The sequence below is a fragment of the Canis lupus genome, chromosome 6, assembly GCF_048164855.1.
Source record: "Canis lupus baileyi chromosome 6, mCanLup2.hap1, whole genome shotgun sequence".
NCBI lineage: Eukaryota > Metazoa > Chordata > Mammalia > Carnivora > Canidae > Canis > Canis lupus.
The window spans coordinates 48,201,024-48,260,508 of record NC_132843.1 but is presented as its reverse complement, the minus strand read 5'-3'; the positions used below and the strand labels follow the sequence as shown (position 1 = coordinate 48,260,508).

General features: G+C 40.7%; 1 protein-coding gene and 1 long non-coding RNA gene across 6 annotated transcripts; both read left to right on the top strand.

Annotated features, from left to right (window-relative positions):
• Positions 1-11,906: 11,906 nt before the first annotated feature.
• EXO1 (exonuclease 1) lies at positions 11,907-43,621 on the top strand. 5 transcript variants are annotated; one of them, XR_012032902.1, is made up of 16 exons: positions 11,907-12,039; positions 12,392-12,835; positions 13,766-13,939; positions 15,632-15,751; positions 18,502-18,625; positions 19,585-19,722; positions 21,020-21,232; positions 22,702-22,889; positions 23,576-23,672; positions 27,029-27,254; positions 30,563-30,809; positions 34,381-34,939; positions 36,756-36,857; positions 39,359-39,552; positions 42,490-42,730; positions 43,037-43,621. XR_012032902.1 is itself a non-coding variant. In XM_072830399.1 (15 exons), exons 3-15 carry the CDS (start codon positions 13,779-13,781, stop codon positions 42,629-42,631), a joined length of 2,511 nt encoding a protein of 836 aa, XP_072686500.1. In that variant the 5' UTR covers positions 11,907-12,039; positions 12,392-12,683; positions 13,766-13,778; the 3' UTR covers positions 42,632-43,621. The 5 variants fall into 5 exon arrangements, 4 of the variants coding, with proteins under 4 accessions (XP_072686500.1, XP_072686501.1, XP_072686499.1 ...); XM_072830399.1 differs by having other exon boundaries at positions 12,392-12,683; positions 42,490-43,621; XM_072830400.1 differs by having other exon boundaries at positions 30,566-30,809; positions 42,490-43,621.
• A 10,433-nt stretch (positions 43,622-54,054) lies between these two features.
• LOC140634719 (uncharacterized) lies at positions 54,055-58,815 on the top strand. The gene is made up of 3 exons (XR_012032110.1): positions 54,055-54,196; positions 54,309-54,476; positions 58,657-58,815. It is a non-coding gene; the product is annotated as an uncharacterized lncRNA (long non-coding RNA).
• Positions 58,816-59,485: the final 670 nt, after the last annotated feature.

Below are 59,485 nucleotides of genomic sequence, written 5' to 3'. Positions count from 1 at the left end.
AAGAATCCCTGACTCTTCTCCCAACCTTGTTTTCCAGGCTTGGGCATAACCAAAGCTAGGTGGATTAGAGCCAATAACTACTTATCCTGGGCCTTTTGCTGTAACAGTTGAGAAAAGGATCCCTTGTTCCATGGAAGTTGCCAAGTGATTAGATATCTACATTTGAGTGGCCAAGATTGCCCCCAAGTACAGCCTGATGCAAATACTTCATGTCAAGTCTTTATGATATTGTTTGTTCTCTTAAATCCACCCTTGCCTAAATCCTTAAGCTACTCCTGAACTCTTCAGGTATAAGAGGGTGCACTACTGTGCCAGGGCTGCTGTAACAAAGTGCCACAAATTAAGTGGCTTAAATAATAGCAATTTAGTATCTTGAAATTCAGAGGATAGTCCAAAATCAAGGTGTTGGCAGGTTGGCAGGTGAGGGCTGTGAAGGAGGGATGTGTCCAGGTCTCTCCCCTTGGCTTGTAGATGGTCAGCTTCTCTGGTGTCTCTTACATTGTCTTCCTTCTATATACATCTCTATATCCACATTCCCCTTTTCATAAGGACATTAGTCACATTGGATCAGATCCTACCCTAATGACCTCATTTTAATTTAATTATCTCTATAATAATCCTATCTCCAAATAAGGTCACATTCTGAGGTACTGGGAGTTGGGACTTCAACATACCTTTTTTTTTTAAACATATCTTTTTTGAGGGATACAATTCAACCCATAATGGAATAAATTCCCTTTTTACAAAAGCTAGTTTAAGTCAGGTTTCTGTCATTTGCAACTAAAAGACTTATGCTCAGTGAATTTCAATTTCCCTCCCTTGCATAACTATTATTTTAAGTCCCAGCAAGTTTCCAGAAATGGTGACAGTATGCATAAATACAATTTTTATTTAACCAATTCAGTTCCTTTGAGTAGTACTTGAGGGAACCAGAGGTTCAGGATGAGGTAATGCGGGAGGACACCTGGGTTCTAATTTTGATTCTTCGGTTTTCATAATAGAAGTTGGCTAAATCAACTACAAAAAAAAAAACCCGACAGCAATTTCATTTTAAAGTGAAGTAGCATAAAGCTATAAAAAGCCATTAATCTAAGGACAAAAATGTCTTTTTAGATAAAATATTCAGACTCTACCATTTGTTATATATTACATGAGCCCCTGAACAGAGCTAAAAACCTTTTTAATGAAAAAGACAAACCTGAACTGTCTCACTAAGTGATGAAAACAAAATAAAAAACGTGTGAAAGCTCTCAGCACACTATAAATCACTACACACTATTAAATATTGTGTGCTTGGGCAGCCCGGGTGGGTGGCTCAGTGGTTTAGTGCTGCCTTCAGCCCAGGGCCTGATCCTGGAGACCCGGGATCAAGTCCCACATCAGGCTCCCTGCATGGAGCCTGCTTCTCCCTCTGCCTGTGTCTCTGCCTCTTTCTCTCTCTCTCTCTCTCTGTGTCTCTTGTAAATAAATAAATAAAATCTTTAAAAATATATATATATATAGTGGGCTTTTTTTTTTCACTTAACCAATATTGAGACAATGCATTTGCTTTACATACATCATCTTACTTAATCTTCACAATCCTATTAGATCCATTATCCATCTCAATTTCAGATATACTTAAAAATGAGGAGAGTAGGTAAATTTTCCCAAGTCAGCTAATTAATACCTAATGGGTGGTACAGTCCAGATTTGAATCCAGGTAAAGTATGTCCAGAGTTTAAGCTCTTAACCAAGTGAGGCAGTACATAAGGGATTACAGATGACAGCTATAGAGATAAAATATGCTTATAGATGTACAAAAGAACAATGGAAAAATTGGCCACAGATGTTTGGTAAAAATATTTATTAGATTTTAAATGGTGAGATTAAAGTACGTGTTTATCTTCTGCTTCTGAAAATAGAACTGCTGGCTGAGTAAGTGCCCTGGAGGCTGAAAGACTAATAAGTGGACACGAATTCATTATTCTTTCATTCTGAGAGCAGCTGCTCCATGCACAATCTGGCTCTCTCAACACAAGGACTACTCAGTTGCCTCATAATCATATGTCGAGTCATAATCAATGTGACTCCTTTGTTCAAGCTCAGCCTCTCCATCTTGTATTTCTCCTCACTAAGCAGGCTCTTACTGGTTGTTTTTCTCACTTTATTGATGTATTGACGTCCGCTTCTTGTTCCAGGTTGTATTTCACTGAGTTTTTCAATGGTAGTGTCCCTTCTAGCTATCTGGTGAAAGAGTGTCCTCCATCAGCTTACCACCTTCATCTATTGCAAGTCACACCTTCCCACTAAAGTAAAAGCCATATATATTTTATGCCATAGGCATGATTGATCCCAAACTCACCAGAAAAGGGGTTCACATTCTCTCACATTTGTTTTTCTAATTAAAAAACAAAAACAAAGAACTGAAGCTTTGAGATGAGTAAGTAACCTTGGGCCCTGAAGAAGTCATGGTAACACTGAGAATCACTGGAGGTGGGTGTGCTTGCTGCTCCAACAGCAGGAAGAGGAGCTTCCTCAGTCTGAACCACTGAGCCCAGACTTGTGACTAATTAAAGACCTTCTCTGAGAATAGAGAGTTTGCGCTGCTGTGATCACAGGGCCCCGCCAACCCATCACCTAACACTGACCCAACAGGGTAGACCAGAGGGCCAGAGTGAGAACAAGGCATCTTGGATCCAGAAATGGGAAAGACAGGAGTGTCTCTCCTGTCTTTCTGATTCCATAGCCCCATTACTGCCTGTTCACAATGGGAACTATAGTTCCCCCTCTCCTGGGTCTCCACTGTTCAGTGGGTAACACCTGTTCTGCTCCCCATGTGTCATGGTAAGGAGTATGGGGTTTTAGAGACCTGGTTTGATACACATTTGATTCACATAATAGCATTAGGACTAGGATGAGCATAACTTCTTCTCTGTGCTTAAGCTTTCTCTTCTGTAAATGGGGCAATAATTATTATCTTTCAGAGCTATTTTGAGAACTAAATGAAGTAACACACGCAAAACACAGTAGATTCTATTTTTATTTATTTATTTATTTATGATAGTCACAGAGAGAGAGAGAGAGAGAGAGAGAGGCAGAGACACAGGCAGAGGGAGAAGCAGGCTCCATGCACCGGGAGCCCGACGTGGGATTCGATCCTGGGTCTCCAGGATCGCGCCCTGGGCCAAACGCAGGCGCTAAACCGCTGCGCCACCCAGGGATCCCCCACAGTAGATTCTAAATAAAAGTTGTTCCTTTCCTTTATTCTTCCCAAATCAACTAAAGAAAAAGAAGAAATTAAAATAATTCTGAAGGGAAATCAGTAAATGGATACCTTTGAACATTAATGTGATGTCTGTGTCCATGTGGATAAACATCTATAGTGGCCATCTAAAGGTAGTGGTCAAAGCATAAGTTCCAGATTTAAGCCATGGTGATGAGGGGATTCAGATCCCTTGGTAGTTCAGCTGTCTTATCTGTAATATAGGATCATAAATTTACCAACCTCATAATATTGTGATGAGTATTTAAACAAGATAAGCAGGTGAAACATACAACAAACTCGAAATACAAGAGGTGCTTCCTAAATGTTGTAATTCGGACTCTCATAGTAAGACTATTCTTTATATGAATTGATAAGAGGTAGATCATGCTTATTCCAATTTCAAAAGAGAGCTTTGCCAAATATCTATGCTAGCTTCTCTAAAATGTTATGTTGGAGCCAGAGATATTAATTTTAGAATTGTCATTTTCTGTAAATGCACTACATAGTTTTTTGGAGATTTTTGCAAAGGAAAAAAGGGAGGCTGTTTAAAATATTTTTTCTCCATAGTAGGGAATGAAAACCAACATTATTCCTTCTGCATCCTATGTCCTAGATAGTTCAAATAATACTTGTGTTGATAACATTTTGATTGTTCAATTTGACTATAAAAGAGCTTTGTAAATAGATATATTATCCAAAGCTCAAAAAATGTCAGTGACCATTTTACGTTCAGGCTAGTAGCTAATTATATTTACTCACTCATTTATTCAATCATTATTAATTGGGAGTCTACTATGTGTCAAGCTGTGTTCTAGAAAATTAAAAAAAAAAAAAATCTCTGCTCCTGTAGAGATTTCATTGTAGTAGGGTGAGAAATAATCAAATAGATAACTAAAATGCTTCTGTATGTCAAATCATAACAAGTAATGTGGAGAAAATAAACCAAGGAGAAAAAATTGAGTATCCCTGGGTGGGGATAAAAATTTAATTTTAATGTCAGTAGAGTGGTTAGAGAATACCTTGCTGAGAAGTGCCCTAACAGCAAAGGCCTGAGAAAAGTGATGGAGTGAGCCATGTGAATATCTAGAGGAAGAGCATTCTAGGAAGAAAAAACAGCACATACAAAGGCCTGGAGGTCGGCATGTACCTGGAATGTTCAAGAAATAGCAAGGACACTACTGTAGCTGAAACAGAGTAAGCAACTGAATCACTACGTTGTGTGTCAACTATACTCAGATGAAAAATGGATAGATAAACAAGAGCAAAAAAAAAAGAGCAAAAAAAAAAAAAAAGATAAACAAGAGCAATGGTAGTAACTGTTCAAGGAGTGGTAAGGACACTAGTGTGGCTAAAATAGATATGCAAAAGTAAGAGTAATAGGAACTGAAGTCACATGCACATGAAGTCACAAGAATATTCACAGAAGCAGTAATAATAGCCCAAACCTGGAAACAACTCAGATATCTACCAATAACAGAATGAATGAATTGTATTTCCATAACTGAATCATACTTAAAAATGACAGAGAAAAAAAAATATAGGTTCCCTCAAAAATATAGATGTCTTACAATGTAAGGTAAAAGAGGCCAAATGCTAAAGAATAAAAACCGTGTGCCTCTAGTTACATAAACTTTACAAATAAGGCAAAACTAAGACAGGCAGTTAGAAGACAGATTGTAGTAACCTTTGAGGAAGACAGAGATGTTTGTAACTGGAAAGGGGGAATGAGGTCTTTTGGGGGGGTGGAGTGGGGGGTAACATGCTACCTTCATTTGGGGGATAATCAGCTTAGCATTTGTGCATCTTTCTGCATAAGTTATTCCTCACTTAAAAAATACACAATTGTGAACGGAAGAATTTGAGAAAAACAATCCTTTTCTATCCCCCCAGACAATTCTGTCAAGACATTTTACCATAAGGGAAGCTGAGAAATGGGACAAAAGCCAAAGGAGTATCTTAAAGATGGGAGAAATGACTGTTTGGGAAACTCCACTTATTCATATTTGTCCTATCATTTACTAAATAGGTTTTCTTTACATTGACTCATTTTTAACTTTCATTTTTAAAAAAGCAAATTTCATAAGTATCACTTGCTCTAACAGAAATAACTAAAAATACAATGAAAACAAGTCATTCAATTAAAATAATTTTAAAAAATTAAATGTAAGCAAAAATCAGCCGAATTAAGCTTCAAAAACGAACACCTAAAAATAAGTTACTCAGAAAACTAGAGCTTTTAATGACCCATGAGAAAAGAAGAGTGCTGTTTTGTCGCAGGATTGCAGGGTTCTTGTTCCATAGGGTCAAAGAATGCATCTCAAGGACACAAAAAGGTGAAGTTAAGTGAAAGTTTACTAAGTGAAGACGAGAACAGAAAGGAAAGAAAAAGCTCTCTAGAGTGAGAAGGGTCCCAATGGGCTGCTACTGAGGGCGTCTAGTGGCAGTCTTATTGAGAACTGACTTGGAAGCTTGTGGCCTTGAGATTCTTGTGCTGTGTTGGTTTGTCCCTTTATCTCTTGTTCTGCTTTGTCTAAGAGTCTCTACCTGCCAGAAAGACTTTTGGAGCCTAGTGAGGGGAGTCAGGGGCCTCTATCTCTTCTGCTTATCCCTTCATCCCTTCGCTGCTCACGGGACAGGAACCTGTGGGCAGAAAGAGCTTTACTGGGATTGTGAGAAGTGACTCATTGTATACTTTTTAATGGTGGGAGTTAGGGCTAGTGCAAGTCTCCAAGGAATCTGGAAGCAAGGCTTTCAGGACCTTGGGAGGGCCAGTTGCTGCCAAGATAAGGTTCTTTCTCAACATGAAGGCTGCCTTAGTGGCTTCCACACTCTGCACATTTCAGGGATCTATCAAGTGGGCTGCAATCTGTAAGGAGATTTTAATTTAAGCTACATTTGCTTTGCCTTTGTTTCCCGCATCAGTTCTAGGTCTATATCACAATCACACTATTGCTCATCATCTTTACCCTTACACTGTAAGCATCCTGCTTTTCACACATTGATGTTGCATTCAACAGAGAAGCGAAGTGACAACACAGTCCCCACAACTTGATGACAAAGGATTTTGTACTGACTTTTCCAGTACTTTAGGTCATTCTCAGTTCCGTGTCTCCATGCCTTGGAGGGAAATTTGATGCTGAGCAAAAGCCTCCCATGCTGCCAAGGAAAAGAACCCATTTTTACATCGTGTCTTGGAAAGTGCTGGTTTTTGTAGAAGTATGTGGAGTAGGGGGATGTGCTAGTCAGCTGTGGCTGGAGCACTCCCGCCTGAAACTAGACAAAGGTAGAGGGGCATCCCAGAGGGGCCACAAATGATCACTCCTGTTCCACATTTTAGAGAACACTGCTCCAGAGGTGTCTGGGTGGTTCAGTCAGTTAAGCATCTGCCTTCAGCTCAGGTCATGATCCCAGGGTTCTGGGATCAAGTTCCGCATAAGGCTCCCTGCTCAGTGGAAAGTCTGCTTCTCCCTCTCCCTCTGCCTGCCACTCCCCCTGCTTGTGCTCTCTTTCTCTCGGTCTGTCAAATGAGTAAATAAAATCTTTAAAAAAGAATAAATAAATAAATAAAAACACTGCTCCCTAATAACAGAGGTAGTATTTTCCAAATTAAAAATCAAAGTGCGGGGATCCCTGGGTGGCTCAGCGGTTTAGCACCTGCCTTCAGCCCAGGGTGTGATCCTGGAGTCCCGGGATCGAGTCCCACGTCGGGCTCCCTGCATGGAGCCTGCTTCTCTCTCTGCCCCCCTCTCTCTCCCTGTGTCTCTCACGAATGAATAAATAAAATTTAAAAAAATAAAAAATAAAAATAAATAAATAAATAAAAATCAAAGTGCATGACCTTTCAACAAATTAAAAATCAGAGCTGCCCAGAAAATCTAGAATGTATAATGCTGTACCTAGGACATTCATCTATTAGTCTACATATTCTGACTGTTTTTATCAACGCCAGTGCTAAACACCAGGGATATGAAAATTAGTAGACATGATCCCTGCCCCCAAGGTAAGGGTTCCAGATAAAAATCAGAATACCAAGTTAAATTTGAATTTCAGAAAAACATGGATTTATTTTTTAGTGTATGTCCCAAATACTGTAGTAGACATACTAAAAATGTATCTTTTGCTTGTCTGAAATTCAAACTTAATTGGGTCTGTATTATTATTTGCTACATCTTGGGGCAAAGTCAATTAAAATAGAGAGCATGAGAAGTGCTAGGGCAAATGAGTCATCACAGGGTGTTTGGGTACATGTCAGGGAAAACTTCAGAAAGCTGGCAGCATGCTACCAGTCTCCAGCTAAGAACACCGTATGGGCCATACCACTTATGGCAGAACTTAATAATACACCATCATGATTTGCTCTTTAACTTTTTAATGAATACATGTTTTGTCTGCATAACTAGATCCAAGCTGCTTGAGGTCAGGGGCCATTTCTTCGTCTTGCCCATACCACCTAGTATGACAGGCACAAAAACTAAAAAAGATTCTATTCAGTGAAACATAACTGGTGTTTTCTAAAAGTTTCAGGCTTCAAATGTAGCCAAGAAACCAGTCTGACACTTGGGAATCAAATTAGCAGTAAAGGTACAGGCAACCTCTATGCTCACTTCAGGATGGATGCAATGTAGCTGGGCATCTTTCTGATGTTTGGCTTCCTTCCTAAGACCCACAAGTGTGGCATATTTTTGGTTGGATCTGATATACTGAAGCCGTTACCACAGCTGGGCAGTCCAATGACTGTAAGGACATTTTTCTACAAACACACTCCATTCACACTTAAGTTCCTCTTTGCCCTATTGTGGTTAGGAACTGTCCCTAGCCTTCCCCTTAAGTTGACTAGTTATTATCATTCCTGCTCATCCCTGGGCCCGGAACGCACTCTGTGGTCTGGTCTAACTAGAGTACTTTACAAATTTTTTACCACAGCATTTCTAAGGGAAGAGGACAGATACAAGGTCTAGAGCATCATGAAGACAGGAAGCCTCACCCCACTGACCAGCAGAGTCCAATATGTCTTTAAGGTTTCTGCACCATAAGGCTCATTTTCATGATTATTTGATTACAAAGCCCACTCCACCCCGTTTAGGTCAAAGATGAACGAAGCTGGACACTAGGTAGAGCGGTAACGACAGTTTTCAACAGCAATACGCTATCGCAGCGGGGAACAACAGTCCAGCTCTTTGATTTGCCCTGAGGTGGGGCAGGAGTATTTTTATTTTTATTTTTTAAAAGACTTTATTTATTCATGAGAGTGAGAGAGAGAGAGAGAGAGAGGCAGAGACACAGGAGGAGGGAGAAGCAGGCTCCATGCAGGGAACGCGACGTGGGACTCCATCTGGGGTCTCCAGGATCACACTCTAGGCCAAAGGCAGGCGCTAAACCACTGAGCCACCCAGGGATCCCCCGGGATGCTTGTTTTAAAGGAAGAATGAAGGAGCAAGAGGGACGAATGAGGGCTCAGCAGAGTCAGGGGGTGCACGTGACAAAAACTGAGAACGGAGAGTAAGTGTACCTGGGAGACTGAACTGGCGCTGGTGGAAGTCAGGCTCCTGGCCTCCCACAGACACTGGGAGACACATGGACACCCTGCCTTCAGATGTCCTGCCATCAGATGCCCTGCCATTGGACGCCTACACATCGAACTTTCTGCCATTGGATGCCCAGCCATAGGACATCCTGCCATCAGACGCCCCTGCCATTGGACCCCCTGCCATCAGTCACCCTGCCATCGGACCTCCTGCCATCGGACCCCTGCCATCGGACACACTGCCATCGGACCCCTGCCATCGGACCCCCTGCCATCAGTCACCCTGCCATCGGACCTCTGCCATCGGACCCCTGCCATCGGACCTCCTGCCATCGGACCCCCTGCCATCAGTCACCCTGCCATCGGACCCCCTGCCATCGGACCCCCTGCCATCAGTCACCCTGCCATCGGACCTCTGCCATCGGACCTCCTGCCATCGGACCTCCTGCCATCGGACCCCTACCATCGGACCCCTGCCATCGGACCTCCCGCCATCGGACCTCCCGCCATCGGACCCCTACCATCGGACCTCCCGCCATCGGACCTCCTGCCATCGGACCCCCTGCCATCAGTCACCCTGCCATCGGACCTCCTGCCATCGGACCCCTGCCATCGGACCTCCCGCCATCGGACCTCCTGCCATCGGACCCCTGCCATCGGACCTCCCGCCATCGGACCTCCCGCCATCGGACGTCCCGCCATCGGACCCCTGCCATCGGACCCCTGCCATCGGACCTCCTGCCATTGGACCTCCTGCCATCGGACCCCTGCCATCGGACCTCCTGCCATCGGACCTCCTGCCATCAGTCACCCTGCCATCGGACCTCCTGCCATCGGACCCCTGCCATCGGACCTCCCGCCATCGGACCTCCCGCCATCGGACCTCCCGCCATCGGACCTCCCGCCATCGGACGTCCTGCCATCGGACCCCTGCCATCGGACCTCCTGCCATCGGACCTCCTGCCATCAGTCACCCTGCCATCAGACCTCCTGCCATCGGATCTCCTGCCATCGGACCTCCTGCCATCGGACCTCCTGCCATCAGTCACCCTGCCATCGGACCTCCTGCCATCGGACCTCCTGCCATCGGACCCCTACCATCGGACCCCTGCCATCGGACCTCCCGCCATCGGACCTCCCGCCATCGGACCCCTACCATCGGACCTCCCGCCATCGGACCTCCTGCCATCGGACCCCCTGCCATCAGTCACCCTGCCATCGGACCTCCTGCCATCGGACCCCTGCCATCGGACCTCCTGCCATCGGACCTCCTGCCATCGGACCCCTGCCATCGGACCTCCCGCCATCGGACCTCCCGCCATCGGACGTCCCGCCATCGGACCCCTGCCATCGGACCCCTGCCATCGGACCTCCTGCCATCGGACCTCCTGCCATCGGACCCCTGCCATCGGACCTCCTGCCATCGGACCTCCTGCCATCAGTCACCCTGCCATCGGACCTCCTGCCATCGGACCCCTGCCATCGGACCTCCCGCCATCGGACCTCCCGCCATCGGACCTCCCGCCATCGGACGTCCTGCCATCGGACCCCTGCCATCGGACCTCCTGCCATCGGACCTCCTGCCATCAGTCACCCTGCCATCAGACCTCCTGCCATCGGATCTCCTGCCATCGGACCTCCTGCCATCAGTCACCCTGCCATCGGACCTCCTGCCATCGGACCCCTGCCATCGGACCTCCTGCCATCGGACCTCCTGCCATCGGACCCCTGCCATCGGACCTCCCGCCATCGGACCTCCCGCCATCGGACCTCCCGCCATCGGACCCCTACCATCGGACCTCCCGCCATCGGACCTCCCGCCATCGGACGTCCCGCCATCGGACCCCTGCCATCGGACCCCTGCCATCGGACCTCCTGCCATCGGACCTCCTGCCATCAGTCACCCTGCCATCGGACCTCCTGCCATCGGACCCCTGCCATCGGACCTCCCGCCATCGGACCTCCCGCCATCGGACCTCCCGCCATCGGACCCCTACCATCGGACCTCCCGCCATCGGACCTCCCGCCATCGGACCCCTACCATCGGACCTCCCGCCATCGGACCTCCCGCCATCGGACGTCCTGCCATCGGACCCCTGCCATCGGACCTCCCGCCATCGGACCTCTGCCATCGGACCTCCTGCCATCGGACCCCTGCCATCGGACCCCTGCCATCGGACCTCCTGCCATCGGACCTCCTGCCATCGGACCCCTGCCATCGGACCTCCCGCCATCGGACCTCCCGCCATCGGACCTCCTGCCATCGGACCTCCCGCCATCGGACCTCCCGCCATCGGACCCCTACCATCGGACCTCCCGCCATCGGACCTCCCGCCATCGGACGTCCTGCCATAGGACCCCTGCCATCGGACCTCCTGCCATCGGACGTCCTGCCATCGGACCCCTGCCATCGGACCCCTGCCATCGGACCTCCTGCCATCGGACGGTGGCTGGAACACACCGGTAATTGTCGCAGCCCTGCGGCTGCTCAGGCGGCACTTTAAAGGGGATGTGCCTTGAGCTGTGAGAAACTGCGTTAGTCTTGCTCAAGCGTTTATAAGCCAAATATGAGGCCCCATAAGAGCAGGGCCCACGGCCCTGGGGGTGAGTGCGGTCCCGGAGCGGCTGTCCCTTCCCAGTGCAATACCAGCCGCTCCTCTCTCCCCGCGCTAGGGCTACAGGACGCGTCCAGTGGGTATAGAACTCGACGCCTCTTCTATTTCCCTGGAGCCCGCCGCGAGGAAGAGCCTTGGGGTCCGCGAGGAGCCCCTCGCAGTGACTAAGGGACGAACTTGCAGCAGCGATCTTTCAGGTGTTAAAAAACCCCACGCAAACACGCGAGGGCGCTCCTAAAGCCGCCGCAGCCCGGACCTGAGGCCGCGATCGGCGGGGAACTACAACTCCCAGCAGCCCCCGCGGGAGCGAAACTACCGACTTCTGGGAACCGTTTCCTGTGGGCCAGCTGCTCCAGGTCCGCCCGCGCCTTCGGAAGGCCGCACAGTATGCCGGCAGGTCCGGAAGGCCGGGCCCCCCCACACCCCGCCCCGCCCGCCAGAAGGGGTCGCAGGCCGCGGCAGCCGGGGGTCCCGCGAGGAGCGGCGCCCAGGTCCGGAAGCGGAGGCCGCGAGCAGCCGAGCCGGCGTCGCCGAGGAGCGCTCTGGCGTCACTTCCGCTGGGGCGGGACCTCAGGCTCCCGCGCAAATTAAAAAGTCCTCGGTGCGCGCAGCTCCCCGGCTCCCGGTGTTCTGCCTCGGGTGCGCCGGGCCAGGTGAGTTGGGGGCGTCGGGGGCAGGTTTCGGAGCTTCCCCCCGGCCGCCTGCTCTGGGGCGGATGGGGAGAGCCCTTCCCGGGGAGGGAGCGGAGCGGGCTGTGTGTGGGCCCAGGGCGGCGTCCTCTCGGGACTCGGGTGGTCCGGGACCGGGAGGAGGGTGTCGGGCCGCGTCTCTGAGCCGCGCGGCCGCCGAGTCCCGAGCGCTGATCGCTCAGCAGGCCGGGCTGGGCTGCGCTGGGTGCAGGGGAGGGGGTCGCCGGTGCGCGGGCTCCCGCCCCGGCTAGCAGCCCGGTTTTCACAGCAGCCTCCCGAGTCTTGAAGGACAGTGAATTTTCTTCTTGATGTGCAGGCGGGAAAAAAGCGTGTCTCCAGGGACGGGCTTGCGGACCACCCGTGCACAGCCGGGGACCGGAGCGAAGCGGTGAGGCCGCGTGTGCTTGCAGCTCCCGTGCGGCCAGTGGGCGCACTGACATGATGCCCGCCCAGCGCTGGCGCCGGCCCATTCATTCTGCGCAGAAGAGGAGACGTCTATGCGGGCGCGTTTACTTAGCTTAGAAGAGACATACGCGTCTCCTAAACGTGTACTACATCGGTTTCCCTCAAAGGGGAAGAAAACTCTTTTTAGAGGCGTTGTCGGAGAGGTAGGAGGCTGATTGTTATTCCCAAACCGTGGCTCGGGTAACGCGGGCATCCAAATTACCTGCCGTATTTAAGAGTCCGAATCCTCCACCGGGCTCCACAACTGGCGACTGCACCGCTGACCCAGAGCTCAGAGCTTTGATACTGTATCAAGGTGAGGCTGACTTCTGACCTGTTCTTTCTGACGTGCCCCCCAAACTTAACGTCTGCTGGAAGAGGTCTATATCATGAAATGCCCAACAGCTGTTGGGCCCCATTGCTTTTCCCTTTTATCTTGAGGAGTGGGGGTGAGTGCTACAGCTGACCCTTGAACAACTGGGATCAGAACTGTGAGAGTTCACTGTTAGGTGGATTTTTTTTTTTTTTCCCATCAATGCAGTACAGTACTGTAAATGTATTTTCCTGGTGGTTTTCTTAATACAGTTTTCTTCTCTCTAGCTTACTTTGAGAATGCAGTATATAATACATATACAAAATATGTCTTAACTGAATTTATGTGATTGGTAAGTCTTCTGCTCAGCAGTAGGCTATTAGTAGTTAAGTTTTGGGAGAGTCAAAAATATGTGGATTTTCGACTGGGTGGGGGTGAGAGCAAATACCCCTCCCCACCCTCCTTGTTCAAGAGTCAATTGTAGTTGCTTCAGAAAGGTCTGAGCCAGCTTCAGAATTTCTGTATAGGAGGAACTTAGGGACTTCTTCCTAAATGGAAGAGGGTAGATCTAACAATGCCTTTTTGGAGAGCTAGACATTCATGTTCCTTTAGCACTTCCTGTGTGCATAGTAGTGTGTTAACGGCTTGGAACACACATTATGGTTCCAGGTGGGAAAGCACTTTGGAAAGAATAAACGTTAAGGAATTGTCAAGTGGCAGAATTAGTGATTAGCATAAATATTCCAGACTGGGAATTCTTGGCAAGGAGGAGCCCGGTTAAAGTAGTAAAGAGCAGGGATTCTCAAATATCTAAGCAATAACAGTTGCTATACCCATTTCCAGGCTCTGTTTCTTACTTTTCTAAACCTTTTGGGTAAATATATTTTGTTCCTAAATATTGCTGTTTTTCCTTTCTCCTCTCACGTCACATAGTTAACTTGGCAGTATGGGAATACATGGATTACTGCAATTTATCAAAGAAGCTTCTGAGCCCATCCACGTGCGGAAGTATAAAGGACAGGTAGTAGCTGTGGATACATATTGCTGGCTTCACAAAGGAGCTATTGCTTGTGCTGAAAAACTAGCCAGAGGTGAACCTACTGACAAGTAAGTTTGGACCTTGTATTAATTCTTTGCCAACTGAGAATCAGACTTGTATTGCCTTTTTTTCCAGAAAGGGATCATTTTCATTCAATGCCAGGTTTACCAAGAAGTGAGACTGAGAACACTGCCAAATCAGGAAAAGACTTCATTCTGTGATGTAGTATCAAGGCACCAGGAGACAAAAACCAAAGACTGTGTCCTTTATTCTTTACCTAAAAAACTTTTTAACTGCGTTCTGAAAATCCATTTTAGACTCCCACGTTCTTGGGTACAGACAACACACTGCTGAGCCCTGTTTGCTGAACAAAGCAGTTGCTTCAAAGGGACAAGGTGTTCTGACTGCTGTTTACTTTACTTGGGGCCCAGAGTGGTGGGCCTTGCTGATATCCAGTCATAACTGCAACCTCATTGGAGACGTGTTCAATGGACTAATATCTTCTCTATTTTTTACATGGAAACATTACAAAAAGAAACAAGTATAATTTCAGAATGGAGATTTTCCAGAGTGACTTGATCACCATTAATGAATTTTCTTTTTTGCAATATGTAATTTATGTCCTAGAGGGAAGACACCTGGATCTTGATATGACTTGGTTAATCACAATGAACAATGGGTAAAATGTGTTAATGCTGTTTGTTTCCTGGAGGAAAGGGGGAAAGTATTGAATGGTGAAAATTTTGGGCTTTCAGTCTTATGAAGTTAATGTGATCAAAAGTGACCTCGAATATAGTATGTGTGGGATCTGAAGGAACTGGGAAACTGGGACACTGCTACCACTGCATCTGCTGGGAATTTTTTTTTTTTTTTTTTGAAGGCCATTTCTTTCCTGCCACTGAATTTGAAGAGTTGTAATTGTAGTTGAAGACTACAAGTTTTTCATTCTATCTTCAATGTTTCTTTGAATAGTTCTTCACAGGGGAAGAAATTTCTCTAGTTTTTGCAATTCTTGAGGATTCTGAGATTTTCGACTAATTGGAAGAGTCGTCCAAAATACAAAAAATAGGGCAGCCCCGGTGGCTCAGCGGTTTAGCGCTGCCTTCAGCCCAGGGCATGATCCTGGAGACCTGGGCATGATCGAGTCGCACGTTGAGCTCCCTGCATGGGGCCTGCTTCTCCCTCTGCCTGTGTCTCTGCCTCTCTCTCTTTCTGTCTCTCATGAATAAATAAAATCTTTAAAAATAATGCAGAAAATATCCTTTATTAGAGATGTCAGTGATGAACTCCACAGACCTGCCATGTAGTAATTTATTGAACTAAAAAGTTTCAGAACTTTCAAAGACATATTATGGACTTGAAAATTTTTTTTTCCCTCACAGCAACTAAAAAGTCACATTTGATAGAGTTTATTTTTCTTTTCTTATCCACCTTTGGGTGGGGTTATTAATCAGAAAAGGTCAGAAAATTTGGAAAAGTGTTATGATAAGCCTTTATGACCATTGTAAGGCTCAAGATCTAATATGCTGACCTGAAAAGATTTGTGCTTCAGGTGTCTGATGTTTGTGTTCTGTCAGGTTAAAAAAAATATGTGAATTTGCTGTAAGATTTATTATGATTTTATATTTGCTTTCTCCTATTTTTTACATGGTAAAAACCTTCTCTTTTCATAATCTGTCTTACCTGGTTTTAAAAAAGAGTGAGAGTTATTACCTTACAAGATGCCACACACCTTAATGCATGTTTCTATATTTTCATAGGTATGTAGGATTTTGTATGAAATTTGTAAATATGTTACTCTCTCATGGGATCAAGCCTGTTCTCATTTTTGATGGCTGTACTTTACCTTCTAAGAAGGAAGTGGAAAAGTCTAGAAGAGAGTAAGTTGATTCTCTATTCACTCTAATTTAATTGCATTAAGATCTGATATTATAGTCTGTATACGAATTTTCTTAAATTTTAATTTGTTGAGGCTTGCTTTATAGCCTAGTATTGACCAAGTTTCTTTAAATGTTCCATGTGTGCTAGAAAGGAATTTGTATTCTCCAATTATTAAGAGGAAGATTGTAAATCTGTCCGGTAAGTTATTATGGTGCTCAAATATGTATCTTTACTGTTTTGTTTTCCATCTGTTTTTTTTATTTGTGTCTATTTAATTCATAAGTCATGGAGAAAAGTATGATGTTGGATTTGTCATTTACCTTATAGTTCTGTCCACTTTTTGTTTTATTTTGAAGCGGTTTTATTGGTTACATTCAAGTTTAGAATTGATTACATTTTTGTGGTTAAATTGAAACAATATATAATGACTCTTTTAGCCTCTAGTTAGGCTTTTTTTCCCCCTAAAGTCTGTTCTATCTGATATTAGCATACCCATGACTTTTTTCTGTTTGTTGTTCACCTTTAGCTTTACTACACCATTGATTTTTAAGTTTGCCTCTCATAACACATTGCCATGTGTGGTGGTGTTTGTTTGTTTGTTTGTTTGTTTTTGTTTGTTTGTTTGTTTTTTAAGATTTATTTATTTGAGAGAGATATAACACTTGTGTGAGTGGGGGAAGGGCAGAGAGAGAGAGAAAATCTAGAGTAGACTCCCTGCTAAGTGGGGAGCCTGCCCCCCCTGAGGCTCAATCTAACCGACTGAGCCACCCAGGTACCCTATGTTTTGTTTATTTTTATCCATTCTGTCAATCTTTGCTACTTTTTAAAAATCTTTTAAATAGAGTTCGTTCCTTTTACATTGACCATTAATTACTAATGTATTTTAATACATTATTTCTCTTACTTGGTATTTTACATTTGTCCTCTCTCTGTTCTTTGTTTTTTTCTGTAACTTCTACCTTGCTTGACTTCTGAACCATTTCTTTTTCCACCCTTATTGTATTGTCTCTTGTTTCTAGTTGAAAAATGATGCATTCTCTCCTCTTTTAATAGGTATCCTAGAAATTTTATTCATATTTAACAGATTCTAGTCATTTTTTTTAACAACAGACCTTAGAAAGAATTTCTGTATTTTAATAAAGCAGCTATCCCACCTCAGTCATCCGTTCTTTTTTTTTTTTTTTCCTCCTGTGTTTGTTTTTAGGCCTAGGAGTCCTTGTTTCTGTGTAGGAAAGACCACTGGGCTTAGTTGTCAAAGGTAGTGTGAGTCACTACCTTAGAAAGAAATAAGTCTCACTGAGGGAGCATTCTCTTAGGGGCTGCTTTCCTAGTTTTGCTCTCTCTGGGTCTAGAATCAGCTTAGAGTTTTACAGATCTAGGTTTTTCAACCTGGTTGACTTGGGGGGCTCTGATTCTTCTTTTTTTTTCTTTATTCTTTTTTTTTTAAAGTCCAGTGTAGTTAACATACAATGTTATATCAGTTTCAGGTTGGAGGGCTCTGATTCCTGATTCTTAAAGCCAGAACTTTGTAAAGTTTATTTACAGAGGAGTAACTGAAACTGTCTGAGTCCACATTCTATTACAAATAATGTACAGTTTCCTAAGTATGCTCTTAATGAAAAATGAATAGGTTCTAGGTCAGTTCTAAAAGGATGGGTGACAGCCCCAAGGTGGTGTGGCTAAGGGATGCATCCAAACCACATTCTACCTGAGTGCCCCGCACCATGTTATTAATTCTAATTGTAGATACTTAGTAATTTTCTCTTGTTAATCTCAAAAATGGCTTTAAAAAAATTACAGCTGTCTGTCTCTGACCTGTGAACTCTTTTTGTCCTTGTAGGATCACCTTTCCCTGTGCCACTGTAGCAGTGGGAGAGGCACTTAAAATCCTTTTCTATAAGTCTCATCTGTGGAACCCAGTCTAAAAGTGGAACTAGGGAATTTGTGTATATGTGCACATTTACTTAAAGCTAAAACCCCATGAGTTCTGACTGATTCTTCCAGTTCAGACTACAGGCTTTCTACTTCTTCTGTAATGCATTTTTATCTCCGTTCTTCCATACCGAGGATCCTTGCTTTCAAGGAGATAGAGGTGATGAAGTTGCAGTATCTCATAATTGCTCATTTGTTTTATCCCAAAATAAGTATAGTTATTTTATTGCACTCAACAGTAGATTCAGAATAAAATACTTATAGTACCACTTCCAATATGATTATTGAAAACAGTTAAAATTTCTTCTTTTGCATGTGCTCTTTTCCCATTTTAAAAATATTACTTCTATATTCTTAGAATGTGTACTCTCACCATCTCCCTGTTTAACCGTATTTAGTATTGATTCTACAAATTACCGTTTGCTTGTTATAGACAGTTGTTATGCAGATGCTATTTTGGTTTTTCTGAATTTTTTTTTTTCTAGTAGATCCCACAGAAAAGCTCACAGAAACAGTATTTCTCAAGTCCTTTTTATGTCGATAAAGGTGCACTTTTGTGTTTGAAAGTTAGTTTTGATGGTACAAAAGCTTTGATTCACATTTTCTTGGGTGTTACTTCATTTTCTTTTGACCTACAGCATTGCTGTGGAAGTCTGAGGATACACGCTTGTGTGTGCATCTGTTACCTAGAAGCCCAAGAGATTTGGGTTCATGTTCTCAGGCACCTGGTAAACACTTCAGAGGAGTCAAACTTTTTCTCCTCTAGGAAAATTTCAGTTTCTTGAGTCAGACTCTTGATTTTTTTTTCCCCTTGCAGAAGACGACAGGCCAATCTTCTGAAGGGAAAACAGCTTCTTCGTGAGGGCAAAGTCTCAGAAGCCAGAGAATGTTTTAGCCGTTCTATTAATATCACACATGCGATGGCCCACAAAGTCATCAAAGTAAGCCAAAGAAGAAATGAAGCCAACATAAAAAGTGGCTAAGTCCATCAAAGCTCATTAGGAGTCATTTGTTGATGGGAGAGCAAGAAAGTGAAGGGAGGGAAATGATTCCAGGCCTAACATTGAGGAGGGGGCAGGGCTCAGGAAGGAAGGGAGCAGTACCCTTCAACAGAGGAGAGGAGTCCAAAACTCTCCAAGCGGGAAATCTGAGAAGAGTAAGAACTAGGGGATGCTCTCCCTTTCTCATTAAGGGACTATTTGAGCTCCGTGGACACATTGCTCCATAGAGATGGAAGGATGATTCCTAGAGGGCCAATTTCACCCCACTGCCGTGTTGTCTTCAACACTTACCACCTCCACTCTCGTAGGCTGTGGGATTGGTCAAACCAGCTTCACCTGCTCAGGAGCTCTCAGACCCTAAGTCTCTTCAGCCTGCTTCTGCATGGAAGCTTCATACTACCATAGATCTTCCGAGGCCGGCAATCCCAGCCCTTGCTTCCCCTTCCTCAGCCCTCTGTTCAGATTGCTTGGTAAATGTGGGAAAATAAATATAGTGTTTAAGTTCTGTAGTTTTATCAAAACAGTGTCAGATACTTTTGTCGTCTGAAAAGAAAACATGTTATTTTTATGGGGAAGATATATTCAGAGCCCCAAATTAATGTCTTCTATGCTTTTGGAGCATAGCCATTCTTAAGATGCAAGCTTTCTACAATTTGAAATAATTAAGTTTTCTGGCTTGTAGTTGTTTTTCTCCCTCTGAAGGTGCAGCAGTATTTTCTCCTATAAGTTGATTTTTAAAAAGAGAAATCTTTGTGGATATATGATTAGTTCAGTATACGTAGGACTCAGAGTTGAAAAATTTGCTCCAAAGGAAATGATTTCAGAAAATAACAGCAGCGTGAGGCTGGTAATAAGATCTACACTCTGTGTTGGAGATTGACCATGACCTTCTCTGGCAGGCTGCTCGGTCCCAGGGAGTAGATTGTCTCGTGGCTCCATACGAAGCAGACGCACAGTTGGCCTATCTTAACAAAGCTGGTATTGTACAAGCTATAATTACAGAGGACTCTGACCTCCTCGCCTTTGGCTGTAAAAAGGTACTTAACTACGACTACTACATGCTGCTTTTCTGTGCAGTTAGCAGTGGTGTAAAGCAAGGAGCTAAGATTTTTCCTCTCCAGGAATCATTATTTTATTTAATCTTGCAGTTAATACCTGCTTACAATGCTAATAATTATTTAAAATGGAAAGAAGGGCTTTGCTGCTTGACAATTCTGAATACTTTTTCAGATTAAGCCCTTAAGGTTAGAAGGTTTTATTGTTTTATCCAAATCCTTCAGTAGAGCATGCACTTACTGTTCTTGTTATTAGTATTACTCAATATGCTTTATTTTTCAATTAAGTGATATAAATAACTTATCTCATGGAATGCTTTGTAGTTATTTAGAATTATGTATAAAACTGTTTAATGGAAATTTTATCATGATATTGTAAGGGGGAATTAAGATACAAAACTACAAGATCTCATTTTTGTTACTGCCAATGTTTATTTTTTTAAATATTTTATTTATTTATTCATAGAGACACAGCTAGAGAGAGAGAGGCAGAGACACAGGCAGAGGGAGAAGCAGGCACCATGCAGGGAGCCCGATGTGGGACTTGATCCCAGGCCTCCAGGATCACGCCCTGGGCTGAAGGCAGGGCTAAACCGCTAAGCCACCGGGGCTGCCCCTGCCAATGGTTATATCTGTATATTTCATAGACGACTAGGAGGATCTGTCAGAGGATTAATGCTGGGTAACAGTGATAGATGAGAGATGTCAGGCAACTTCTGTTTTCTTCCTGAATTTCCATGTTCCCCAAATTTTCTACAATGAGCATATATTGCTTTAAGAAAAAGATTGTGACATCTCGGTGGCTCAGTGGTTGAGCATCTGCCTTTGGCTCAAGTCTTCATCCCGGGGTCCTGGGATCAAGTCCCACATCAGGCTCCCCACAGGGGCCCTGCTTCTCCCTCTGCCTATGTCTCTGCCTCTCTGTGTCTTTCATGAATAAATAAATAAAATCTTTTAAAAAAAAATAAGAAGGATTTTTGTATGAATTGCTGTTTGATTGCCATGACAACCCTGGATGTCAGGAGGAGGTAAAGGGTACAGAAAGGGCATTCTTTTCCCCAGAGTCAGAACAAAGGAGACCTGGTGCACAACCTTGTCTGTCATAGCCTGTGCTTCAGTTTAATTTATTTGCAGATTTCACGGTAATTAACTGGCCTACCTCCCTCTCCTTTCTCAGTGCTGATACAGAACAAGAAAGAATTCTTAGAAATATTGCAGTGAATTAATGAAAAACTATAATGACCCTTATAGATATTAACAGTTTCCCTTCCTTTTGAAGGTAATTTTAAAAATGGACCAGTTTGGAAATGGATTAGAAATTGACCAGGCTCGGCTGGGAATGTGCAGACAGCTTGGGGATGTGTTCACGGAGGAGAAGTTCCGTTACATGTGCATTCTCTCAGGCTGTGACTACCTCTCCTCACTGCGTGGGATCGGGTTAGCAAAGGCCTGCAAAGTGCTAAGACTAGCCAATAATCCAGACATTGTAAAGGTAGGAGTGAATCACCCAGCATCCTCGTCAGTTTCTGGAGTGTTTCTTACATCATAGATAAGCCCTTCAGAATAACAACTTTAAATATTCTATCCTATCAGTAGCCCATATTGTGTTATCACAAGGACAAAATGACTGAAACACTACAATTTAGCTTTTGGCAACTGACGGACCTGCTTTAAGTAATTGGCAAAATTTTTTAAATGAAGACTAAGATAAAGAGACTTAAAAGCAAAATGTTCTAGATAAAATTGTTAAAATGTATAATCTTTCAGTTTCTGTCCTGTTCTCTGTGGTGGTGGTTCTCAAACTTTTTGGTCTCAGGATCCACTCTTTAAGGCTCATGGTGACAATAATTTTTGTTAAATAGGTTATAGCTGTTGATATTTACTAAATCAAATTCAAAGATACACTGTTTATTAATTTAACGCTAATCGGGGATCCCTGGGTGGCGCAGCGTTTTAGCGCCTGCCTTTGGCTCAGGGCGCGATCCTGGAGACCCGGGATCGAGTCCCACGTCGGGCTCCCGGTGCATGGAGCCTGCTTCTCCCTCTGCCTATGTCTCTGCCTCTCTCTCTCTCTCTGTGTGTGTGAGTGACTATCGTAAATAAATAAAAATTAAAAAAAAAAAAATTTAACGCTAATAATCATAAATTCATGTATTTTATGTATTAGCATACATAGCATATTTTAATGAAAAATAGCCATGTCTTCTGAAAACATGAAAATTATGACTGGAATTGCACATTTATGTAAATTTCCTTAACAAGGCTTGATAGAAGACAGCTGGGTTTTCATACCTACTTCTCTGATGCAGCATCATGTGCCCTGTGTCCTCTGGAAAACTAAGACACCTGAATCACCTCTATCATCTCTCTGATATCTTTACCTTAAGAAAAATAAGCATATGTTAAAGAAGCTCATTTTGCCACCCCAACCCTGCTCCCCTGGGGTAGTTCTGGTGAGGAGGCAGTGGCAGAGCTGGGCGTGGAGCCACATGCACTAGCTAGCCGGTGACTCCAGGGCCACTGGCTTCCCTTCTTCCTCTCGGAGTGTGATTTGAAGTATTTAAATCGCTTCCAGCTTTAATCACCTATGACTAACAGAAGTTAGATTGTCAACCTCATTTTTAATTCTCGGGGCTTTTGTATGTTTGTACTTTGCCTTTTGGATGAAAGGGACTTTGAGGGCAAGGAATGTGTCTTAATGTCACACTTGGGAATATAAACCTGATGTGTAACTGACTTGTTCATTCTTTGGGTTTATAATAGAAAAATTGAAGAAAATACTGTTACAGAGAGGTTTTAGTGATGTGACCTGATCATGTTTGCTGGTAGAGGCTTTTAATGCCATTAAAATAAATCAATTTTCTGTCTCCTCATCTGCCTCTGATGTAAACCAGTTGGTCTTGGGAATGACGCATTCTGTATTTGCAGATAACTAGTAAATATTTTTACATCCATTTTTAGGTAATCAAGAAAATTGGACACTATCTTAAGATGAATATAACCGTACCAGAAGATTACATCAAAGGATTTATTCGAGCCAACAATACCTTCCTTTATCAGCTAGTGTTTGATCCCGTCAGAAGGAAACTCATCCCTCTGAATGCCTATGAAGATGACATTGATCCTGAAACACTAAGCTACGCTGGGCAGTATCCTTTCTGAATGAGAATGGTAGAATTTTGTACTTCGTCCATATTTTTATGATGATTTTTTAGTGAGGCATTCAGTAAAAAGCCTGCAGATTATTCTTTGCTTCCTTTTTATAGTGAATTCTATGTTTTTTTCATTTTAATTACCATGCTGGTGAAAATTCAGAGCACCTTTTTGTTTATAAACCTGAGGCTCATCTATGATAATGTGCTAATTAATTGCTTCAGTTGCCTTAACAGAAACATGTACAGTCAGCCGCTTAAGGTACTTGAAAGGTGGCATTTCTTTCTTGGCCAGCACACTCCATTCTTTTGGGGGGGGGGGGGTTGTGGACACGTGAGCACACCAGTTGAGGATGCCCTGCTCACAGTCCCTGGCTACATGTACATAGATGATTCAGAGCCCTGAGTCACATAGATGGTGACCAGGATTCCCTCCCCATCTCTCTTGGAAAGAAGTGTTGACTTGAGGCTTTGCTTCCAAAAATGGCCAGCTCCTGCAGTGACAAATAGAGCCTGATAAACAATGCATGTGGTATTTCAGTCATGCTGAGTGGAAAATAAGAAGGATCTGCTGAGGTCCTGAAACTGAAGATTTTCTGTAACCATAGAATACACTTTTCTATCTTAATACACTATCATTTGGTTGTTAATAAAAGCATTTTTCCTTAATCTTACCAACCTAGGTATTTTGATGATTCCATAGCTCTTCAAATAGCCCTTGGAAATAAAGATATAAACACTTTTGAACAGATTGATGACTACAATCCAGACACTGCTATGGTAACATCTTAATTTTTTTTTTTTTTTAATGACTTCACTTTTAGAAAGCATGTTTTAGTTATGTCTCAGGAACTGTGACTAAGGCAAATCTTCATTTCGTAAGCATTTCTAAGAATCTCTATATCCCAGCACTGTGTGGAGTGCGGGTTTAAAACAACTTGATGCTGGAGAAATTCTCTGTCTTAAAACATAGATATATTGGTGAATTTCCTTAAATTAAAAAGCAGCCTCATGATATATCACCAGACCTTCAGACCTGAACATTTCGTCTGAATCTATAAACATTTGATGCCTTCTCATCCCACCCCATTTGCCTCTGACACTTAGCATAGTTGAAGATTCGAGCCTAGAAATGTTCCCATTAAGTAAAAGCTGTTTTCTCCCTCCCTCACCACTGCACAAATATTCATTGAGTGCCTCTGAGCTGTGTTTCTGAGACCTTTCCTATTCTACTTTTGCCCAATTGTGTATATTCTTTCTGACACCCCACCACTACCACCACTACCACCATTCTCTTTCTCATACTGTTTCCTATTCATATTTATTCCTTCATTAAGTTCTGATGACTATATCTTATCTATCCAGAAAACTCACATATGCACTATGCAGAAATCCCTAATGACACTAGGAAAGAACCTTATGTTTATCAACTCAAATCATGTAAACCTTACACTCAGATCACTCTTTCCTCTTCTCTGTTTTCTCTTTCTAGAATTTCTCTTAATTAGATATTAGATTTCCTAATCTTCAAGTTTTTCTGTCTTATTCATGTCTTTGTCTTGTGATTTCTCTGGGAAATGTTTGTCTTCCAGCTTTGCACTATCCAGTATAGTAGTCAGTAGCTACATGAGGCTATTCAAATTAATTAACATTTTCAATGTTAATTGAAACAAATTAACAAATTAATGTTAATTTGTTAATTAATAAATTCAATATTTGAATTTTAGTTCTGAAGTTGCATTGGCCACCTTGAGAGTGCTTAGGGACTAGTGGCTACCATAATGGACAGCCCGGAACATCCCTGTCATTGCCAAAAATTCTGTTGAATGTTTTTCTGCTTTCATTTTCTTATTGAAGGATACATTGTTTAATTGTACTTTTTTAAAGATTCTGTATTACAGATCTCTCTGAGAATATAATTTTATTCTCTTGACATTTTCTGTTCTCTGCATTCTGTTTGCTCTGAATGGTTTTTTTTTTTTTTTTTTTTTCTACTTGTTTTGGCCTTTTCCCCTTCATGGTGGAGCGTTTCTTCAGGCATCTGAAGTTTCTTGTCCATTTGTTCCTATTTGAGAGAGGTACTGAGAAGCTTGATATTTGTGCAGTTGAGTGGGCTTATAGCCTTGGGCTTTACTCTTGGGTGATCTGGTTGCCAACAAGCTGGCTTGATTTTGTGAATTACCAAATGTCAGTGTGTTTTCTCTGCACGGTTCCATTTTTCCAAAGAGGGATCCTCCAGTTTCTACTTAACGTGTAAATGTGGCAGTTTGCATTTTGAGAGCAGGTATTAGGGAAAGTGAGTTGGAGTGGGCCTTTCATTTGACCTCTGTCTTTAGACCAATGGATTTTCTCACCTTCTAAATTGCTACTATATCTGTGTTATATTTCTGGGTTTCAACTAAACAGTTGCTCTGGTTCTGAAGGGGTAGGTGTGAGTTGACTATATGGTCAGGTAGAAGATGAGGGCCCAGGGGTCAAATAATCCTCCTCTTCTTAGCCCTCCCCCATGTGGGGCATGCATGGTCCCTGGTGCCTTAAATTCCTGAGCTTTTATCATGTTTTTGTAGGTGAAATTGACTTCCCTTTGGGATTCTTTTCTGCAGACACTTGGGCTTGATCTCTCTTCTGCTAGGTTCCAAAAATTTCTCTATATTCTGCCTTCACTATGGTTTGGACAATACAGGTATCTCCGAATTTTACTGCAGATAGAGTTTATGTTTGTTTATTGTTTTAGGAGATGATAATCAAAGGACTGAAAAGGGTTTACAATCTTCTTTACATATTTGAATTATTGCTATTATAATTTCATTAGGAATGATTCTTAAGCCTTTTTTTTTTTTTTGGCTCAGAAACTAAAATAGTTGGTTGTATTAAATATATCCAGATATTAACAAGAATGGTGTGGCTCACTAAGATGGCCATCAGAGAAATTTCTGTAGGAACGGTTAATTGTGCCAAACTAATTAATCCTTTTTGTTTATCTAAAATTTGGTTTTCCCAGTCTGTTTCTCTTTTTTCAATAAAACCATCAATAGGGGACCCTGGGTGGCTCAGTCAGTTAATTGTCTGCTGTCAGTTTGGGTCATGATCCCAGGGTCCTGGGATGGAGTTCGGCATCAGACTCCCTCCTGAGTGGGGAGTCTGCCTCTCCCTCTCTCTCTGCCCCTCCCCTCTGTTCCTCCCCTCTGCTCATGCTCTCGCTCTCTCCCAAATAAATAAAATCTAAAAAAACAAGAAAAATCAGTGGGATCTAATGCCATGAGCCATTATCCTTAAGCTGAAGCTGTTTTTGATAACCATTCACTCAATTATTTGAAATTACTGTCCTTATTAATCCTTAAAATGTATCCTGAATAATGTCACCTTGTTTTATTTATTTTTATCCTTTCTTTAAGTGAGAGGCTTAGATTAAATTCCAAGTTCAGGTGGGATTTTTGTCAAGTAGGATTCATGCCCTTAGTACCAACATTTTTATGTCTTTGTTCATTTTTTCCTTTGCCTCTTCTCTGTTAGAGTGTCATTGATAGCCTGTTACTATGTCATTATCATCCAGAATATGTTGTAATTGTGAATAACTTATATTAGCATTGAGAGTGATTGTTTACCAGCACTTACCTGGCAATAAACTCTTTCTTAGAGAAACTTTTTTGTAAGACTCCGTGTATACCCAAGTAGTTTACTTTAAATATACAACTTTATGGTTTTAACTTTCAGGCGCTTTATAAAGTGTATGTAAATGACTATTTAGAGGCTTATTTCCAGATGATTGTTAAACTAATTGGTATTGTGTTTTGAAATAATACTCAAATTTTGAAAGTACTTTTTTTCTGGCCACATTTCTTCAAGTGCATTTCAATTTCTTGCACTGTACATCTTAGGAAGATTCACTTTTTATTTCTGAGAAATGAGATAACAAGGTCACTTGACCTTCATTAGAAGAGAAACAGACCCAAGAATACAAGACACGTTTAATGGAAAAATGTATTACCATCAAAGTAAAAAATGTTATTAGCAGATATTTCATCAAAGATTGTTGAAAAGAATAAATTATTTACTTATAATTTATGTTGCTGGAGAGGGAAATGATTTGATTATTTTCCTTCTTCAGGTAATCCTTTTCCTTTTTACTATTTTAGCCTGCCCAATCAAGAAGTCAGAGTTGGAATGACAAAACATGTCAAAAATCATCTAACGTTAATAGCATTTGGCATAGGAATTATTGCCCTAGACTTGAGCTAGATATTGTTTCAGATGCTACAAGATTGAAGGAAAATCCAAGTACTATGGGCATTGAACAAGTGATCAGTATTAAAGGGTTAAATCTTCCAAGAAAGTCATCCATTGTGAAAAGACCAAGAAATGGTACGTATTTTTGCCGGTTGTGTATGTTGTGAAATATTAGTGAGTATCAATCACATTGAAGAAATCTTTGCCAAACCTAAGGTCACTGAGATTTTCTTTTGACTTTTGTTTGTTTTTTCTAGAGCTTCTGTAGTCTTAGCTCTTAGACCTAGGCCTTTGATCCATTTAGAATTATTTTTTTTTGGGATCCCTGGGTGGCGCAGCGGTTTGGCGCCTGCCTTTGGCCCAGGGCGCGATCCTGGAGACCCGGGATCGAATCCCACATCGGGCTCCCGGTGCATGGAGCCTGCTTCTCCCTCTGCCTGCGTCTCTGCCTCTCTCTCTCTCCTCTCTGTGCATTCTCATAAATAAATAAAAAATCTTAAATAAAAAAAAAAAATAAAAAAAAAATAGAATTATTTTTTTTAATATGGTGTGAGGTAAGAATCAAGGTTGACCTTTTTTTATATATGGCAATCCACTTGTTCCACCACCAGTTGTTAAAAGATTGCCCTCTCCTCATTGAATTGCCTTGGCACATTTGTAGGAGTCTGTTTTGGGCTCTATCATTCTGTATGATGGGGCCCAGTGTCTTTTTTTTTTTTTTTTTTATAAATTTTTATTTATTTATGATAGTCTCACAGAGAGAGAGAGAGGCAGAGACACAGGCAGAGGGAGAAGCAGGCTCCATGCACCGGGAGCCCGACATGGGATTCGATCCCAGGTCTTCCAGGATCGCGCCCTGGGCCAAAGGCAGGCGCCAAACCACTGCGCCACCCAGGGATCCCGGGCCCAGTGTCTTTATGCCAGGACACTCTCTTAATTACCATAGCTTAACAGTAAATTTTGAAATTAAGTAATAAAAGTCCTCTAAGTTTTTTGCAAAGTTATTTTGGCTACTCTATGTTTTTCACAATTCCATACAAATTTTGGAATCAACATGTCAACTTAAAAACAGTTAAGTCTGCTGAGATGTTGACTGGAATCCAGTTGAATCTATAGACCAGGTTGGGGAGAATTGACTTCTTACCAAGATTGAGTTTTCTGATCTGCTTATTTAAGTTTTCTTTCAACAGTGCCATGTGGTTTTTAGTGTCTTAAACACATTTTATTAAATTTATCCCTCTGTTTCAGATTTTTGATGCTATCGCAAGTGATATTTTTAATTCTGATTTCTAATTGCTCATTGCTAGAAATACAATTGATTGTTGAACAAGAAGGGCTTGAACTGTGCAAGTCCTCTTATATATGGAACTTTTTTCATACAGCACAGTAAATGTATTTTCTCTTTGTGGTTTTCTTAATATTTTCTTGTCGCTAGCTTTATTATGAGAATACAGGATATAACATATATAACATAAAAAATATATGGTAATTGGTTGTATTGTCAGTAAGGCTTTTGGTCAGCAGTAGGCCATTAGTTAACGTTCTTAGAGAGTCAAGTTATATTCAAGTTATATGCAGATTTCTGACTCTGGAGGGAATCAGCACCCTTAACTCTCTTGTTGTTAAAGGTCAACTGTATGATTTTTACATTTTTTTTTATTTTTATATTTTAATATCCTGTTTGGCAACCTTGTAAACCCACATGTTCATAACATCTCTTTCGTAGACTCCACAGGATTCTGCATAGACAATCATATCACCAGCAAATAAAGACAGTTGTGCGTCTCCTTTTTCACTCTGGATGATATTTAGTTATTTGCTTTTTGATCATTTTTTTCTTCTCCTTTTATTTCTTTTTCTTGTCTTCTGGAACCTGCAATATGATGTTGAACAGAAGTACTGAGAGTAGAATACTAAGTTGGGCAAAGGTATTTTATTTTTATCCATAAGATACGTAGAAATGGAAAGGCTAATTATAAGCTGGTCCTTCTCTCCTTCTCAGACCTCTACACAAATGAGTGAAAGTCTAACAACAAAACAAGTCCTTTGCAAAGCTTTTAGCTCATACTTTTATTTTTGCAAACTAAGATAGCTTTTATTAACATTCCTGTCATTTTGCTGGCATTTATTGAGTTAATAATCAAAATACACTAGTTGTTAAGCCAGGTACAGTTATATTTTAAACTTAAATATGGATTAAATTCTATTGATATAATCTTAATTTGTTATAATCCATTGTTCTGCCTTTCTTGAAAAATCTTTGTGTTGTCTACTCACGTACGAGTATTACCTGTGTCACCTAGAAATGAGAGAAGTATGGCTCTCGATATCTCAGAGTTTTGATTAAAATGTGTTTGTTTATATAATGTTTAGCATACCAACATTAAGAGTACTTATGCTAGATTCCAGACCATTCAGGCAGCTAGTTGCCTGCAGTCTTCCAACACTCTTCAACTTGCTGTAATTCCTTGCTAACTAATATCCAGTTGTTTTGCTCTGTCTTGTCCACTAGCATAATATGAGAGACACCGAAGTGCCCTGCTCAATATCTAAACCTGTGGAATTCTCCCAAATAGCTAGTCCAACAGCCTTATCACAGAAGGAAAATGCAGTTAGCCTGGTGTGGCTGCTGCTTGGAGAAACCTTTCTCAGGATCCTACCGTGTTTGTATTTTCTTCTTCTGTAAATTATTAAAAATCTGTATATTTTTAAATTTGAGGTATTTTCTTCTTTCTCTAGTATTTGGAACCCCCAGCCATTTTATTGATCATAGGTAGTGAGCAGTTAGTGAGTGGAAGCTGTTCAGGCTGAGAATTAGTTGTAGTTGGATCAATTTAAAGCAAAAATGCTATCTCTATGTTGTTGACTATCTCAGTCGTCAACCAACTATTTTATTTAATTTTATGGTTTATTCTAATGCCATAGAATACATTTGTCACACAAGTTTCTAGGGCCTCTAGCTGGGCAATGAGGATCAGAACTGGAGTGCAGTTCACTTTACTATATGACAATCACATGTACTTCCGGGGCCGTAATGTATAGGTGGTATGTATAAATGGCTGCTGGTTTTATTAGAACATTTTAAAAATCAAACAGGAAATCATACATTGACATGTAAAGTGCCTTTTTTTTTTTTTTCATTCAAAATCAAGCCTTCAGTACAATAACTATCTTATGGAATTGATTGTATCCTGAAATTTTGGTTTCCGTAATTTCACATAAAATCATACAAATAATTGATGTTAAAATCTTAACTAATTTGTGAAACTAAAACACAGCTAAGGGATTTTTTTTTCTTTTGAGTCATCCTTGTATCTCTCTTCTTGTGATGCAATGTTAAAGAAATAAGACTTCATCCTTAGAATAGTGAGATGTAGACTGTAACATTAAGACCAAGTTTCCACGTGAAACAAAGATTTATAGATCATTTTGTTTTTATCTAGAAGAGCTGTCAGAAGATGACCTATTGAGTCAGTATTCCCTTTCATTTACAAAGAAGACCAAGAAAAATAATTGTGAAGGTCCTAAATCTTTGAACTCTTCTGAAATGCTCACATCTGACCTGGTAGATGGAAGCACTGTTAGAAAAAATGGAAGCACAGCACCTACGACAAGAAATAAATTTGCAGCATTTTTACAGAGGAAAAATGAAGAGAGTGGTGCGGTTGTCGTCCCAGGGACCAGAAGCAGGTACAGTTCTGCATGATATTGTGTGTCTGCTGTGTCAGCTCCTACATTGGTACTTATTCCAGTTGTCTTCAGTAAACGTTGACTCTAGGGGGTCGGTGTGGAGCCTGGCTTCACGTACCACAAGTATCATGTTGGCAGAGTCCCAACGTAAACGCACATCTGTTCTCTTAAACGTCTCTTCATACTAAAGCAAAATAAGAATTGTAGATCTATATTTTGCATTAGAGAAATTCTGTTGTTTTGGAGGGTCCCTTCATTGTTTCTACTGCTTTTTTTCAGAGCTAAAAATAATTTCGCAAGAGGTTTGGTTTTGTTTTTGTTTTTTTTTTTTTTTTAAGATTTTATTTATTCATGAGAGACACAGAGAGAGAGAGGCAGAGACAGGCAGAGGGAGAAAGGGAGAAGCAGGCTCCATGCTGGGAGCCTGACGTGGGATTCAATCCCGAGACTCCAGGATCATGCCCTGGGCCAAAGGCAGGCACTAAACTGCTGAGCCACCCAGGGATCCCGGGTTTTGTTTTGTTTTGTTTTGTTTTTTAAGATTTATTTATTTTAGAGAATATGAACAGAGAAAGGGACAGAAGGGGCGAGAATCTCAAGCAGACTCTTCAATGAGTGCAGAGCCTGAGATCATGACCTGAGCTGAAATCCAAAGTCGGATGGCCAATCAATGGAGCCACTGAGGCATCACATCAGAGTAGTTTTGAAATACACTTAAATACAGGTGACTGGAGATGCTTGGGTGGCTCAATCAGTTAAGGGTCTGCCTTCAGCTCAGGTCATGATCCCAGGGTTCTGGATTGGAGCCCCGAATTGGGCTCCCTGCTCAGTGGAGAGCCTGCTTCTCCTTCTCCCCCTGCCCCTCTCCTCACTCGTAGTCTCTCTCTGTCACTCTCTCTCTACTCAAATTAATAAAATATTTTAAAAATAAATAAATACAGATGACTGTAGAGTTCTAATATTAATTGAGAACATAATACTATATTAAGCATTGAGTTACGAAATGAGAGGCATGGTATTTGTTGAGAAGCTTGTAGTGTAGTTGCAAAAACAGGTCCATAAAGAAAATCTGTACAGTGTGGTAAGTACAGGGACAAGTGTATGCCTGAGGTGCTCCTGGGCATTAAAGAGGGTGGTTGGAAAGGGTCAGAGGGAAGGAATAGATATCAAATATCATTACAAAGAATGGAGCCTCTATCTTCCCTGTGGGCCGAGGCTTGGAGCATGGGGGCAACTATTGCTGTCAGCCACTCCTATCACTATTCCTGCCAAAACATAAGTCTGCAAAAGGATGCTGACAGAGAGAAATAGGCAGGGGGCCAGTTCATGGAAGATTTGTAAGCCAGGCAAAGGAGCTTCTAGTCTTTAGAGGTGATAGAAGATATTTGGAGGGTTTTAGTCAGGGGAAGAGTATGATTTGATTCCTGCTTTTGATAGACCATTCCAAGCGTGCTGTGAACAGTGGATTCTAAAAGGCCAGAAGTGGAACAGAAAAATTGAAACGCTCATTCTGATTCTGCGTGTACTGCTCACTCTCGTTGAACATGCTTACTCCCAGTGAAATGATGAAAAAGGAGGTTACAAACAATGAAGAAAGCCCTCTCTAGAAAGTTGGCTTTCCTCACTTGCAGGAACTCTTGGAACGTGCATTTCATTTTTCCATGTGGATGAAAATAAAATTTCCCTTTTCTGTCACTTGATGTCCAGCTCTTCTCTGAGGACAACTGATGAGGGCCATATTTGCACATGCCCATACAACTGGCCTGGTCACTGCACAAGCTTAATGAGATACCTGTCCAAAGCTTCACATAATCCGCTTTCTGTGGTTTAGGTAGATGTATTACTAATAAATTGTTAAGAGATCTTGGAGAAATGATTTTTTTTTCTCCATCAGTTTCCTGTGAAATAACTGTCTTTGATGTAAAATTTTCTGACCTGGGTGGCATAGCAACATCTGGATATTAAAATTAGTTTTCTTAATTTTCAAAGTTGTTGAATATACTTTTAGTCCTCACAGCAAAATTATGAGATATTCAAAGTCGATGTTATTTTCTCTATTTTGGGTTAAGACATTGAGACTCTGAGAGGTTAAACAACTTTCCCGGAATGGTTTACTTTGTACTGGTGACACAGAGGTTCCTAGGCCTCGTCAGCATGGTGGATTGAAAGGAACACATGGTCTCATTGGCCTGAATGTGAATTCATTATCACCTCACTGTAATATGATTTATAGTTAATATAATATTCCACTTCACTACATTAATGTAATGCAACAGGAGGTAATATGCCAAAGGTTGTCTCCATCTTGTCTGCTTTTATGGAAGTCTGTTTTAACTCTTCTTTATTACATAGATACTTATCCTAGACACCTGCCAGTTTATCTTTTGAGACCTAGAAATATAAATATTTCTGGGAGGGGTTCTGGGTTTTAATTCTACTCTCTAGTTGATTAATTTTATAATCTTGGGCACTGTCACTATAACTTCTCTTTGGACTATTGGATATCATAGGGGTTCTTACTTATATAAAAATGAATTATATGGACAAATCTAGGAGCTGCTGTTTTGTGCTTAGTGAATAGTGCTAGTAAGACCTTTCCTCCCATGGACTGCTTCCTTCCTGGCTTATACCCACACTTCACTGTGGGATTTGATAAAGGAGAGAGGGGATTTTTACCCTCCAGCATGTAGTACATATTCTCTTTATTATCTTGGATTCGTACTAATGCTTATTGAGGAAGTAAATTCTCTTTAGGCTTCATATTTATCTGATTTATCTGAGAATTTCCTTTTTAACCAAAAAACTCTGAGTACATCTTCTCCACAATGATACTGATCTTTCTTTTGTATTGGAGTGTTTATAAGTGATTTTTTAAAGCTGCCACACTGTCAGTAATACCTCTTATCAATACAGAATTTATTGATGTGAAAGTCGTAACCTCAATATTTCAAATAACATAAAAGTTGATAAGGTATTTATTTTAAAAGCCAGTAGGGGATATACCAGTACAAGTTCCCAGATAATATGCTACTAGGAAATAAGCTAAGATAAAGAGTACTGTGTAATTTCTCTTATTTTGCTTTTACTGAATAAGAGACAGTAACTGTAAATTGTCCCTTCTGTTGCATACCTCTGTAACTCTTCAAGTATCTGACTGTTAGCCATTAGTGTAGGGGCTGTGGAGGACCTGACAGCATGGATAGTATCTGTCCTCAGGGAGCTTCTAGTCTGTCTGGGAATTTATTAAATAAAGGTTAGGGGGAAGAAGGCCTATGTCCTGTTTAGGTGTAGATAAAATATGCATTGGATATTCCAAGTACATGTATGTAGAGACTGACTGCTTTTAGGAAATCCTATCTACAAATTCATTGTGTAAATAAATTTTTAAATGTGTAAATGTTGATACAACCAAAATTTAAGCTTTCAAGATCTGTTTTTGTCTTTATGAAATTATGATATTTATAGGATTTTGCTTGAAAAATCGAGAACATTTTTCATTTTCTGAGTCTTATCGCCTTTGTGAGGAAACTCTAAAATATGTATATATTTCTTCTGCTGTTTTTCCTGTTAGGTTTTTTTGCAGTTCTCTGGATTCTGCCGACTGTGTATCTGTGAAAGCAAGCAGTGAGACCCTAGGTGAAAGTGCTGTCACAGAGAAAGAAAGCAGTCTGAGTGAATCAGATTGTGTAGATGGCACAAAGCCAGCTGGTACGGACGTAGCACCTAATTCACGTGATCCAGTTGCGGACGAGGCAGCTGTGGTGGCTGACGAGTCTCTATCTTCTGAGACCAGCAAGTTCACCAGGACCATTTCACCGCCCACTCTGGGAACACTCAGAAATTGTTTTAGCTGGTCCGGAAGTCTTGGAGATTTTTCACGAACTTCAAGCCCCTCTCCCAGCGCAGCATTGCAGCAGTTCCGGAGGAGGACTGATCCCCCCACCACCCTGCCTGACCGGAGGGAGGTGTCCAGTATGTCCCAGTCAAGGAGCGATGAGTCAGGCGATGAAGCGCCTCCCTCACGGCTTGCAGCTTGGTCTCCACAGTCTCAGGAAAGCACAGCATTATCGCCACACAGTTTAAATGCATCAAAACTTTCTCAGCCTTCTAGTAAGGATTCGGATTCAGAGGTAAGTTATGTTATGAAACCTTTGTTTTCAAATCCATATGTAAGAGAAAATAGGGTGTTAGATAATTGGAGAAATCCTGCCTACATTTTGGAAATAATTGGCTGTCTTAATTTTTTATTCTAGATCTTACTGTGTAGAAAGTTCACATTCTTTTCATCTTAAGGACTTGTCTGTATGTTTCATTTTTGTGTATGGTTTACCTAACTGTATTTCTGGAGTCACTGTGTGCTCCATGAATAGCTATCTCAAGTTGTGCACAGTTAAGAAAAGACCTAAGCAGAATGATATACATTGTAATAAATTTAGTATCTAATTCCTTAATATACTCTTGAATTGAGATAACATAAAAACCTTATAAGAGGGACTACCCAGGTATCCCTGGCTCAGTGGTTGAGCATCTGCCTTCGGCTCAGGGCGTGATCCTGGGGTCCCGGGGTTGAGTCCCACATTGGGCTCCCTGCATGGAGCCTGCTTCTCCCTCTGCCTGTGTCTCTGCCTCTCTCTCTCTCTCTCTCTCTCTCTCTCTCATAAATAAATAAAATCTTAAAAAAAAGAGAGACCTTATAAGAAGTGGCCTTAGGAATTTGCTAGTGTTCATCTTAAGCTTTAGTACTTAGAAATATGTTTTCAGTTTACAGTTTACTCTTCTTAATCTTGCTGATTTCCCTTTCTAACAAAACAAAGTAGTAATACATGTGACTTTGTGACTCTGTTTTAAGTCAATAAAAGCATCCTAACCATTGTTTTCCTTATTTATGAAATACCTTCTAGTCTGACCTAAATCACAGCTTCAGATAAGTGCTGCCCATAAGCTCCCAATGACCTTCTATTTTAAAATGACATGCTGGTCTACTGGCTTCCTACACATCTGAGTCACCTCAGACTTACCAGTGTAACATACTTTGTTTTATCTTCACCAACTCTTGATTACCAAGTTGTAAGAACAGTGATAGCCACAGTACTGTGTGGCAGAACTTTGATTATCCTGAACATTGAAGAGTAAATAATAAATCTGGATAGCTTGTATTTATCAAAAAGGAAAATATTTTATTCTGGTTTCCAAGAGAAACTTGAGTTGTATTGGACTCAAACTGAAGGGAAAAAAGCTAACTTAAAATGTGAGAACAAATTGGTTTCATTTGGAGAAAGCTGAAATCAGTTAATATATTGAATCCAAAATCTGTCCCATGTGGTATTTAAGTTTTGAAGAGTATGCCAAGCCAACCCCAGGGCTGCCTTTGAGACTCAGGCTTTTCTTTTTCCTTTCACCTGCTTTGGCTTCGATTCATCCATACTGGTCCTGAACCCCCTGTTTCTCTTAATGTAAGTGCCCCCATTTTAAAACCATCATTTTCATGTGGTGGTTCACGCTACATTTGCTCTTGACTCCATGCGGGTGCCACCACAGTTACTCTGTGGTCAACAGCTTGCAGAAAAAGAACACATCACCCCCTATGCTGGAGAATACTCTCAGGTCTGGTGAGCTCCTTCAGGCTGTTCTTTTTCCTTTTTCCAACAGACCTCTTCCTCTGACTTCATAAGCTTTTAGCCCTGTGCTGTCGAGAAGCCTTCCTGTGCTGACTGAACTTTTCCACATTTCTGACTTCTGCATCACCATTTTTTGTATCTCTTGCCACAGGCATAGTTTATTCATTTTCTTTTCATCTTACTCCATGTTGTATACTTTTCTGAGAAATTACATTTTTATTTATACTGATTTTCTTGTTTTACTTGTTTAATGTTGTGATGAATATGGATTATTATAAAAAATTCACAGTAAAAATCTTTTTTTTTTTTTTAATCTGGGGGAATCTAGGACTCTGACTGCAATATGAAGTCATTTGATGATCTAGGTAATCCAAAATCCAAACCGCATTTATCTCAGTTTTTGAAAAAAGACACACTTCTAAGAAACAAGGTAAAACAAATTTTTTTTACTTTCAAAGCATTGTATGTTTATTATCAGAAACTGAGAAATATCAACAAAATTAAAAATTAAAATGCCTAAATTTTTATTTATAGAAAAAATATCTACTTTCAATCCTATTAGGGTCATGTCTATGCCTGGTTATAGGTGGTGAAGTTGTGAAACCCTTATCTTCTCTTGCAATAGAAAGATCTTTTTTCTATGTGCTTCTACAGCATTACTTAAAATGACTGAACAGGTTGCAGTTGTATGAGTTTAGCTAATTCCATTATGTTTGTCATTTACCCTAAACATATTTTGCTGTAGCAGACAGTACTGTAATCAAGATCGTGCGGATAGGTATTTGTGCCCATTCTTGATTGCTTCATAGAAATGAACTCCATGGAGTGGTATTACCGGTCCAAAGGCACATAACAATTTAAAGCTTTGATATATGTTGCCAAAAGACCTGCTAGAAACCATATACCTCATAAGCTAGGGTATTTTTTAAATTAAAATATATAAGTATTTCTTTGCATAGTAAAAGCTCACAAGTGAAAGCATATTTTATATACTATTTCTCAGAAATGCACAAGAGACATAAACAATACAAAAGAAAAACTACAAATGGTTGATTAATATATAAAAGTATATTTACCTCATTAGTAGTCAAATAATACAAATTAAAATAATGAAATAGAATTTCTTACCTCAGATTTTCAAAAAATATTTTTAATTGTACTCATCTTTATGAGTGTATAGTGAGAAGATAATCACACATTAATTGTATATAAATTGCTCTGCCTTTTCAGGAAAGCAATTTGAATGAGTTTAAATAATTCAACCCAGTAAGTGCATTCTAGAACTTGAGTCTAAGGAAATAATGAGAATTTAAGTACATTGAATACTTATCTTATATTGGTTATAGTAGTTACAATAGTGGAAAATTGCAACTAGCCTAAATATCCAAAAATAAGGGAGTTATTAAATACATAATTGATTTTAGTTCTTGGGTGGTGGGAGTACAGGTGAATTTTTCTTCTTTGTTTTCTCATGTTTTTCCATAATGAACACTTTGTTTTTCTAATAGCATAAAACCTTTTTAAAATTTCAGTAAATGGTCTGCAAATCCATTTGAAAAAAGATCCCCACCTCACACTATATAAATATAAATCCTAAATATATTAAAGATATAAATGTAGAATATATAAATATAAGACTATTTTTTAAATCTTTGGGTGCTAAAGGCTTTTTTCAGACATACACTGCCTTGGAAGGGTGTCCATATTATTTTTGAGTAAAAAGGAAGAACATGAAGCAGTATGTATGGCATCATATTTTTGCTTAAGTACTCAAAATATTCATGCACACTGTATGTTTACATAATCATAGAAAAAGGTCTAGAAAGATACCAAATTATTTGCAGTGATGGGACTGGAGATGTAGAAAGTACTTACCCAAAAGAAGTTATGCCTAGACATTAAACTGTTGTCTCTTTATTATTATTATTATTACTATTATTATTATTATTACTCTCAAGAGTTTTTGTCAGGGTTTTAACTGTCACATCTGTTTTGGTGAAAATTCCCCAGATGGACCTTCCCCCTTGCTCCCCAATATCCACCTTTAATATCTACAATGAAACTCACCTTGTTTGTTGTTGTTGTTAAATCTCAAACCAGTTCTTCTTGAACATTTTTTATTTTCATCTACTACATAAAGAGTCTCTTTGTCATTTAGTTTCAAAATCTTAGGGTCTCTTTTCTTTGTAACTGCCAGCTCAATCCTTCTGCAGAGGGTAAAGGAAAGCAACCACACATCTGTACTTAACCAAATTCTAACGTTTCTTTCTTTGCCTTCTTTCTCACTCTCTCTTTCCTCTCACCAACACCCTGAGTCAAGATTCCATCTTTCACATGCAGGCGTTCCGGTTCTTTATACCTCCTCTATCAACTTTGTCAGTTTGAAAGCCTTGTTTTATGTACCTCACTCTTACTATCCTAATGACAACAACAAAACATTGATGTCTCCATATTCCCCACAGGATAAAAAGTAGCCCTTGGATAGAAAAAGCTAACTGTCAGTAGAGATCTGTTTGAATAACAACCTCTTCGGAACGCCTGGGTGGCTCAACGGTTAAGCGTCTGCCTTCAGCTCAGGGCGTGATCCCACAGTCCTGGGATCGAGTCCCATATCGGGCTCCCTCCCTACATGGAGCTTGCTTCTCCTTCTGCCTATGTCTCTGCCTGCCTCTCTGTCTCTCTCATAAATGAATATAAAGTCTTTTAAAAATTAAAAAAAAAAAACAACCTCTTCAAAACAAAATTATCTGCATGTGAAAAGGAAACTATCCAAGATACGTTATTAAGTAGAATCAAAACATATTAGGTTGAAGAAAAACATTTTTACATGTTGCCTATTGGTTACTTTTCTATCTTAATGTGCAGAGAATAGTTTGAAATTAGCTAAAGGTAATTACTTGAACAGTGTTAAAAGGGGTATTTACTCTGTAGGTTCCTGGGCTGTATAAATCTAGTTCTGTGGACAGTCTTTCTACAACCAAGATCAAGCCTCTAGTGCCTGCCCGAGCCAGTGGGCTCAGCAAGAAGCCATCAAGCATCCAGAAGAGAAATCATCATGATGCTGAGAACAGGCCAGGATTACAGATAAAAATCAATGAGCTGTGGAAGAACTTTGGATTTAAAAAGTGAGTTTCCTTGTTACTTACTCTAAGGATAAATTGGGTCGCCTGGGTGGCTCAGTCAGTGAAGCATCTGCCTTTGGCTTAGGTCAGAATCCTGGGGTCCTAGGAACGAGCCTCACATCAGACTCCCTCCTCAGTGGATAGCCTGCTTCTCCCTCTCCCCTCCCTGACACTTGTGCTCTCTCTCTCACTCTCTGTCTCAAATAAATAAAATCTTTAAAAAAAAAAATGATAGGGTAAATTTTTTTTTGTAATTTCTTTCACTTTTTCCCAATTCTTTCTGTTTTCATAGGAGTCAGTTTTGTTTTCTCTTACCCTGAGAATTATTTTCCTTTATTCTCTTTAGCTGACACTTTTTAAGTATACTTAACTTCAACGTCTATACCTTCATTTAGTGAAAAGATGACAACCTAAAAATCCTCAGTTCTTGGTCTGGCTTTGGGGTCTGTTAAGCAAGTGACTTTTTCTGGTCTAAGTGTTTTGGCTTCCTTCCTTTTATAGCTCCGGATTGTAATGAAAATAGAGTTATCTTAAACATAGGGGTGGGCGGTGCATGGAGCCTGCTTCTCCCTCTGCCTGTGTCTCTGCCTCTCTCTCTCTCTGTGTGACTATCATAAATAATAAATAGAAATTTAAAAAAAAAAAACATAGGGGTGGGAAGGTAATGCTGTCTCATATTTCTTGATTTAAAGCAGTTTGTTTCTCTTAATGATCACATCTGAAATGGGGAGAATCATCACTTGCGGGTGATGAATGTGTCAGATTTCTAATGCATGAGGCAAATAGTGTTTTAAAAGAGCTGACCTCTATATACCTACCTTGTTTGAACCACAGGACTTCCTTCTGTTAGACTGCAAAGTTAGTCTCAGAGTAGCTATGATTTATAATTATTTATAAGTATTATATTTATAAGTACTTATAAATACTTATAAGTATATTTATAAGTACTTGTAGTTATAAGTATGTATGATTAATTTATTCTCCTGTTCTTCTCAATAAAGCAAATGTGCTAAGAATAGAGAAACGGAAAGTTACATGGGTGATGGGATTAAACCTTACCTAGTAGAAATGTCACTGTCAGATTAGATGGTACGAGTGGAAACACTATATAAATAAACGAGTGCTGGATGGTTATTTTTATTTTGTGTTGTGTAAGGTCTGGGATTAAACCATATAGCAGCAGTTCTCAAACAGTTGATTTAACTGTCTTAGAATTTAGAGTGGACATTTTCAAATATTTATTTTTAAATAACAATGACAAACCCATATTAAAATCAGTAGTGTATTATTACCAAAAAAATAACCTTTCCAAAACAAAAAAAAATGAAAAGTGTCTTTTGTTTTTTTTTTTTTTTTTAACATTTTTGCAAATCTTAACTGTGGTTTAATAGGGCTAAGCTGGATTCTTCGGTCTGCTTCTGTGTTTGATCTGATGATAGGTTGTTTTGGTTGAAGTATAGAGAGAAAATCTGGGTCTGCACATATTTGTGGTTGGGAAATGTATAGTTTAATAGACATTTTATTCAGCTGTAAATTTTCTACTTTGATATCATACCAAAATTCAACAAGTGATGGTTTCTTCATAGTTAGTTGTAAATTGGATATGAAACCAAGTCAACAGACTTCTATTCTGGGTTGTGTTCCAGTCTTGGTCCTTAGTACACCTTCAGTGCATCTTTTCCTCATGTGTGCATTGGTCATTTAGAAAATGTTGGTTTATTGAGTTGTTAATCTTCCAAAAGTTGACACATTTCATTATACAATATAAAGACATCACAGTCTTAGCACAACAGTCTTTAGGTATTGGGAAGCTGTCAAGTGGTGGATAAATTTTCCAAAGTTTTCCAAAATTCTAACTTTGACTTGAATTTTATCATTGGCAACAAATACTGTTAATTGTTCCCTTGGGGGTAACAACAGGCCCTCTTTGTTCATTTTAGAGAAGCCCTTTGCCAAATACCTAAATTTGAGTAACCATGGTGTCAGACATGTTTTTTTTTACTTGCGATAACCATCATGCTTCAGTACTCATGGTGTGTTTCCCAGTTTTTCATAGAGTACTAAGAAATTGAAAGGGTTGAGATTTAATTAAAATTAATGATTTTTATTCATCAAGAACATTCGTAAGTGAGACTGACTTTTTTTCTTTTCTTTTTAACTTCAAATACATGAAGCTAGAGAAATACAAGTGCTGCTAGTATTTCTCATGCAGTTTCAGGCTAGTGTCCTGATTCATGCTGAGTCGCCAGTAGTTTTTATTCCATTTTCCTTTTGAATCATTAGTACAAATGTTAACCCAGTGGAAAAGGCAGATAAAGTCTAAACATTATTATGAAATAGTTTTCATCTTGTAAGCAGTCTGAAAGGGTCTTGGGAATTTTTAGGGACCCATGGACCATACTTTGAGAACTGCTAACTGAAGAGAAATTGAGGTGCAAAAATATTCCTAAATGCCTTTTAGAAAATTAGACTTTCTTGGATTTTTGTTGACAGGAGCTAGGATTACCTGTGTTATCTTCATAATAGGATAATTTTGTAGCCTTAGAACTCCCTTCTAGCCAAAAAAACAGTTGGGAGGAGGGGGGAATAAAAGGACTTAAACCTTATTCATCCCTCACTTGGCTTGATTCTTAGACTTGAGGGTGCTAAGGGCAAAGGAACTAATGTTTCTTTATTGGAATTATTCTGCCTTAGCTAGCACATATTTAATAGTGGCCTTGGACCTGCCTTGAAAGGTGATTTAGGAAGCACAAAAGGGAGCTGAGGAAAACTCAAATTTTATTGGGATACTCAGAGGAGAACCTGAAGGTGTCATATATTCAATTAAGACAAATTGAAAGGTCTTATCCTCTTCTATACCTCTCTTTTGCCTCTAATGATACTATTCTCTAATAATAATAATTCCCTAAAAACACCAATTCTTTTTATTATATTTTGCAGAGATTCTGAAAAGCTTCCTTCTTGTAAGAAGCCAGATCCCCTGTCACCAGTCAAAGATAACATCCAACTAACTCCGGAAGCAGAAGAGGATATATTTAACAAACCTGAATGCATACATGTTCAGAGAGCAATATTCCAATAAATGGCAGCAGCTGGGAGGCTGTTGCCTGCAAGAAAATACCAATTTGAAGTGCTGTTTGGGAATGCAGCGATTACCAGACTGAAAGATTTATTTGTAGATGTATGCCATTTTTTAAATAGAGTATATTTCACATATTAACTATATAATTATTTGTTCAGCTTTTTATATTTTCATAAGAAGCTAAGTAGAGAAATAATTTTATATTTGACAGTTTATGGAAGTTTTGATGTTTTGGGGCAAGTCCCCTAGAATTTATAAAAATCTACTCTAAAGGTTTCTGTCATGTTGTCAAGTATAAGGATGATAAATGAAAAGCCACAATTCTGTAGTCAGTTTATCCTGGAGGGAATCACTATATTTCTTCAAGTTTTAAATTTTACCCCTTGCCTTTCCTGTCTCTTTCAGGATTGATTTGAAAATAAAGTTGCTGGCATGGGCCGGGTGGCTGGAAAGATTAAAGATCATTGAACATGTGGTGGGACATTGCTCTGTTCTCCTTGAAGGATTTGCATGGGCTACGGATTGACAGTGAAGGAAAACTGCTTTTAGCCTCCTGTGGAAAGAACTATTTATGTTGTTAATATTCTTAAACTTCAAAATAGCCTGTTTTCCCTACTATGTCTTTTTAAAGTATGGACTTGAAAATCCCCTAACTAGAGCTATAGGTGTGATTGTAAGATACTAAAGAGTCTATGATGTGTACAATCTGCAAAGACATAGACAGGCACCTGGAAAGAGAACCAGCCATGCAAGTGAATATGGGGAGGGAGAAGAGAGAGCAGAGGGGGGAGGGGAAGGAAAGGAAGGATGGATCTGGCAGGAGACAAAGGTGTTACCTGAGATACAGAGGATAAAGTAAGGGATCCAGAGTATTTTAATCTTTAAATAAGATAGTAGAGGACTCTTGGATAAAGAGAATGAAACAAAAAACATAAGTTGTAAGAAACAGCATAAAAATGTTAAAAGAAATAAAGACCAATCTGAAAAGGACCCAAAGAACACAAGTAAATTTGAGCTTTCTATGAATGTTTCCTAAATAAAAACCAATCTGAAAAGGACCCAAAGAACACAAGTAAATTTGAGCTTTCTATGAATGTTTCCTGTTATAGAACAAATTAAGAATGTGACTCAGACATTGTCTACAAATGTTTATCTCCTCACCCACTTAAAATACCACTTAAATGACAGAAAAGGAGTAAAACAGTATAAATCCATAAAGGTTAACAGAGGAAGAGACATCAGGCAAGGAAACAGATGGATAAGTGGTAAGTGATTTAGCAAAGAAATGAAATGATCAATTCTGTAGTGGTAGAAGCCAACAGGAAGCAGACGTTTAGATGAGCTCAGTAAATGGAGACTTGCAGCTTCCTCCAAAGCCAGGGCCTCGAGCAGAGTCTGAAAATGGAACTGGCTGAAAACTTTCAAAAGCAGTACAGGAGGAGGGAAAGATGGCAGTGGGCTGTAGTTTTCCTGTCTGCAAATCCCCATATAACCACAACTAGATAACAAAATTTAAAACCTGTGAACTGCATCACAACAAATTTAGGTGATGGTAACCTTAAATGACAAAATATAAGTGGGTAAAGACAAGCCACCAACAGCCACAAGATGGAGATGTAGAGGAAGGCAATAGGATATCGATTGGACCTGCACGGCAGATCTTGTTGGAACGAGGCAAGGCTTTCCCATTCCCACAGTGAATTAGTACAGGGCACATCTGAAGGAACTGACTGGTCTGGTCCACATGAATTGTTGGAACTGATCTGCTGAGTTGTCCAAGGCTCATGGGACAGGATCCCCCACAGAAGAGAAACTGGTGAGAGGAAGATCAAAATTGAGCAGAACAGGAGATTGAAATACAAGTAGGAGGAGGAACAGGTGACCAAGGACTCTCAGCAAAATACCCTGTCTCTGAACACTTAAAGACAATAGATGTTTGGGGCATCTGTATGGCTCAGTCGCTTCAGCAGTGGACTAGATTTTGCCTCAGGTCTTGATCCTGGGGTCCTGGGATCAAGTTCCCGGTGAGGTTCTGCAATCAGCACAGAGTGCCCCCCCCCACAACTGCTCTATAAATAAATAAAATCTTTTTAAAAATTGATGATCAAAAATAAAAAAATAAAATAAAATAAAAATTGATGATCAAGAAGCTTCCGTGAACTATGCTTACTTTTCAAAGAAAACTAATTTTACGAAAAAAGAAAAGTTTTCAAATCAATGTCTTATGATGCTAAAAAGCAGGATAATATCTTTACAGATACTGAAAATTACCAAAAGCCCACAAAGATGAAAAACTGTCCATTTGAAAATGTGGTAAAAGTTATTAAGAAATGATACAGAAAAAATGATACAGTATATGAAGGAAATTTAGAACTGGAAAAAAGATAGGGTAAGTTCCGAATAAGCATTAGAAAAAAACATTTCAAAAGTTAAAGCTAAACCAGAAGGAACACAACAAATAAATACTATAGATAATGCCCTAAAAGATGGGAGGTAGAAATCTGAGCAAAAGTGGGGGGAAAAAAAGATTAGGAAGTGACAAATATTGAAGATAGGGACAGAAGGTCCAATATGCAGATAGTAATAGTCTCTGAAAGAAAAAAAATTCAGAAAACTAATTTTAAAAATTTGAAGCTTTTTTCTTAAAGTTTACTTACTGGCAGCCCTGGTGGCTCAGTGTTTGGCGCTGCCTTTGGCCTGAGGCCTGATCCTGGAGACCTGAGATCGAGTCCCGCATCAGACTCCCCGCATGGAGCCTGCTTCTCCCTCTGCCTATGTCTCTGCCTCTCTCTCTCTGTCTATCTCTCATGAATAAATAAATAAATCTTTAAAAAAAAAATTGAAGCCAACTCCAAACTGAGTTCAGAGCCTGACACAGGGATCCCGATCCTGAGATCACCACATGAGCTGAATACTTAACTGACTGAGCCACCCAGGTGCCCCATAATGCACTCTGTACTCAAATATTATTGATCCAAAACATGCAACACTAAGACCTAAGTAACAAAGTTAACTTAAAAAAAATGAAATCTTGGGGTAGGCAAAAACAAAGTGACATGTAAGGAAAAAGATTATCAGACTTCACCATTTGTGCTTGAAGAAAATGGAGTAACATTTGGAACATAACTCTAGGGAAAATGCAAGAATTGGAGGAATAGTGTTCCTTTAAATTCTTGAGGAATCAGAAAATGAGCTCCATTAGAAAAAACAGTAACTAGAGAAATAGCACCATAAAGACTAGTGGTGGTCATTAAGTGTAGCCTACACAATTAAAATTTAGAGTTATAAAGGAGAATATAGTATGCAATTGCTGTATATCTACATGACAGGCAGTATAACTAAAAACATAGGAAAATGTAGAAATATTTGGCCTAGCTGGTAGTTGATAGTGTTAGACAGGTATGTAATATGGGGTAAAATAAATGGACGTTTGGGGGAAAAAAGCCTTTTTAGTGTTCCAATAATGAAAAAGAAATGAGATCATATCACCATGTTGCAACACCTGGTGGATTAATGGATTCAGACGTTGAGCATCAGCTGCTATTAATATTCCAAAAAGAGACAACCAGACCCGTTATGCCCCTTAGCGAAAGAACTCTGCATCCTCTATAGCCTTGCCAAGGGATGGGAGGGGAGTCTGATCATGCCTCTGGGTCCAGCTGCCAAAATGCAGAAACAAAGAGGATAAAGGAACGTGTGGAGCTTACGTGTGCAATCAGCACAATCCGGACTGGGAAACCATAGGTTCAATACCCGGGGATTTTTAACAGATAAATTGAAAGGAATGAGGGAAATTCCATATTTTTTCTTTAAATGGATAAAATAGATCATTTAGAGATGCACACATTTAAATTATCTCTAGATAATTTAGAAATGCACACTTTGTTGATAAAAGAATAGAGATAAAAAAAGAATAGAGATATACAAAGAAGTAATGATTATAAAATTCAGGATAGTAGTTACTCTAGAGGAGAAGGAAGGCATTGATTGATGCTAGGGACAAGCACATGGAGGGGATTCTGGAAGTGGCTGGCAAAGTTCTACTTGATGGCTATGATGTATAGCAGGATTTGTCTTATAACAGCTTATTAAGCTATCCATATTATAAAGTGTTAATCTATAATGACTTAAGCTCTTTAACTACTTTGGTTTTCTGTTCGTTTTACAATATTTTTTTTAAATAGCAACTCACATTGAAGATGGAATTCATTGTTAGATGCACCATTATTTTAGTTTTATCATTGAAATAAAAAAATCTATTGAGACTGTCCACTTTAAGACACTATTTTCAAAAATGTTACAAAGAATACCTTAGAATAGATGACATACGGCAATTAGACACCACAGATATCTTGTCACTCATGCACAAAATCCAGCAACTAAACTCACTTCCCAAAGGCTTGACACTTTCTCTGGGCAGTCAGCACCAGAGAGCCTCTGTTCCTGAAAGACCTGGAACACAGTGGGGAGAAAGATGGCATGTGCTGCTGGAAAGAAGGAATGACGTGAGTATAGGCTAGAGTATGACCCCTCCCCCCCATCTCCCTATTTAGCTCCCATTCTCACTTTCCCTGGGGATCCCAATTATATTGTTAGACTCTCAAAATTGTCCACACCTCTTAACACTGTTGTGTTTACTTTCTACTCTGTTTTTCTCTGTTTTCAGGTCTTTTCTACAGATCCGTTTTCAAGCTTACCAGTTCTTTCCTTGGTTCTTTTATTACTGTGTTTTTGGGTTTTATTTCTAGTGTTTTTATTTTACTCTTTTAGTGTCTGTCTCTCTAGTGTCATTCCCCAATCTGCTCATGTGTGTTTTCCACTTTTCCCACTAGAACGCATATTAGCCATATTTACTTTAAATTCCTTGTCTGGTGTTTCTAACATCTGGGTCATCTCTGAGTCTGGTTCTGTATCTTGTATGTTTGACAGTTTTCTTTTGCCCTGTTTATTTGTGTGTGTCATAGTTTTTGATTGAATGCCATCTGTTGTGACTGAAGTAATGTCTGCCTGGAAGTGAGGCATTGGTAAAGACTAGTCAGGAGTTTAATGGGGTTGGATTTGTTGTTACTGTGATTATTGTAGGTGCACCATGGAGGTCCTATTCCTCTAATGTTGTGTGTGGTTGGGTGGTGCTCTGGTGCCAGGGCGTTGTTGTTTTCATCAGTGTTCCTGCTGTATCCTGGGTGTCAGCCTTCCTCGGGCACCTGTCGCTCAGGAGTCTCTCTCCACACCCTTGCCTACACCCCCCCGCCCCCCGCCGCCCCGGCAATTTGCTATTGGTTATTTGGTGTTTGTTTAATGACTAGGTGCAGCCTTGAGGGTAATGCTATTATTAAACGCGGCAATTGTATTAGATTTTACAATCCACTACCCAATAAAAGCATAAGCCTCCTTTGTTTCTCAAGTCCTAGCAAGATCCTGGCAACATGGTCAGTGTCCCACATCCCTCTTTATTAAATGATTTCTAGTTACCTGGCACTGTACATCATACAGCACCCAATGACTTTTTAACAATTTTGGTGTTTAATACTTGTTGACTTATGATTTAGGGGAGTCAGAATAATTGAAGATTTCCAGTTACGAATCAAAAGACTCAATCTGTAATTGTGACTTGGCTAAAATAAGTGACTTTGGGTACACCACAGAACGTGTGTTCTCTTTTTTCTCATGCGACAAATGTGAGGGGTTGACCTGTAAGTCAGAAATTGCAACTCCAAAATACTGTGAATGAAACATGAGCAATCTCTTAAAGGCTGCTCCACAAGAGGACAGCCCCTCCACATTGCTTAATGTCTGAAGAGACTGCAAGCATCTTTGAGTCTATTTTAAAAGTCATCTTGTACAATGTTTTATTTTTATTTCTTTTAATGATACAAATAGAGCACAAATATACTCTCACTTATAAAAATTCTAACATTATAGACCAGCTTCAAGTCTTTTTTGATTAGTACCGCCAATCCGAATCCCCTCTCCCTATTATCAGGTCAATTGGGTAATTTTTTATGATGTCTTGTTTTATGTGGTTTTTTTAAAGCATGATTTCTGCAAGTAATTTATTTTTTTTGCAAGTAACTTTTTAAAATCCGCATGTGATGTAAATATCTTTTCCAATTAATATACATTAATTTATTTTTAATTATTCTCTTTAACTCCATAAAATACATATCATAGTTTACTTATTTCTTAATGATTTTTAGGGCTTTTTTTTTCCAGTATTCAAACATTTCCTCAAATATTTCAGTACTGCATTTTGAAACAAATGAAGAACTTCACAATATTTCATGGTCATTAAGGCTATCAGGTTAATTTATTAGCCAAGGCAAAAATATTTTAGTAATTTTACTAGCTACAAAAATATAGACTCAATTTACAGAAAAGGGACTAAAAGAGAAAAGCACTTGACAGCCTTCTTGGAAGCATTAGGTTCACTCCATTTCCTAATGTAGATCATCCTGGGATGCCCTGCCTGTCAGGGAGGTCATTTTATAAGTATGTTATTATCCTAGATTGGATTAGACCCAAGCTTAACTTTACACAAGAAAAGTTAAATATGAACATGTCTGACAATATTAATGTAAAATCAGTTGTATCTACAGCAAATATTCCTGCAGAAAAGAATAGGCCCCTCTTTGGGACCTCTGTAGGATTTACAATCTGATGGAACTTGAATGGGAATGTATGTGATGGAGATAGATAAAAGGCAGTAGGGTGGGGAGTGAATTCCACACAAGGACTTTGTGTAAGCAAAGCTTAAGGAGGGAGGCACATAGAGTATATTTACAGAAAAGAGACCAGCTGAGCTAGATCAGAGGGCTTTCACTGGGGGAGAAAGTGTCAGGTAGGGGCTCAGACTGCAAAGGTCTTAACTGTTGGACTTGACCTCTGGGCAGTAGAGGCAGTGAAGATCTCCTGAATGGCCAGTTTCTGTTCTGTCTCCTCAATCTGAAGTTCCAGTGAGCAGTTCCTACATGTAAGTGGGTTGGAAAAGGAAGGGTGGACCAAGAGCTAGTTCAGTCTGAATATCCACTCCCAACCCCCAATTAACTATCTTCATTGTTTATCAGATTTGGGATCTTTTTTTTTTTTTAAGATTTTATTTATTCATGAGAGACACAGAGAGAGAGAGGCAGAGATGCAGGCAGAGGGAGAAGCAGGCTCCATGCAGGGAACCTGACGTGGGACTCGATCCCAGGTTTCTAGGATCAGGCCCTGGGCTGAAGGCAGCACTAAACTGCTGAGCCACCCAAGCTGCCTTCAGACTTGGGATCTTATGTTGATTTGTGTGTTTGTTATTATTGTCTGTCTCTTCAGTAAGCTGTACACACCATGAAGACAGAAAGACTATGTAACTACAATGATTGCTCTTCATTGTACCCTCAGCATCAACCCTCAGCATCAACAACAACATCATTGTACCCTCAGCATCGACTTTTTTTTTGAGTGAATGAATGAATGAATAAAAGAATGTTGCTGTGGAGTCAAAATAATTATTACCATTATTTTTTAAAAGATTTATTTATTGAAAGAGAGCACAAGCAGGAGAGACAGAAGAAGAGGGAGAGAGAATCCCAAGACAACTCTGTACTGAGCGTGGAGCCCAATGAGGGGCTGGATCTCACCACCCTGAGATCACAACCTGAGCCAAAACCAAGAGTCCAATGCCCAGCCAACTGCGCTACCAAGGTACTCGAATTGTTTCCATTATTTTAGAAGAAGCAATAGAAGCTCAGAGAAAATAAAAAAAGCCAGCCTCGGGATCCCTGGGTGGCGCAGCGGTTTAGCGCCTGCCTTTGGCCCAGGGCGTGACCCTGGAGACCCGGGATCGAGTCCCACGTCGGGCTCCCGGTGCATGGAGCCTGCTTCTCCCTCTGCCTGTGTCTCTGCCTCTCTCTCACTCTCTCTCTCTGTGACTATCATAAATAAAAAAAAAAAAAAAAAAGCCAGCCTCATGATGGCCCCTAACATCCCTGTCTCCTGGTACTCACAGTCTTGCATAGTTTTTTCCCAAACTGACTAGGGCTCACTTGTGCAAACAAAAACAGTGTAGAAGTGACAGTTTATGACTTCTGAGGCTAGGTCATAAAATACTGTATGATCTCGCTTAAATGTGGAATCTAAAAAAAAAAAAAAAAAAAAAAAAAAAAAAAACAAGAAACAGGGAGATTGGAAATTGCAAGGAGCAGCAGGGTAGGAGAAATGAGTAAAGATGGTCAGAGGGAACAAGCTTTCAGTTATAAGATGAATAAGTTCTGGTGAACTATAGTACAGCATGGTGACTAGAGTGATCTATAGTACAGCATGGTGACTATATTATGTAATTGAGAATTGCTGGGGCACCTGGGTGGCTCAGTCAGTTATACGTCTGCCTTTGGCTTAGGTCATGATCTTGGGGTCCTGGGATCAATCCCCACGTTGGGCTCCATGCTCATCGGGGAGTCTGCTTCTCCCTCTTCCTCTGCCCCCTCCCCACTGTTCATTCTCTCTCTCTCTCTCTCTCTCAAATGAATGAAGTCTTTAAAAATAAAAAAGAAAGAAAATTGCCAAAAGAGTAGATCTTGAAAGTTGGTACCACACACCAAACAATGGTAACTATGTGAGGTGATGAACGTGTTAGCTTTATTGTGGTCATCACTTCATAATATATAGATATATCAAATCATTACATTGTATACCTTCCACTTATGCAATGTTATATGTCAAATATAATTCAATAAAGCTGTGAGAAAAGTAGACATTGTGACTGTCACCTTGTTCTCTTTAGATAAGCAAGGGGAAGCCAGTTGCTGTGTTTTGATGACATTCAAGGACGTTTATGAAGTGGTCCATATGGCAAAGAACTGAGGATTTCTGGGCAGCCCAGGTGGCTCAGCGGTTTAGCGCCACCTTCAGCCCAGGGCCTTGTCCTGGAGACCCGGGATTGAGTCCCATGTCAGGCTCTCTGCATGGAGCCTGATTCTCCCTCTGCCTGCATCTCTGCCTCTCTCTCTCTTTGTGTCTCTCATAAATAAATAAATAAATAAAATCTTAAAAAAAAAAAAAAAAAAAGAACTGAGAATTTCTGCCAATAGCTGGCATCAGCTTTCCAGAGACGTGAGTGAGCCTTCCTTCAATCAGTCCTTTAGATGACTCGAGCCCTGGCCAACATCTTGACTGCAACTGAGTGAGTTACCCCAAGACAGAACTACCCAGCTAAACTGCTCCTGAATTCTTAACCCACATAAATTGTGTGAGATAATAAATGCTTGTTGTTTTAAGCCACTAAGTTTTAGGATAATTTGTTATGCCATAATAGCCAACTAATGCAGCTCCCAAAGTTCTCATAACTAAGCTTCTCTGAATCATGTCAAATGGCTAGGGTCAGGCTGGGAAAATTCTTAAGGCACCAGACCGTCAGATCATGGTGACTGACTGACACTGTATCCTCCTCCCAACCTCCAGAACTCTAAAAACATATCTTTCTTAGGAGGCCAAAGGGCCAATAGCCAGATGTCTTTGGGAGTACAGTATAACAAGTGTGAGAGGTGCAGAAAGCAAGAGTTTGCATAGATGACCCACAAGTTCCAAATTGGTTTGGAACAAACTATTGTATAAATCAATCAATAAATTTAACCAGAGAGGGAGGGAGGAGGGTAAGGGAGGGAGGGAGGAAGGGAAGGGAAGAAGGAAGAGAGAAAAAAAGAAAAAGAGAATTTGCTTAGAATCTTAGAAAGGGCTTGGAACCCTCTCTGTGGCTGTTCCCCTCAAGGCCTGCCACCTTCTCCAGCTGGGTTTCCAGATTATTTTCCAGACCCATACTAGGTTTTTTTTTTTTTTAATTTTTATTTATTTATTTATGATAGTCACACAGAGAGAGAGAGAGGCAGAGACATAGGCAGAGGGAGAAGCAGGCTCCATGCACCAGGAGCCCGACGTGGGACTCGATCACAGGTCTCTAGGATCACACCCTGGGCCAAAGGCAGGCACCAAACCGCTGCGCCACGCAGGGATCCCCCATACTAGGTTTATTTCCCCCTTCCTACTCTTGTGTCTAACAGATGTTTTGATATCACGTTTTTTTAATCCCCATGGATAAGACACAAACACCGGCAAAGCAGATTCATGAAAGGAGACCAAGGATTATGGCTGGAAGTTATGGGGGCTGCGAGGCAGGACCTCAAATCACTCACCCTGAGACCCCAGAGGATCTGAGGGTGGTCTGCTCACCTTCACTAAAGGATGCATGGTTTCTAAAAAGACCATCTATAATGGACATTTGGGGACTAGAGAATAAATAGTCTTCATGTCTGAATGGATAGTACGTTTATTCTCCATTTTGATCTGAACTCTGAAGGTCTGTACAGTGTAAGGTACAGTCTGGGATGCTAGAGAGCTGTTTCAGAAAATAGTTCTGCACAGACCACAAGATTTCCCACCCCAAAGTTTGCTGCTTAAAAATCAAGAATGGGACACATTATATGATAATGGAATGTTTTTATGTGGTTCAATTCCCACCAGCTGTGCAACCCAGAGCATGTTATCCGTGTCTCTGAACTTCAGTTCTCTTTTTCAGAAGAAATAGCTGAGAAAATATGGGTAGTGATTAGCACAATGTCAAAAACAATTCACAAGTGTTCTTTCTTCCTATTCCAGTGAAGGATAATAGTGATGATGAAGTTTATGCTGTTGATAAGTCATGTCTGGTGTCCAGGCCAACCTTGTCTGTTTCATAGATTCTGTGTCACCTCTCTAAGCCTCAGGCTCTTTATAACAAAATGGTGAAAACAGTAAGTAACTTTACTTACCACTGAGTGGTATGTGCTAGCCACTGTTTCAGGTTTCTGCATGTATTAACTAATTCATTTGATGCTCACAGTCACACAAGGTATATATTATTATTACTATTTTATTTTGCATATAAAGCAACTGAGGTAGAGAGAGGAGTGTATCAGTTGGCCCAACGTCACACAGTAGATGATGGATCCAAAGTTCAAACTCAAGTGTTATAACTCTCAGAGCCCCCATTCTTTTGTGTGTGCAATATTAAAATGTAAAACCAACAAAGAACACAATAATTGCTGAGAAAATAACAATCTTTGTGGTGAAGAACACTACTGCTTATAATTATAGAAGCATCCCTATAGGTAGGGTCAGATGGTTTCTGTTCATCAGTGGAAGGTGAGTAGATACCCAATAGGTGTCACTGTGAGTCTGAAAAGGTTAAGAGCAAGTGTGTCTCTGTCACCTGTGTTCTCCTCTGAACTTGTGGAAGCAAGGGACTTTGACAAGACACAATTTGCAAGTGTAAAGCCACATGTGAACCTGAATTTCTTTCAGAAGAGAGGCAAACAGGAAAGCCTCCCACATGAGTTGGGCTTGGGCTGTGATGTGGTAAGAGTCAAGCTTTTGTTGTTGTTCCACCTTTTTTTTTTTTTTTTTTTAAGCATGCTGACTACCCAGAAGGAGGGACAGAGGAAGCGAAGAGAGAACCCCAAACAGGCTCCATGCTCAGCATAGAGCCCATGCAGGGCTCAATCTCAGGATTACAGCCAAAACTGAGTCAGAAGCTCTATTGACTTAGCCACCCAGGTGCCCTGTTATGTTTCATTATTGAATATTGGGGTGTGCTTCTTACTGCAGCATAGCATAGCCTGTTCTAACTGCAAAGTCATTAAATGATAGTAATGATTCTTTTTTCAAGGAAAATATAGATAACCATGGAAGGAAACCTTGTGAAGGTGATATGGAATGTGTAGAATTCTCTCTTCCTGAGCAGTAAGGAACACATTTGGAAAGCCCACAGCACAAGGGATTGGTTGAATGATGTGCATGGAAACAGGGAAGAAGGAAACAAGAGGCTAAGATAGAGGTGAGAAAGGGGTCGCAAGGCAGTTGTGTCTCTGTGGGAGATGTGCCAGGGCCCTACTACTAATGCTACTTTGATGCATACCTGGATTTTGTTTTTTGTTTTTGTTTTTAACTATTCTTTTTTTTTTATTGGAGTTCAATTTGCCAACATATAGCATAACACCCAGTGCTCATCCCATCAAGTGCCCCCCTCAGTGCCCATCACCCAGTCACCCCCACCTCCCACCCACCTCCATTTCCACCACCCCTTGTTCATTTCCCAGAGTTAGGAGTCTCTCATGTTCTGTCTCCCTTTCTGATATTTCCCACTCATTTTTCCTCCTTTCCCCTTTATTCCCTTTCACTAATTTTTATATTCCCCAAATGAATGAGACCATATGTTTGTCCTTCTCCGATTGACTTACTTCACTCAGCATAATACCCTCTAGTTCCATCCACGTCAAAGCAAATAGTGGGTATTTGTCATTTCGAATGATTGAGTAATAGTCCATTGTATACATAAACCACATCTTTATCCATTCATCTTTCGATGGACACCGAGGCTCCTTCCACAGTTTGGCTTTGGTGGCCATTGCTGCTAGAAACATCGGGGTGCAGGTGTCCCGGCGTTTCACTGCATCTGTATCTTTGGGGTAAATCCCCAGCAGTGCAATTGCTGAGTCGTAAGGCAGATCTATTTTTAACTCTTTGAGGAACCTCCACACAGACATGAACAGAAATCTCACAGACGAAGACATAGACATGGCCAACAAGCGCATGAAAAAATGCTCCGCATCACTTGCCATCAGGGAAACATACCTGGATTTTGAACCCACTTTCACTTCTTTTTATCTGGACAAATCACTCCACCTTTCTGGAGTATCTATTTCTTACTGTGAACACTAACAACATATTTCAGGGTGAAGAGGAATTGATTGTCAACTTGCTTCATTACTAGCTTAGGCCCATAGGTCCATGTTAGGCACTACATTGTAAATCTTAATTTCTTTAGCAAAGACAAATTTTGAACTAGTTATGAGCAAAGTGACTCTTTCTGAGCAGCAAGCAGGTGGCTGTTCCATCTCCATCCTCTGGGCTGACCTCCTCTTACCCAGGGAGGGGGAGGGGAGAGAGGGTTAAGGAGGCCTGATGTCACACAGCCCTACATAAGGGCCTCCTTTTGGCACCTGCGGGGCAGTTTGGAAGCAGTTTGGAAGCTGAGGAATGAATTAGGTCCTGGTTGTGGGATTTTTAAGTCAGACACAGACACAGCTGTTGAGCAAAATGCAGGCACCACAGAAAACCCAAAGCCTCAGACCCTTCAAGCAGAGGAAGAGTTTAGGTGATGATCTTCTGAATGACCGATTTTAAAATCAGTCTAGCTATCAATGCTAAAGAAAGTGAGAGCTCTCAATTTGACATAACAGGTGTTTTCTCTTTTATTTTGTAACATCTTGCTGGGACTGTGTTTTAATTTCTGGCTTCACATTTCTCTAAGAATTTTCCAAAGGAGCCTTGGGAAACAAATCCAAAGAACCTTCCAGTTTCAGGTGTTTTAAAAGCCCAATGGCAGCATTTTGCCTCTAAGGAATTTTTGATAGGGGAATGCTCTGTCCACCTGCTAGAATCATTGAGCAGAGGAACCAGACCTTCCCCACATCCACCTTCCTCTCACTCAGAATGAGGAAAGGCAAAGTCAGACAAATGTTGCTGACTTTAAAAATAAAGCTTAAGGGCAGCCCCGGTGGCCCAGCAGTTTAGTGCCGCCTTCAACCCGAGGTGTGATCCCGGAGACCTGGAATCGAGTCCCATGCCAGGCTCCCTGCATGGAGCCTGCTTCTCCCTCTGTCTATCTCTGTCTCTGTTTTTCTGTCTCTCTCTCTCTGTCATGAATAAATAAATAAAATCTTTAAAAAAATAAAATAAATTAAAAAATAAAATAAAGCTTAAGGCATTGAAGTTGTCATCTGCCAGCTGGCCTCAGTAAAAAAAAAAATAACCTGAAACTAAAAATAGTTGACTGCGGGCTCAGTAAATGTGCCTGGTGTGTGAGTCTCCCTGAACTGGAAACAACCTCTCAAAGGTTTTGGCTAATGCAGACAGTTCTTCAGAATGTTTATTATGATTTTTTTTTTATGAGCTCTTTTAGAACACCCTGCATTCTCCTCTGACCTGCTAAGGGTCACTGGATTAACCAGTGGAAAGTCAACAAGGGAAAACCAAAGTCAGCCTTAGATCTCAACATTTTTTTTTTTTTTTTTTTTTTTTTTTTTTAGATCTCAACTTTTGTCAGACTCCAGATGCTGGGGGTGACAGTGACTTTTTTGGAAAGTGAGTTTTGATGCCACTTCCCCTTCTTCCATATAGGTGTGCCTCTGATTTTCAGGGACTCCCTACTCTCCATCCCAATAATTTTGAATCTCTACATTAATGCATTTAAACATATTGATATGAAGCACCCATTATGCACCAGGCACTGTGCTGAGCTCTGTACAAAGAACAGTGGAGGGATCCCTGGGTGGCGCAGCTGTTTGGCGCCTGCCTTTGGCCCAGGGCGCGATCCTGGAGACCCGGGATCGAATCCCATATCGGGCTCCCGGTGCATGGAGCCTGCTCCTCCCTCTGCCTGTGTCTCTGCCTCTCTCTCTCTCTCTCTGTGACTATCATAAATAAATAAATTTTAAAAAATTAAAAAAAAAAAACAAAGAACAGTGGATAAAACAGATGAAAATCCCTGCCCTAAACGTCTTCCAAACCACAGAGTTCACTTTTGGGGACTCCTTGACCCTCACAAAATGAGAACCTGGTACAAGAAAGGAGATGAGGTGTAGTTTTGAGATGCAAGATTACAACAGCCCCTCTACCCCTCCAGCTCCCAGCTCCACCCTTTCCCAAGGGAGATCAATGCCATGGTAGGGTTTGGTCTTTGGCTTATCCACCTTTGGGTAACCAAGTTCAGAAACTATTTCCCCTCCTAACCACCATGTAAACTTGGTCCCTCATCACTGCACCCCAGGAGTGCCCTGGCTGTGCCTCTAATGTTTGGGCAAGGGAGATTGGACAGAACTAAGCATTACCAACAGATTCAATCTGCTATGAACTGCAACCAAATTATGGCTGTTTCTCAGCAACGTTAATCCAAGAGGAAGAGTTTCAGACTTTCCAGCAGTAATTCCTTTCCAAATGCTACCCCAGTGCTGCTTAAATGACTTGTCAAAACACACGGCTTTACATATTCTCTTGGCACCACACAGAAAATTCTTCACTTTAAATTCATAGCAAGCAGAGACATCTTTGCTTAGCATTTTTGAGCTGTGAATATTTGTTCTGGTTAATGATGGGATGGCCTTGTACTTTGAGCCCATCTAGGCGTCCCAGGGCATTTTAAATCTCCAGGACACCAAACAGACTTCCAGCAGGATTCTAGTAGCTCTCTTTTCACCCTAGAGATGCTGCAAAGAGCTGTCCTCTCATTTCTTCTATTATTTTAATTGTGATTAAAAATTGTGATAATTGTGATAAAAATTCCATCTTAAGGGCACAGTTCAGAAACATTAAGTACATTCATACTACCGTACAACCATTGCCACTGCTGAGGTCCAGAATTTTTCTATCTTCCCAAACTGAAACTTTGTACTCATGAAACATGAACTCCCCGTTCTATCCCTTGAGCCCCTGGCAGCCACCATTCTACATTATCTCTCCAATTTTGCTAGTCTGGGTACCTCGTGCAAGAGGAATCATACAATGAATGTATTTTCCTGGTTAACTGATGTCACTTAGCATAAATCCTTAAAGTTCATCTATACTGTAATAATTTCCTATCAGAATTTCCTTCTTTTTAAGGCTAATACTCCACTGTATGTATATTTCCACTTTTGGTCATCCATTGACCTGTAGACGAACACTTGGGTTGCTTCCATGGACACCTGGGTTGCCTCTACACAAACCTTTAATTTCTGTGCCTTGGTTTCTTTATCTGTTATTAGGGAACCAAATGGGACAAGGACTGAAGTTTTATATATAAAAAGTGAAGTAATGACCAGATATGAATCACTGTTTCAGCAGTGACTGGCATAGGCAGGGAAATATACCTGACATTTTGAAAGACTCCAGGCAGCAGGAGGAGCAGCAGGTGGATATAGTGTGCTTCTCAAACAATATTTCTCAAAGTGAGGTCTGCCTATCTCACAATCCTACAGATTCACAGGCTGCTTTCTGGATCTACTAAACCAAAATCTGTGGAGTGGAGCCCAGGAATCTGCACTTTCAACAGGCCCTCCTGGGTAATTGTTGAGTTTGAAGACAGCACACTAGAATGGGGAGGAGGCTCCTTGGGTAGACATGTTTGCAGTGGACAGACAGAGGTAAGTCAGGCCTGGGTCAGGGGCCCATTCCATGCCCAGTTAAAGTTTTTTCTTCCTGCCCTCTCCTTCCTCCCCACCCAGGAGCTTCCTGTATGATCAGTACCCACCATGACAGGAAGGCCTGCCTGTCTCTGTATCTTTATGGGACTCCATCCTCTTTAGTGTTCTAAGACAGTGTGGTAGCTCTTAGGAATTCTATAAATATTAAGTCTTTTCTAAGAAATGGTTAGCTTGTGTGATGATTTTGTGTGATTAGCAGGAGATGAATTTTAAGTGTCTTCTGTGGTAGAAGCTGGCAGGCCTTTGGGGATTTTGATTTCACCCCCATGTGGCCAGGAGTCCCATGTGTGCTCGATTATAGGGAACTTCAGGCTGTGTACAGGTTCCTGTGGAACCCCCATGTGGAGACTGTGCAAACCAGCTCATCAGGGGGCGGGTGTCCTTATCTGTGTCATCACAGAGATGATCTTTGCATTTCCACAGCACTCACTCGACTTGGTTATTTCCTCTTAGATTCTGTTTTATCTGTTTATGTGGAAGAGATTTATGCCAAAGTTGTAACCACTCAGTTCCAAAACATTTAAATGAATAGTCTTCCTTAGAATAGAATTTCTAAAATAATGGCTTTCATTTAAATCTTCATTATGGACCAGAGTTTATTCAA

Excerpts from the sequence above, each read along its gene's own strand:
- EXO1 (XM_072830399.1), top strand. The coding sequence starts at position 13,779 with ATGGGAATACATGGATTACTGCAATTTATCAAAGAAGCTTCTGAGCCC. Across the intron at positions 18,626-19,584 it reads TGGCCCACAAAGTCATCAAA|GCTGCTCGGTCCCAGGGAGT; the intron begins GTAAGCCAAAGA and ends CTTCTCTGGCAG. Across the intron at positions 39,553-42,489 it reads AAGAACTTTGGATTTAAAAA|AGATTCTGAAAAGCTTCCTT; the intron begins GTGAGTTTCCTT and ends TATATTTTGCAG.